Here is a 72,089-nt window from a genome sequence, read left to right on the forward strand (position 1 = left end):
CCCTCCTCTTCCATGACATTATCCAAGATGGTGCCTGAGGGGGGGGGGGAATGGCGGGAAAAGCACGCAGTCTGTGTCTAGTTGCTGGATTAGGAGGACAGACATGATTGTTTACTGTGATCAGTGGATGAGATGTCTGTGATGGAGGAGGAGGAGTTTAACAGGTATGTTAGCTTTAACCATGCATTAGAGGACTGTGTCGATAGCAATGATATTTGGTGAAGACGAATACACTTCAGCAAATAATGAAGATGCAGCAGGATGGGGCTAAGTTACACTTCGCAACTCATGCTGATAAATGTGTGTGCCGTAACTGCAGATCATTTGATAACAGTCATGTCATTCTTCTGAAGTACAAGAGGCAAGATGTCCACTTCAATGCTTGCACTCCCTGCCACACGCCAGCTTACGGCATGACCAAGTGGTAACCGCAGGAGTGGCCACATACTTTGTGTCGCATTGAAAATATCTACAGCCTTCCTCATTCCTATCCCCAACACATAGATACCCATTGTTGTTGAACTGCTAGAGGAGTTATTACATATGGTGATCCCAAGTACTGTCACATACATAGCTTGAAGATGTCACAGGGACTACATGTACCACTGCACAAAGAAAGAGAAATAAAGGTTAGCAGATGACGCAAGAATATTTAAACAATTGCACGTTTTATTCTGAGAAATACCACCACCACAACACTTGAACACAGACACTAAAAAGACCACGGCACACTTGTGAAACCATCCCAGAGACATTTCGCACGCTTTTGTGAGAAATACCCCTGTCTTTGAGCACGAGGTGCTTCAGGAGCTACTAAATCCAGTTGAATATACACTTTCAAAAATTTCGCTACACAGTACTCTGCATCAATTTTGAGATGTATAATACCACCGTCGAACAGGGATTCTTGAGAAGAAAAAAATACGATATCAGCTGCAATATCTGACTTTACACGCCAAAACGACGATATTTAGAAGTCGAAATAAATGTCTCTCTAACTCTAAACATGATGCTCACCACTTTCCAAGTTTTAGTTGCTTGGTTGAAGGCACTGCCAGAGAGAGAAAAATTTATGAGTCCTACAGCTGCTGTGGTGTTCATCACTTTTCTGAAATGGTGAGTGGGCTTAGTTTGCATTTTCTGCTGCTGGAGTCAGGGACGGTATTTTTCTCACTTCTCGAAGCACACACTGGTGTCTAAGCACAGACAGGAAATTCAGACCAATTACACAAACAGAATTCGAAGTACTGTTCTATAGACAAGAAAAAGGCTGGAATTTTCGATGAATTTTCGATGTCCTGTAGCTGGTGGTCTGGAGTTGCTCTAAAACCGGTACGGCGGTTGAAGGACATCATCCTATCTGACTGAACCATAGGAGGACTGTCTGCTAGGAAGTGTCTCTGTCTCTGAAGACTCCAACAAAGAAGACATCACGTAACTCTCAGACGTCACAGAACTTTCCATAGATACCTTATCCCCATCTTGTTCGAATTAGTCTGTAAGGACGCCTATGCTCCGCACAAATTATGTCTTGTGAGTCTCTGATGTCTTGGAACTTTTTGAGAGTGGAATAATCTGATTGGTGCTTACTGAATTTACCTGTCAAACTACTACTGCTGCCGGTATGAAAGCACTGTCCGCGATTTTCTGCAATTACGAGACTTTCAGCAGCAAAACTATTTTGTATAGATCGAAAAAAAACATACGGCAGCAATATTGCACTAACAGTTAAACCTTGCAAATCTGGTCTACAGATCACGAAATACGAAAACTCCCGCCAAAGACACTTCCTCAATTACACTGCTCTGCTATTGGCGAGGAAAGCTCGAATTTTTCAGTGTGAAACCGATCTCCAACTGGGCTACGACACCAAATACCATATCGATGTAGTAAACACAATTCGTATCCTGCATTATACAAAATCGTCACTTCGCCATCCTGCTTATAGCTATCGACCAACAGACTCTCGAGCATATAACGCAACGACATAGGTCCCCAAAAAACATAAGCAAAGCACAGTATATAGTGCTAGCAGCACTAGGTATTTACCTCGAGGTCGGTCGATCATCCACCATGGCCTACAGTCACTCTCCAAAGTGGTGTACAAAGGCTGGGCTGGTTTCCCCAGGCACAAAGGTTATCTTGATAGCTTTCCATCTCGCTTGACTCGAGTGAGCGTAAACAGGTAGTTACCTACTCCATACGTTTTCGTCCGAAGATCAACGTACTGGTCTAAACGGCTGCTGTTGTGTATAACAGTAGCAGTACGCCACACGTCCAACACATAAAATGGACCTAATTATCTCTTTCTGCTTCTAAAACTGATTAGTTACGCTGCCTGTTTCCTGATTGGTTGGGACAGTTTGACGAACCTTCGTGAAACATGTAAAATGTTGCGTGCTTCACAGTATTTTCCCACTCTAATCAACGAATATCTACGTAGCCTGCGCACTTCCAATACTGAGTATAGACTTGGATTTCCAGAATACACTATACTGTCACAATCACGTAATAGTTCAACACAGAATATATACACTACAACACCTGACTGGCTAAATATTACTTGTGATGCCATGCTCTTTCTGTCAAAATCAATTAAGTGCAGAAAGCTTCCAACTCGAGCAAATGAACATATGCAAAAATCTGACAGCTTTCTTTTCTCCTTACACCTGACAGAACAGACTACTGAAACACATTGACACACCCATAGTGGTGCTTAAACCAATGCCTACAATGAAATATATACACACATAAAAAAAGTTTTGCATGACCTTGTTTCCCAGAACTCCTGAAGACAGACGTTGACGGTGGATATTGTATCACTGACACAGTCCCTTTGACTGTTCAGAGATGTCACTAAACCCGCCCAAAGATGTAAACAACCATGCATGAGCAGCGCCTATCAGACGGAGGGAGGTCCGACAGACGATCAGTTCCAGGCATTACACCATGAAGGAGGTGCACGGGTCGTGTTGTCTATAGTTCAACCATGGCTAGACGGTCAATACCGCGGTTCGATCGCATCCGCATTGTTACTTTGTGCCAGGAAGGGCTCTCAACAAGGGAAGCGTCCAGGCGTCTCGGAGTGAACCAAAGCGATGTTGTTCGGACATGGAGGAGATACAGAAAGACAGGAACTATCGATGACGTATCTCGCTCAGGCCGCCCAACGGCTACTACTACAGTGGATGACCGCTACCTACGGATTATAGCTCGAAGGAACCCTGACAGCAACGCCACCATGTTGATTAACGCTTTTCGTGCAGCCACAGGACGTCGTGTTACGACTCAAACAGTGCGCAATAGGCTGCATGATCCGCAACTTCGCTCCCGACGTCCATTTGCGGTCACGACACTATGCAGCGCGGTACAGATGGGCCCAACAACATGCCGAATGGACCGCTCAGGATTGGCATCACGTTCTCTTCACCGATGATTGTCACATATTCCTTCAACCAGACAGTCGTCAGAGACTTTTTTGGAGGCAACTCGGTGAGGCTGACTGAACGCCTTAGACCCACTGTCCATCGAGTGCAGCAAGGTGGAGGTTCCCTGATGTTTTGGGGTGGCATTATGTGGGGCCAACGTACGCCGCTGGTGGTCATAGAAGGCGCCGTAACGGTTGTGCGATACGTAAATGCCATCCTCCGACTGATAGTACAACCATATCGGCAGCATATTAGTGAGGCATTCGTCTTCATGGACGACAATTCGCGCCCCCATCGTGCACATCTTGTGAATGGCTTCCTTCACGATAACGACTTCGTTCGACTAGAGTGGCCAGCATGTTCTCCGGACATGAACCCTATCGAACATGCCTGGGACGGATTGAAAAGGGCTGTTTATGGGCGATGTGACCCACCAACCACTCTGAGGGATCTACGCCGAATGGCTGTTGAGGAGTGGGACAATATGTACCAACAGTGCCACGACGAATACAGGCATGCATCAATGCAAGAGGACGTGCTACTGGGTATTAGAGGTACCGGTGTGTACAGCAGTCTGGACCACCATCTCTGATGGTCTCATCACTGTATGGTGGTACATCGTGCAATGTGTGGTTTTCATGAGCAATAAAAAGGGCGAAAATGATTTTATGTTGATACCTATTCCAATTTGCTGTACGGGTTCCGGAATTCTTGGAACCGAGGTGATGCAGAATTTTTTTTGATGTGTGTACATAGATATAAACACACAACTTTTTTAAGAGGTGCTGCAGTATTGATTATTGATGTGTAACCGTTAGCTACCGAAAGTGCATGTGTGGACAAGTAATGTAAATACGCTTTATGTAAATGTCATTCACAGACTAAGTGAACAGAATGTATATATTTCCTGATGTGCGTTAACAGGTTCGTGTTCTAACAACTCAGATTGATCGTGTTAATAAACATTAACTGCTGCCTGGGCTGGAAGTATATAGCAATATAAACTTTAACAGGAATTCAGTATCTGTAGTACTTTGATACAATGAGCAATAAACTACCTCAATATCTAATTTTAATTCGAAGCGTCTGAGAACTGAGCGCAAAGGCATGTTATTTCACACCAACGATGTTTTAAACTCGTGAATTCCAGCAGATTAACGCTGTTAAATATTATCTTAACGAATCCGAACACTATCATTCTGCATAATGTATATCAAGTAAATAGATTACTTTTTGTATGATCCAGCAACACAAACGGTGGCCGATTGTTCATAGCTAAATTCAGAAATGTCATTTCAGATAGGGGCGATTCCTACAATTCCTACATTACTACAATGTGATAAGATTTGTTTTGTGTAAAAACGATCAAGGTGCTTGAGGATCTGTGTTAAAGTTTTGATTTAATTGAGAAAAACTATTAATGTCCACTCCGTGCTGCGGAAGAACAGTCAAGATCGAATTTCTACTCAGAGCTTTTTTCATCTTCTTTTGTACTTCATTTTAGAATGACGTTTCTCCGAACGACTTAAGTTTGTAGGAGAAAACCAGTGATTAAGAAAACAATCTATAGGGATTACCAGAAGAATTACTGTCTCCCAGTATTTCAACCAAGGAAGCAAATTATCACAAGCAGCTATCATTTTATTCATTCAATATTCGTTTGCTTTCCTCTGGGTGACCTGTATTTTATACAAACGATGAAACAGTTTCCAACAAAGGACCTGATGACGTGTGCTCAATGTGATACTTTTTGTTCGGAAATTTTGCCTGGCTGCGGGTGAACTCAGTTTGTTGTATGATTCCAGTTCTGGACAGAATAAAAAGTTTACTGTGTTCTCATTTTGCCACTTAATGGTGCAGATGAGTGAGATATTGATCACATGTAGGTGACATTTCTAGCAGGAGGTCATTCGTACCTATATTGTAAGAACTATGTGGGCCTGATAAATCAGAAGGCAGTGTGTGTTGGTGTATCACTGGAAACAAGAGATTGCTGATGTTATTAATTGCAAGAAGGAGATATTTCATAGATTGCGAGAATTTCTGAGTAGCTACTGTAGGAAGAGAAGCCTTCTTGTCCAGAGATCCATTGCAATACCGTATACCACATCCCGGAAAATTCTGAACTGGCGTTCCTGAGACAGTCGTACAGCAGATACCACGAAAGCTGCACTGCGAGTTTATTGCGTTATTTGTTAAAATATCTTCTCATGACTGAATGCATCATTTGGATCCTTGAATAGTAATTTCCCCGTCATTTATTTGTTTTATGTTACTTCAAAGAAATCTGAAGACAAACAGTACAACAGAGATTACGCTCAACAGGAGCATGTGAAGCCATTATATACCAAAAGGACAACTCTGAATGATTTATTAGAAGTGAAACACTTCTGCAGTCCTACAGCACAGGAGTACATTGCCTGTTTACCAGTGGAGAAGCCTTAGTGCAAGCGAGTAAATAACAGTGTTGCAAATATGTATCAGGTGATCGAGAAACAGTTTACTTTTTGGGCTGAAGTGGTACTGCATTACAATTAAGGTGTTCAAGACAGTATTCATTTGGACCTTGATTGTTCTTATTTTGGACGAATACACATTGTTTCATTGAATTGCATTTTCCATTGTTGCTGTCTACCAGTTAAAACGAATACTGTCGTTTAATTTCTAAGAAATAATTATTCTTTATATTCCTCTGTGTCAATTTTCATCTATCATACACAGAACTGAGTACTAGTTCTTCTTCTTCTTCTTCTTTCATTTTGGCCATATTAGGACCACGTTAATTTGCTTCAGCTTCGTTTCTTCTGGTCATTCTTCTTTCCCAATATTCTTCGTTCTCATACTTTGAAACCTTCTTCGTTCTTCTGTGCAAGATGATTTTGTTCTGGGTTTTGTTCTGTCCTCTAAAGCCTTGAAGGCCTGAATTTTCTTATTTAAAAATCACCCTGTTGTAGTGGGTGATCAAAAAGTCACTATAAATTTGAAAACTTAATAAACCACGGAATAATGTAGATAGAGAGGTAAAAATTGACACACATGCTTGGAATGGCATGGAATTTATTAGAACCAAAAAAAAGGTATTGCTAGACGCGTGAAAGATCTCTTGCGCGCGTCGTTTGCTGATGATCGTGTGCTCAGCCGCCAGACCTCAGTCCGTGCGATTATTGGCTTTGGGGTTACCTGAAGTCGAAAGTGTATCGTGAGCGACCGACATCTCTAGGGATGCTAAAAGACAACATCCGACGCCAATGCCTCACTATAACTCCGGACGTGCTTTACAGTGCTGTTCACAACATTATTCCTCGATTACAGCTATTGTTGAGGGATGATGGTGGAAATATTGAGTATTTCCTGTAAAGAACGTCATCTTTGCTTTGTATTACTTTGTTATGCTAATTATTGCTATTCTGATCAGATGAAGCGCCACCTGCCGGACATTTTTTGAACGTTTGTATTTTTTTGGTTCTAATAAAACCCCATGTCATTCCAAGCATGTGTGTCAATTTGTATCTCTCTATCTACACTATTCGGTGATTTATTCAGTTTTCAAATTTATACCGACTTTTTGATCACCCGGTATATCTCTGGTTCCTGTATTGTCACTTCTTCATATCTCTTTGTATCTCTTGGTTCCATCGTACTTTCAGAAATTGTGTGAATCGCTGTGTTGGCCTCCCCTGGTCCATTCTGAGGATGTGTCCGAAGAACATGCTCCTTCTTTTCCTGATGACGTCAGAAATTTTTTCTATCTTGGTATACAGTTCCCGGCTGGCTCGGTTTCTAAACTAACCATCGTATGTTCTTCGAGGTCCTAATATTCTCCTGAGAATCTTTCGTTTTATCAGTTCTAGTCTCTTGATCACTCCGGTTCTCGCGCTAAGTTGAGAGTTTCTGCAGCATATTGAGATTCTGGGCGGATTACTGTTTGGTAATGTTTCAATTTTGCGTTTATCGAAGTATTCTTCATATTGTGGGTGTTGATAGTTTATATTCTAAGTTCATTTTGTTTATTCGTGCTCCCATTGCTTCTTTTTCGGTCAGTCCAATGTCTATCCATTCTCCAAGGTATTTGAATCTCGCCACCTTTTGAATTTTCCCTCCTCCTGTTGTCATCCTCCTAGGAGCTGTCGTGATGTTTGTCATATATTGCGTCTTCTCGATAGAGATCTGTAGGCCTGCTTTAGCTTCCAGTCTCTGCAGTTCTGTGGTTTGGTTAACTGCCTCTCCTAGTGATTCTAGTACTGAGTTATTAAACTGTCAAATCAGTTTTTTGTGAAACTTTTTTTATAAAATGGCCCTTGGTCGTTGTTCTTCTGTGCCCTTCCTTCAACTGGCTTCCCTAAGCGAGTTCTATGGTACTGTGGTGAGGGATGTTCAGTTTCGTTGCTTGAAGATACGTAACTGTAAACAAAAATAATTGCCCTACTTTATTTTGTCGACCTGGTAATTAAAACTGCACGACTATCCTTGTAAAGTGGCGCTAATATTATGTTTCAAAATGGTTATGGGCAATAGTGAATTATAATTTCGTTAATAATTGAGACCCACTGTGTAAGACTGGCCTTATACTGCCTACCACAACGGCAGTTCCAGTTGGAGGCACAAAAACAATCGTAAAGATTAAATAAGGACATGGCTACTACAACGTGTTCAACATTAGCTCGCACGTAATGCACACGAGCACGGGTACTGGAATACACGGTAAAGGTCACATGCAGGCGGGCTGTGAGCTTTGACGTCACTGTGAACCCTCCGCCACGCCGCCATGCATTGAAGCTTAAAAGCACAGAGCGCACTCATGCCGATCTCACACACAGGCATGAATGTAACGAGATTTTCCAGGTTGTAGTGTATCATTCTTACTGTTATTATTATTGCGCTTTATATTAGTTTGACTTTTTCTGTAGTTGGGGAAATGTTAGTGTAAAACGTCTGAAAACATCTTTTTAGAATTTTCTTAATATATTTGACTTTTCAAAACTCTAAGGCTTAAATCAATAAAAACTTTTGGAATGCTTAATTGTCTGAGTCTTCTTTTTAATAGTGAATTAACTAGGAAGATCTTCCAGTATGTTCCTGAAAAAATATAACACTTTGTAAGATAAGCAATGTAACGTCGCTGCCTTTGCAGTATCTTCAGACGATCAGTTAGTACACCATCCTTCCATAACTACTTCTTGTTGTCAATTAGAAAAAGAGCCCTGAATCACTTTCTGAAGATGTTTTAATTTCATGTATCTCAGCCCTACATCCTGTAAATCTGTATTGTTTTGCCTAATATCTTAAATTTCTGTTTGCGTATTTTCTAATTGTTGGGGTAAGCACGCATTGTCGCATTTACAGCAGTGTACGTTTCCACGGTTAATGTTTTGTCTAGTAGTAATTTCTTCATTAATCGGTAATATAGATATCTGTAAAATATCTTTTACTTCTTTATGGTAGCTTCGTTTCTGTGCCCAAATATTTCTCACATTATTAGGCTCATTACTGCGACCTAAATCAGCGCTAGGGAATGGTAGATTTAGAGCTGAAACAGCATCAAACTTCATCCTGCGTTTTGAAACAATAGTCAACAGTTCACAAACAAAGGGGTCAAAGATTGGATTAATGGGTGAATAAGACTGAAATGAAAAGACTTTTGTAAGTGATCAGTATAATTTACCGAACAAACTGTTGCATCCTTGAGCCCCTGGCTCCGATGTACACGAACTGGACTCGGCTGACGCTAGCGTACTAAATACTATTATAAACAGTACAAAACTCCGCCAAAGCCGGTCCGAAGCCGGTTGAGAAAGGAGGAGGGGGAGGAGTAACACCTCGTAAAAATACCTTGATCCAGCTGGTCCGGCTGGTAGTACCTTGTAGAGGCCCCTTACCAGGGTACAGGTGAAGAGGATCAACGGCTTTCATGGCGAATGAAGATGAAGATCTCAGCGGCAGAGAAGGCGGAAGAATTCTCTTCTTAAAACCCAAGCGGCGTCTGTTGTGGAAACCACAGGCAACTTGGTCAGCGACTGTTCATCCAGAAACTAACAATCCCTAGTTCTACACAACCAGCCTAGCAGGACAAAATTTAATAACAAGCACTATGGTTCGTGAGAACAACAACAACAACATTACCCCAGGTGGTAATCAATCCACCCGTCGACAGGCGGCAACCGGGCATTCTGGTTCTAGGGGACCCGGGCAACCACGAACTCTGAGAAAGTCGGAGTTCTCTGGCAAACTACCCACTAAAACACCAACATTCATTGGCACACTAAATATCAATACACTAATACAACCTGGAAAGCTACTGAATCTTACTACAGAACTCGACAGACAAAAAATCCTTTTAGTAGCACTTCAGGAATCAGGATATACTGACGATGATACCATAGATTATGGTAACTACCGCATATTCAAGAGCAAAACTGAGACTAATTGGCAAAGGTGCCCCCTTTCTGAGAATGGCGATACTTGCGCACAAGAAGATCATAAACTCCGTCAAGAAAGTCAATCCCGTCAACAATAGACTCGTGACAGCACGTATACAGTGCGCCAACAGAAATTATACACTTGTCAACGCTCACGCCTCAACCAACATAGCCAACAAGAAAAACCCTACCGAAGTGGAGAATTTCTGGAACCAACTGGAGGAGACTATGGCGAAGATCCCCAAGAAGGACACCACCTTACTCCTTGGTGACTTTAATACACAACTGAGCAGAGAAGACTATAGGCAGATATCCTGCGCACAAATTTACCAACAGAAATGGAAGGCGACTAGTTGACCTCTGCCAACAATTCAACCTGAAGATAATGTCGACATCTTTACGAGAGCACCCCAGAAAGCAAAAAACTTGGCACTCTCCTATTCAAGAACTTGGAGAATTCCAGATTGACCATATAGCAATCACCCACACGCAGCAACGAGAAATTCATGATGTACAAGTCCGAAGAGGTACCAATATTGATTCAGACCACTACCTTACACGAGTCAAAGTAAAATTCACTCCACGAAAGTACAATCCAAAGAAATCGTACCTGCAGAGATTCGACATAAACAGTCTCCACAAAACAAACATAAAGGGCGAATGGGAGAAAGAAGAAGCAAACACATGGGAAGAGTTCAAAAACAAGATCATGAGTAAAGCACAGGAACTACCGCTGAGAAAAAAGAAAAAACATGCATGGTGGAACGACAACAGTGACGTCCTTAAAACACGCTAATTGGCCTTCCAGAAATACAGCAGCAAGAAAATGCCAGAACCACAACAAAATTTCTTCAAAGTACAGAAAGAAACAGCTAGAACCATCAGACAAACCAAGAGACGATACATAAACGAACAACTGGAGAGTGACTTTCGGAATTACAATACAAGAGGACATTTACAAATAGGATACAGGGGCACACGAAACAAAATCTCTGCCTTAAAAAACAAAATTGAAAATTAGCAATTACCAATGAAGAAAATTGCAAAGAACTAGCAGTGTACTTCACCAATTGACTAAATTGTCCAGAACCAACAGAAAGATTCCCACTTATTGAACCCGCACACACCAACTAAGACTCAATACCACCCTCAAAAGAAGAAATCCTGAGGCACATCCACCATCTCAAAAACAACAAAGCGGCCAGTGAAGACAACATAGTAGCAGAACTACTGAAAAATGTAGGCCCTAAATCACTTGATGAGCTCACGGAAATTATTAAAGAAACTTGGACAACAGAAGTATTACCAGACGATTGGAAGTGTGCACTTATCCATCCCCTGCAAAAAAAAAGGAGACAGAACGGATGTCAACAATTACCGAGGCATTTCACTTCTACCAGTCACCTTCATGCCTATTGCAGAGAACACAGGAACAAATTGAACACAAGATTGGGGAATATCAAGCGGGTTTCTGGCCCTGAACAAATTTTTAATCTAAAAACAACATTGAAATACAGAGCTATTAGACATAAGCCCCCATATGCACATTCGTCGATTTCAAGAAGGCGTGTGACTCAGTCGACCGTAAATCCCTTGTCAACATACTAATAGAACACGTAAGCTCATTGAGCAGACACTCTCCAATACAACCCCTAAAGTAAAATTCATGGGGGAAATCTCGGAATGTTTTGAGATCAGAACTGGCGTAAGACGGACTATCTCCAATTCTGTTCAATATCGTTTTGGACAAAGTCATAAGGGAATGGGAGAGTGAGCTTAGAAAATGTGGCCTATGGAAACCAATGAAGATTGGAAGGAAAACTGAAGTCACCTGCCTAGACTTTGCCGATGACCTTGCAATTTTGACAGACAGTGTACAAAATACCAATAGAAATACAGTACTCAAGGAATGCGCAGAGAAGGTTGGCTTGTAAATTTCTTTTGAGAAAACGGGATTTATGTGTATACACGTACAGAATCTCACCACATAATATGGACGGATAAACAGAGTTCCACATTTTAAGTACCTCGGGGAAATTTTGGAACCCACTGGACTAGAAAAAAAATCTCAAGAAACTCGGGCACAGAAACTAAAGTGAGCCTACGGTCGAACACACCAACTTTACAACAAAAAGTGCATGTCCATGCATGCAAAAGTCGGGCACTACAGCACTGTCAATAAACCCGAGGTGCTATACGCAACAAAAACCTTATCACCTCATAACAAGATGCTGCTACAAAATCTACAAAAAGAAGAACGAAAGATCATTAGGAAAATCCTTGGACTGAAGCTGGATACAGACTGCAAACCAACAAAACCACAGAGGAAATCTCAAATGTTGCTGCTGACATTAGAAAAAGACGCGTTAAATTCTATGGACGCATAGACAGACTCCCAGAGTATAGACTCACACGCCAGATACTCACAGCCAGTGAAAAATTTAAAGGTATGACATGGGTCGAGCAAGTACGAAGAGACCTTACTGACGCTCAACTCACCATTCACAACACTGAAGACCGTAACATGAACAGATGCAAAATAGACAAGTGGGAAGTCCAATGGACGGATGAAAGAAAGAAAGCCATGAGAGAGTAAATGAAGGTCTCATGGAGAAACCGCAGGAGGAACTGTAGAAGCTTCACGTGATCCACGAAGGGTCTACTACGTGTATAGTAACAATAATAATAATAAACAGTACAATCACCAATAAATTTACGTTTGATTGAAATACCCCTACCCTTCCATTAGAACTACTGGCAGCCTTGGGAGAGCAAGTCCTGACAAAACTCTACCATCTGGTGAGCAAGATGTATGAGACAGGCGAAATACCCTCAGACTTCAAGAAGAATATAATAATTCCAATCCCAAAGAAAGCAGGTGTTGACAGATGTGAAAATTACCGAACTATCAGTTTAATAAGCCACAGCTGCAAAATACTAACGCGAATTCTTTACAGACGAGTGGAAAAACTGATAGAAGCCGACCTCGGGGAGATCAGTTTGGATTCCGTAGAAATGTTGGAACACGTGAGGCAATACTGACCCTACGACTTTTCTTAGAAGAAGGATTAAGGAAAGGTAAACCTACGTTTCTAGCATTTGTAGACTTAGAGAAAACTTTTGACTATGTTGATTGGAATACTCTCTTTCAAATTCTGAAGGTGGCAGGGGTAAAATACAGGGAGCGAAAGGCTATTTACAATTTGTACAGAAAGCAGATGGCAGTTATAAGAGTCGAGGGGTATGAAAGGGAAGCAGTGGTTGGGAAGGGAGTGAGACAGGGTTGTAGCCTATCCCCGATGTTACTCAATCTGTATATTGAGCAAGCAGTAAAGGAAACAAAAGAAAAGTTCGGAGTAGGGATTAAAATCGATGGAGAAAAAATAAAAACTTTGAGGTTCGCCAATGACATTGTAATTCTGTCAGAGACATCAAAGGACTTGGAAGAGCAGCTGAACGGAATGGACAGTGTCTTGAAAGGAGGATATAAGATGAACATCGACAAAACCAAAACGAGGATAATGGAATGTAGTCGAATTAAGTCGGGTGATGCTGAGGGAATTAGATTAGGAAATGAGGCACTTAAAGTAGTAACGGAGATTTGCTATTTGGGGAGCGAAATAACTGATGATGGTCGAAGTAGAGAGGATATAAAATGTAGAATGGCAATGGCAAGGAAAGCGTTTCTGAAGAAGAGAAATTTGTTAACATCGAGTATAGATTTAAGCGTCAGGAAGTCGTTTCTGAAAGTATTTGTATGGAGTGTGGCTATGTATGGAAGTGAAACGTGGACTATAAATAGTTTCGACAAGAAGAGAATAGAAGCTTTCGAAATGTGGTGCTACAGAAGAATGCTGAAGATTAGATGGGTAGATCACATAACTAATGAGGAGGTATTGAACAGAATTGGGGAGAAGAGGAGCTTGTGGCACAACTTGACTAGAAGAAGGGATCGGTTGGTAGGACATGTTCTGAGACATCGAAGGATCACCAATTTAGTGTTGGAGGGCAGCGTGGAGGGTAAAAATCATAGAGGGAGACCAAGAGATGAATACACTAAACAGATTCAGAAAGATGTAGGCTGCAGTAGGTACTGGGAGATGAAGAAGCTTGCACAAGATAGAGTAGCATGGAGAGCTGCATCAAATCAGTCTCAGGACTGAAGACCACAACAACAACAACAACCCCTATCCTGTAAATATTGATACAGAATCATCGTTTGACAATTTACAGATACGTCTAGTACGAACACACATAGGTTTGTCAATAAAGAAATTTGTGGATTGGTCAGTCCTCGTAGCTGCCCAGGACTGGTTGGTCATAAAGGTGCGGTAGGCGATTACGTCATGGGGTGGAAAGTTAAAATCCCTTTCGTAATCCGAATAAGCGAAATGTATTGAGCAGACATGAGCATTTTCAACTCAAAACAAATCTACACGTTCACAACCATTTATTTATTTTCGTTTCGTCTCATTGTTTTTAGGAAATTATGAAACTTAATTCCTAAATTACCTAGTTGTCTACTGTGGCTAGTGCAACTGGCAACCGCGCAGCAAACCATTATTCGTCACTGAAAAACTTACTCTAAAAAATCCCTGAGCACACTGATAGTTTTGGCATAACTCTGAATTCAATTGGCAGTCAGTAACAAACCGTTAACTTCTGAGCGCCGCCGGCTGCATTGCCTTTTCTTATTGGTGTTTGGTTGTGTATTTTAATGGCTTATAGCCGATGGTTTGAATTTGTATGCTTGTAGTTGGGTTTTAAATAATGGGCCTTCAGCCGTTTTAAAATTGAAAATTTCTTACTTGTTAAATCTTGCATTGTTTGGGCCTTCAACCACATTTGAATTTTTTCTGGATAAAGCTTTGGGCCTTCTGCCTTTGAAAATTTATTGCAGTTGTGTTTTCAGTCATGGGCTTAGATTGTTTGGGCCTTCAGCCTCATTTGAAATATTATTTAAGGATAAAACCTTGCACTTTCCGCCTTTTGAAAATTTGTTGTAGTTGTGTTTAAAATCATGGGCCTCCAGCCGCTTTAAAAATTAAAGAGGTTGTGCCCTTAAGTCATAAGATTGTGTGACATATTCAGTCCACAGTTAAGCTCGGAAATTAGCGCTGTAATGTTTGGGCAACTAAATAAAGTTATATGTGTTCGAGTGTAACTGACAGCCGATCATTTTTGGCCGCTTTCCACAATTCCAATTACCTGTTCTGGCCTGCCGATTTAACCAGGCGTTTTAACCAGTTCACTGTCTAAGTAAGATGTTAATAACTGCTTATCTTCTCCACCTAGCAGAAACACTCTCCTAGGCTTCTTGACTGATTTATTAACTTTCGTAATTATAGTTGCTATAATGATATCATGATCACTAATACCCGTTTCTATGCGGACATCGTCGATAAGGTCCAGCCTATTTGTAGCTAAAAGGTCTAAGATATCTCCATTGTGTGTCGGCTGTGAGCTAGCTGCTCAAGACAATTTTCAGGAAATGTGTTCAAAAGTATTTCGCATGACTGTCCGTCTGTACTCCACACAATGAATCCATAGACACTCCAGTCTATACGCTGCAGGTTAAAGTTGCCTCCAACTAGAACTGCATGGTCTGAGTATTTACGAGCTAATGACCGTAGACTTTCTTTGAATGACTCTAGAACTGCCACAGTGGAATCGGGTGGCCGGTAAAAACATCCAGCAATTAACTTAGTTTCACCCACACCTGTTATACGTGACCAGAGGACTTCACTGTCACTCAACTTCGACCCCAATAGAGACTTTTTTTTGTCACCTGCAATGACATCTCTCTCTCCTATGGCCTCTAATCTGTCTATCCGATATACGTTCCACAACTCGCTAAATATCTCATAGCTTTCCACTTCGGGTTTCAGCCGGTTCTCAGTCCGATGAATAATTTGAGCGCGAGAATTTTCCTGGGCGCCAGTAAATTCGGGAACTTTATTACGGATACTTCGACAGTTTACTGATAAAATTGTGGCAGTCTCTGTTCTGAACGCCGTTTGATTTCCCATGCTGTGAAACGACTGGCGAGTGCTCATCAGAGCACTTCAAACTACCGCCTACTCTAAAAAACCTCATGTGTACTCAACAAGTACTCTGCTACCCGAGAAGCTACATCCTTTGTGTAGTGCACCCCTGACCTGTCAAGAGGAGTAATATTTAGTAGACCATTCTGAGAAGCAAAATTTTTCTAATAAACGCTTTTGTTCAATCTACTACTGATGCAGATTCCAGTGAAACCACGCAATACGTCACCATTCCGGTTATTCAAACCAGATACGTATAATCATGACAACCTACAGTCAGAACCCAAAATTAACAGCTACAAGAGGACGATGTCCATTACTACAGAAAATAAAACACAGCAACTTCGTGGAAGTCTCATTAAGAATTCCAGCACAGATGCAGATATTTTGAGCAAACAGAGTTTTATTATCGACGATAAACCAGCCCAGTCTGTTGTCAGAGCCTGTAAGAATGATGGTCACAACATTTCGAATCTATTTCAACAGCCTGCTTCTAATCACAACGAACAGCATATTCACTCTGATTACGTCAGAGAACTACAATTGACAGCAGCTCTCAAAAGAAAAATTATCTTCTGGCGCAGTTGACCTTACACTGTCAAGCAACATTTCTGATATTTCGGATAAAATTTGTGAAACCACTCAGAGTAATACTTTTAGCACAGGTACAGAAATGCCTAAGCCACAGAAAAAAAAAAAATGCTCAATGTGTGTGAAATCTTATGGGACTTAACTGCTAAGGTCATCAGTCCCTAAGCTTACACACTACTTAACCTAAATTATCCTAAGGACAAACACACACACCCATGCCTGAGGGAGGACTCGAACCTCCACCGGGCTCAGCCGCACAGTCCATGACTGCAGCGCCTGAGACCGCTCGGCTAATCCCGCGCGGCTAAGCCACAAAAGCAACGTCGTAGGAAGCTTGTTCAGAAGACCAGTATAAATGCAGATGTCATTTAGTGTGAACAGGATTTTATTGTCTATGATCAATCATTTCTATCTAACGAGGCAGCCCGTTAGCATAATGCCAAAAACAGTTCCAAATTATTTTCGCAACAGACTACCAAGAAGAAGAGAATATTTTATATTCTATTCACCGTTTATTTAATAAACACGAACACACAGATTCCGATACACCGACCCCGCACAGTTATCCTATACAAACTGAAAACAGCTGTGATAAAACTGAGATTCCTGCAATGTCACAAAATTATTCAAGGTCAAGTTCAATCGGTAGTACAGCCTATTTCGAAGTAGAGAGGCCGTGGACAGAGTGTGATATCTGCAACAGTAAATGCCATGCCGTCCTCCAAAACAGCATCGGCGCCGTCAACAATACCATCGGGCCGCACAGCTGTACGCCACACCTTACTTCAAAACAATGTAGCGCTACACCGAAAAAAACAAAACCCTGTTCCGCATATATCAAGTCCACTGACGTCAAAGTTACTTCCTTTTACTCGCAAATCCAAGGTGATTTAACAGCAGTGTACAGATCCTATGAAATTAATTGCAAAGTCATCAACAACGAATCAGTCCACAATAAAATAACCAGAGCTGAATATCACCAGCGCCAAACTGTCAAGCACATTTATTGGAAAACGTCGATTTCCAAAACTAAGAACATTTACATTCATCTCAAAAATATTATGCAAAGCCAAACATAGAACTGGATCACTTACACTGCGCTATGTAAATACAACTTAGCAGATTCTGCCATCACATATATTACTTTTTGTACGATTCTGCTTTCCCGGACTGCAACGTCACACACGATTTTGACACCGATTCACCGAATTTGTCCATTTTTTTACGTCTTTTGTCGCTATGCAACACCTGAATGATATCCACTGAACTTCCATTTCCATCGTATAGCAATGATGAGAAATTACTGAAATACCAATAAGGTAAGTTTTAATGCCAAGAATACGACTGCTATTATGAACGAAATTATACGCACGATTAGTTCAGCAGCAAGAGTTTGAAAAGAAAATTTTATGGCATTTATTCTACGAAATTTCTATGTAACCAGCTACTTTATTTACACTACCGATATGCACCAATCTTTTGTCGACATAAATTATTTCATCATCTCGACGTCTTGCATTCTGAAGACATTACACTACTGTTATTCATTTATTTTTTCGACTTTTAGCTTTGTATAAATTTCTTGCTGTTTTTCAGGAACGATGCTAATTTCCAATTTTTTTACAGATGTATGTATTTATATTGCCAGCTTTTATATATGCTTATTCTGATTTACATACTGTATGAGCGTACATAATAATATGACACAACACAGATCATTTTACCAGATGCATTTCCCATGCTTATGCAAATTCTATTGGTACCTTGTTTTCACGGTCCCTCCATTATGCAGCTGTACATAAAGACAACAACTGAAAGAGACAACATTTATTTTTACACGTGTCCAACGGATCAACTACCTTGGACGTGGTGTTATAGTTGGCGCACGAGCGATGGACACAGCATCTCCTAGGTAGCGGTGAAGCTGAGATTTTCCCATACGACCATTACACGAGTATACCATGAATATCAGGAATCCGACAAAACATCAGTTCTCCGACATCGCTGCGGCAGGAAAAAGATCCTGCTAGTACAGGACCTACGGCGACTTAAGAGAATCGTTCAACGCGACGGAAGTGCAACCCTTCCTCAAATTGCTGCAGATTTCACTGCTTGGCCATCAACATGTGTCAGCGTGCAAACCATTCAGCGAAACACCATCGATATGGCTTTCAGAGCCGAAGGCCCACTCGTGTACCCTTGATGAGGGTGGCATTCTGTAACGTTGTAGACATCATTACACTTCACATGTACCCTTGATCAGGGTACACGAGTGGCAGGAAAATTTCGAGAAATCCTTGAGCTGAGAAATGAGTGAGAAGTGAGAAGGCTTCCTCCTTCCCCTTAACACCTAGTCAACTCGGCTCTGAGATTTGTAATTTTTCTTTGTTTGTGTGTGTGTGTGTGTGTGTGTATGTGTGTGTGTGTGTGTGTGTAAAGTTGCTGAAATAAATACAGTCATTTCATGTTATATTCATCTAAACAAACTCCTCCATTCGTTTATTAAACCACTAATCTCATAATCTTTTGAGTCTGGTTTCATTTAATTACTGATGTCAATTATTGGCTCCTAATGCGGGGCAATCTAATCAGTCCTTTACGTGTCTTTTCATGTCAGAGAGCAGAAAAGAATTTTCAGTTCACTACAATATCAATGGACGCCACAACACTAATAATCATGCTGACATTCTGTGACGTTGTAGACATCATTACACTTCACGTGTGGGTATTTGTCTTGCTGTAGATTCTTGACTCAAGGCTGTACAGTCCAACAAGGCTGAGCGAAAAAGTGTGCATCCTGACCTATATTAGTCACGTGGAATCTTGAGATACTGAAATATGCTGAGCATTTGTACTAAAGACTCCACGAGCGCGTGACAGTCATGTGAGCCCAAACAAAGCAGTCTTGGTAAGTCACGATATTGCAGCTGTCACATTTCAGCATGTGCTGGTACGAGTTTCTCCTCCTTAGACGAGACGTAACACAACTGCCTTGCCAACAACCAAAAATCAAATGCTATTTCTGAATAGAAAACATGCTGTACAGTTTTTTCCGTATTTACAGGGTGTAGATGACATTACTCCTACTTACTTAGTGCAGTTGTACTGAAATGCTAATCATATGCATATGCAAGTATATAGCACACTTAACGGATAGTATGGAAAGAACATATTGAATGAAATTTCCTGGCAGATTAAAACTGTGTGCCCGACAGAGACTCGAACTCGGGACCTTTGCCATTCGCGGACAAGTGCTCTACCAACTGAGCTACCGAAGCACGACTCAGGCCCGGTACTCACAGCTTTACTTCTGCCAGTACCTCGTCTCCTACCTTCCAAACTTTACAGAAGCTCTCCTGCGAACCTTGCAGAACTAGCACTCCTGAAAGAAAGGATATTGCGGAGACATGGCTTAGTCACAGCCTGGGGGATGTTTCCAGAATGAGATTTTCACTCTGCAGCGGAGTGTGTAAAGTTTGGAAGGTAGGAGACAAAGTACTGGCAGAAGTAAAGCTGTGAGTACCGGGCGTGAGTCGTGCTTCGGTAGCACAGTTGGTAGAGCACTTGCCCGCGAAAGGCAAAGGTCCCGAGTTCGAGTCTCGGTCGGGCACACAGTTTTAATCTGCCAGGAAGTTTCATATCAGCGCACACTCCGCTGCAAATGGTCCAAATGGCTCTGAGCACTATGGACCTTAACATCTGAGGTCATCAGTCCCCTAGAACTTAGAACGACTTAAACTTAACTAACCTAAGGACATCACACACATCCATGCCCTAGGCAGCATTCGAACCTGCGACCGTAGTGGTCGCACGGTTCCGGACTGGAGCGCCTAGAACCGCTCAGCCACATTGTAATTCTTGCAAAAAAAATGTTTTTGCTTAAATATATGCATTCGTATATAAACTGTGTGAAAGCATTTTGTGGAACTCGGAAGCAAAATGTAGAAAAAAAATATAATTAGTTCAAACCAGTGTCTATGGAAGCAGAGAAATTGTGCAGAAAGAGTGTGTAAATCACATTGCGAAAGAATTTGGGACAGGATTGAGATATGTAGTGAAGGGAAGTCAGGCACAAAACGTGACTATCAGTGGGAAACCACATTAGAGTTTGAAAGAAGAAGCAATTCTAAAGCTGACTCATTATTAAAGCTGAACCGTTTCTGACTGTGCTCCAGATACTACGGCAATAAAGAGTGCAGTCTACGCAATACCGGACCATTGCATAAGCACTGGTGAGGAATGGCAACACATCAAGTGTCCAAAAGTGAGAATTCTTGAAGTTTCTTTAATCGTACCCTTGCCAAAAGAGAACAAGCAGCATCACATAAAACTGCTATCCATACTACTCTGAGACCATCTGTTGTTGTTAGAAAATGGTGCCTGTTTATCAGAGGCTAGCATCTAATACAATGCTCTCCAAATGCACTACTGGAAAGACTCAAAATGCAAATGAGTGTGTACATAGTACACTCTGATCAAAATGCCCAAAGGATGTATTTGTATTCAAAAGAAAAACAGAACCAGCTGTAACAGAAGCTGCTTCACAGTTCAATCAAGCGTTCTATCTGATAGAAGCAACAGGAACAACAGAGACCACTCCACTGTCAGCAGTAAGGACATTAAGGAACAAATTTGGATATGAGCGAAGAAGGAAGAAAAAGGTCAGACAGTGCCTATAATTTGAAAAACGCAGACGACATGCATCCAGATTGATGGCCATACATGCTCAGCCCAGAAGAAACCAGAAAAAGCAACGTACAGCCCAGGTGTATTTTAGAGCAAAGACCGGAGAGTTATTGTGTTGTGAAACTTTGACTGTGTTTCTCTCTAATTTGGGAAATTTAGTAAATATTCCCTAAATTGGATGAAACTTTTATAGAAAACTCTTCCTATCACTGCTAACAGTCCTGGGTATAATTTTTAAAAAAATTAGAAAAGAAAAAATTGATATGTGAATGCTTTACTTCAATAAAAAATTCAGAACATCGAAAATTAATTTTAAGGTTGCCATCAAGATACACAAAAATGCTTATATTATTAAATACATTCTTCAGTGTTTCAAGAACATTAAAATAAATTTCCTGTAGGAAAGAAAATTTCAAAAAATCCTTCAAAACAAAATAAAATAATTTCTCAAACATTGTGGGATGGATCGACTTGTAACTCTGTAGTTATATGTAGCAATCTGGAGAAATTGTATGTTTAAAATTTGAGACCAACTGATTCATTATGGATAAAGTTCCTTTTTCTACTAGACAATCCCCTTAATGCGAATTTAATGATTTTTGATTGCCGCCTTTATGGTCTCGCAAGGTTAATGGCCACCTGCGAAAGAGAGAGAGAGAGACAGACAGGCAGAGAGACAGAGTGCAAGTGCATGTGTTTTTCTCAGGATCAATTAAATGCGTTTCATGAGAAGGTAACATACACTAACACAAAAAAAGAACGACGCATCAGGAAGGAACTAACTAAAAGGGATGGAAATCGGTAGAGGTGATGTCCATGTACAGACAAAGAAATAATTACATCAACATCTACGTGATTGCTCTGCTGTTCAAAATAAATTGCCTGGCGGATGGTTCAATTAACCACCTTCAAGCTGTCTCTCTACGTCTCCACTCTCCAACGGCGTGCGGGAAAAACGAGCATTTACTACATTTTTCTGAGCGAGCCCTGATTTCTCTTATTTTATCATGATCATTTCTCCCTATGTAGGTGGGTGCCAACAGAATTTTTTCTCAATCGGAGGTGAAAACTGGTGATTGAAATTTCATGAGAAGATCCCGTCGCAACGAAAAACGCCTTTGTTTTCATCATTGCCACTCCACGTCTCATGCCTGTGGCACTATCTCCCCTATCTCGCGATAATACAAAAACGAGCTGCCCTTCTTTGTACTTTTTCAATGTCATCCGTCAGTCGCATCTCATGCGGATCCCACACCGCACAGCAATACTTCAGAACAGGGAGGACAAGCGTGGTGTAAGGAGTCTCTTTAGTAGACCTGTTGCACCTTCTAAGTGTTCTGCCAATGAATCGCAATCTTTGGTTGGCTCTACCCACAACATTATCTATGTGATCGTTCCAATTTAGGGTATTTGTAATTGTAATCCCTAAATATTTAATTGAATTTACAGCCTTCAGATTTGCGTGACTTATTGTGAATAACTTCACTCTTTTCTTTATTCGGGGTCAACTTCCACTTTTCGCACCATACGGATATCTTATCTAAATCTTTTTGCAATCCGTTTTGGTCATCTGATGACTTTACAAGACGGTAAATGACAGCAGCATCTGAAAACAATCTAAGACGGCTACTGAGATTGTCTCCTGTATCATTTATATAGATCTGGAACAATAGAAGGCCTATAACACTTCCTTGGGGAACGCCAGATATTACTTCTGTTTTACTCGATGACTTTCCGTCTATTACTACGAACAGTGACCTTTCTGACAGGAAATCACGAATCCAGTCGCACAACTGAGGCGATATTCCATAGGCACACAGTTTGGTTAGAAGACGCTTGTGAGGAACGGTGTCGAAAGCCTTCTGGAAATCTAAAAATATGGAATCAATTTGATATCTCCTGTCGATAGCACTCATTACTTCATGAGTATAAAGAGCTAGTTGTGTTTTGCAAGAACGATATTGTCTGAATCCGTGCTGACTACGTGTCAATAAATCGTTTTCTTCGAGGTACTTCATAATTTTCGAATACAGTATATGTTCCAAAATCCTACTGCAAATGGACGTTAGTGATTCTTCAGAAAAATTTGAAGATTTATTCAAGAGAGAGAGTTTGTCAAATAGCTAAGTCAGTAACGCGTTGGTCCACCTCTGGCCCTTATACAAGCAGTTATTCGGCTTAGAATTGATTGGCAGAGTTGGTGGACGTCCTCCTTAGGATATCGTGCGGAATTCTGTCAAATCGGCGTATCAGGTCGTTAAAATACCGAGCTGGTTCGAGGGTCCTGCCCATAGTGCTCCAAACGTTCTCAATTGGTAAAGGATATGGCGACCCTGCTGACAAAAGTGAGATTTGGCAAGTATTAACACCAGCAGTAGAAACTCTTGCCGTGTGCAGGTAGGCATTATCTTACTGAAATGTAAGTCCAGCATGGTTTGCTATGAAAGGGAACAAAATGGAGCGTCGAATACCATCGACGTTCCGCTGTGCTGTAAGGGTGACAACCAAAGGAATCTCGCCATGAAATGAAATGGCACCCCAAACCATCACTCCTGTTTGCAGGACATATGACGAACGACAATCAGGTTCATATCCCGCTGCTATCCGGGGTATCACCAGACACGTTTTTGATGGTGATCAGGGCTCAGTTCGAAGCGACACTCATCACTGAAGCCAATTCTACTCTAGTCAAAGAGAAACCACAATGAATGTGCCGACACCACTACAAACGGGCTTGTTGGTGTTCAGAGGTCAATGGTTGTCAGTGCAAGGGCCGCTTTGACCTCAGCGCCTTTCTGTGAGCCGCCTATTGATGGTTCTTGTCCTGAAGCACCAGTTGCACATAGGACTGGCAGTAATGAAAAATCTTGGACCCTGAGTGCCTCTCTGACGATTGTTCGATCCTCGCGCTCTGTAGCCTCTTACATCGACCTCTTCATTCTTGGAGCTGTGTTTGGCCATGGTTCACCCATTCCTGCCAACATCGTCGAGTAATGGTATTGTTCCTATTCAAATTTCGAGTGATTTGTTATTTCTATCTGCTTCTTTGCCAACTAAGTGTTCTCTCTCAAATGCTGACATCTGCATGTATATTCTTCACGTGCCGCTCTGTGCGGCATAGTTTCTCGCCAACTAAGAACACGAAATTAAATTCGCAAAGACTTCATGCCCTGGTATCGGCACGTCCCTTGTTTACTACTTTTGTCAGCCGTATGGTGAAGCTGCGTTGCGGCATCAAATATATATCCATCGGCAGTCAAAGTTTACAGTTTTACATTTTCGTAGATACTCTTATGAATAAAAGTTTGTGGCTAATTTGCATAAGTCCTTCGTGGCACGCCGATTTTTTATCTTAAAATATGTATATCCATGATAAAGGGCAGAAGACAGAGCTGGTATGAATTTCTGTAGATTTTCATGGAAATGGTAACAGAAATGTAAGATTCAAAAGACTTGTTAGCTTGCTGAAGTGAATGATTTACTCATCATGAACATCGTTTTTAAGGGGACCCGTTCGTGAGCGAATTTTCTGCTGTTGACAGTACTAACACTTTCACACTTTTCTAAAATACTATTTGTTTGAATCGAACCAAATCTGAATCATGCATAACCTACCCTATTTTCTTTTACATGTATGATAGCAGCATTCTTATCACAGAAGAAACCCCAAAACAGGTATGTGACTTAAAAAATTGGCATTTAAAAAATATCTTAACATTTGTCAAATTTTGCCATAATTCTAGTACATTTTAATGAAAGTGATGTAATTAACCTCTGTGCCAAGTTTCACTGATTTAGATGTATTTGTTTCAGAAAAAAATTACATGAAGCTAAAAATTACACACTTTCGGGAAAATGCATTTAAAGATTTTAATACAGTGTCTTCAACTTACATTCAAAGCTGAAACTCGTCAGGGCCATAGCTGCCATCGTAACGGGTTTCTGTTTCCTCCAGATTATCTTTAGAGGCCTTCTTTTGAATTTTGGTTCATTTTGCCATTTCTAGGATACTTTTCTCAGCCTCCCGCACTATCAGCTGGTCAATTGACAAAAGCGTATTCTTTACGTTCACTCCAGATTCCAAGCCCATATCACTGAAAAGTTTCTGCTTGTTGTCTGACCCATCACTGAAACACAACACTTCTTCCATGATACCAGTTTTTAGGGGTTTGAGGCCCACAAAGACTGTATTAACAACCGTTGACACTTTCGCTGTGATCTTGAGTTCCTCCATGGTTACATTTAACAATGATTTTGTTAGCTATATCTTTATAGATGAATTTTATAATTTCTGATTTTGGCATAGACTGGGGATGGCTACATCTATATTCATAACCAGTTACATTAGCCCTATAATATTTACACTGTGGCTCGGGGCCCTTTAGACAGAAAGAATGAAATTTCGCCTCCGTTCTTACATCTAAATTTCCTTATTCTGCCTATACTTTCGATCTGCGTGGATAAAATATAGCTAGAAACAGAATAAGATTACTTCCCAAAATGAATCACTATTTCAGATCACTACGATGAGTAAATCGAAAAAAGGACTCTGAAATGATATTCAGCTATTACCTACACTCTCTTAGCACCAGGCTGACCAATTTCAAAAGCAGTGGTCAAAGAATAAGTAGCGTAAAGACAAAAAAAAGTCTATTACAGCTGGGATAAAGACATCTCAATTGACAGCAGGTGGAGGGGGGAGTGTCGTTGTTTAAAAATTTTTCTTCTTTCCTATTAATATGTACTAAATACGCAAAAGCTGTACAAATTCTGATACAGCAAGTATTGGGGTATAACTTACCAGAATTTTAAAAAAAGTCGTATTTCAACGGTTCCTCTCTTCCTGGTTTGCTGAAAAAAAACTGTAACAGAAGTGGACTAGGAGAAGCTCAAATCCCAAGACTCTGAATGGAACAGATTTTATTTTTACAAATTAAAACAAATCAATCAAGGATGTTTCGGTTTCAAACTAATTTAATATTGGTAGCGACCACAGACTGATACGAGCGAAATTAGACATGAAGATTCAAAAAGTAGGACAATAATATCCCTGAAAAAGAAACTGTTAACATAGATTAATATATTCACTTTATATAATGATGTTTTCTATTTTTCTGCTTGTGATGTATGTACAGATTGTGTTTGGCCCAGTTTTGGAGTACTTCTTCTTCCAATGTTGCGAACAATTGCTGTTCTATTAGCTAACTCTCGCATAGAACATGTATCTTTGTGCTATAGAGGTATGCTATCCCTAATTTTAATCACGCTTCACCGTCACCATTATCAAGTGTGATGCCTAGGTGAATTAAACCTGCAGTGGGCGAACAGTTTGATGCTTTCGGTAACAGCCAGGAAAGTGAGCTGGTGTAGTCGGTTACTCAGTTTTATATCATGTCAGCCGTCAACGCAGGACCCATTTACACTGTTACTCAACGAGCTTGGCATGAGGCATATTGTTACATACATGTAGGACAGAGGTCTGTAGGGCACACCTAGTTGTATACCATCCTCAGCAATATTAATCACTTATAGGTGGTTTATTCTTCCTATACCTACTCCGACATTTATTTTATTTGGACAGTTCTTTCAGTACGTTGGCAGTTACACAGATGTTAGTGCGTATTTCTTTAATTTTATCGTTGAACACCGCCCTTGCTATGCTCTTGGTTATCTGCAGCACAACCTCTGCATCATCGCGTACTGCTGCATCCCAACCAGCTGTGTCCATCACCTGGAAGATGTGTGTCCTGATGAAATCAACACAGGTCCTCTTCAATGAGGAGCAGGAGTGCTTGATGGCGACCACGGCCAAGAGCATTGCACTGTCAATAGTAATTTTGTGTTCCAACTGCTCTTCGCAGTACTCCTTCAGACCACAAAGTGCATAGCTGTCGGCCAGCACCAGGAGCTTATCTGTGATGCTAGCTGGCGGCGGCAGCTGGTCGCTGTACATGTAGAGCAGGATTTGACGCAGTTCCTCCTCTCGCACCCCATCCACCCGCAGGGTGCCACCTGGAGTGCCCTTGAGCTGCTCGGCTAAGACGGGGCTACGCGCTGCCAGCACTGCCCTATGAGCTGCCAGTGAGGCCCCATCCACCATGAGCGTCACGTCGCTGCCCTCGCCAGACTCCAACAGCACCAGCAGGTCGCTGACCAGTCTGCCCTCGACATCTTCCACCGCTGCTGATCTTTCACTCTCATTCTCGCTGTGGAAATAAATTACAGTACTTAAATACAACACTACTGAGAACATAATAGACAAAGTAGTTATAACCTACACCTGCACTAATATGCAAATGCTAAACATTGTCATGTATTATAGCAAATTCCATGAACAGGATTTTATATCGGTTACACAGCACAGTAAAGCTGTCATGACATGATATTTGGTATACAAAAGTGTCCAAAATCCACAATTAGAAATGTTCTAAAATACACTTACGCTCATAAATTAAGGATAATGCTGATACATGGTGAAACAATGCTCTGGTGGGCGTTTGTGGGCTTAAGTCATCTCGGGGTATGACCATGCGGTGCATTTGTCCTGCGGTCGTCGCAAGGTGGCGCTGGCAGCAGCCCACATACAGAGGTGTGTTGATGCATGTCAGAGTACAGTGCAACGAGTAAGTGTGCAGACGTTTTCAGACCTGCTAATGGTGACTGTGTGTTGAAAATGGCTCAAAGAACACATATTTATGACGTCATAAGGGGTGGAATACTAGAGCGACTGGAGGCTGGTCAAACATAGCAGGTCGTAGCGCGAGTCCTCCGTGAGCCACAAAGTGCGATCTCAAGATTATGGCAACGATTCCAGCAGACAGGAAACGTGTCCAGGCGCTACAGTACGGGACGTCCATAGTGTACAACAGCACAAGAAGACCGATATCTCACCATCAGTGTCCGCAGATGGCCACGGAATACTGCAGATGGCCTTGCTCGGGACCTTACCACAGCCATTGGAACAGTTGTCTCGAGACACACAGTCTACAGATGACTGAATAGACTTGGTTTAGCCGTCCGGAGACCTGCAAGGTACATTCCACTGATCCCTGGTCACAGGAGAGCCCGTAAAGCGTGGTGTCAAGAACACAGTACATGGTCATTGGAACAGTGGTCCCAGGTTATGTTCACGGACGAGTCCAGGTATAGTCTGAACAGTGATTCTCGCCGGGTTTTCATCTGGCGTGAACCAGGAACTAGATACCAACGCCTTAATGTCCTTGAAAGGGACCTGTATGGAGGTCGTGGTTTGATGGTGTGGGGTGAGATTATGATTGATGCACGTACACCCCTGCATGTCTTTGACAGGGGAACTGTAACAGGTAAGATGTATCGCACGTCATTTTGCACCAGTATGTCTGCCTTTTCAGGGGTGCAGTGGGTCCCACCTTGCTCCTGGTGGATGATAACACACAGCCCCACTGAGCTGCCATCGTGTAGAAGGTATCAGGCGAATGGAGTGGCCTGCCTGTTCTCCAGACCTAAACGCCATCGAGCACGTCTGGGATGCTCTCAGTCGACGTATCGCTGCACATCTTCAAACCCCTATGACACTTCAGTAGCTCCGACAGGCACTGGTGCAAGAATAGGGGGTTAGACCCCAGCAGCTGCTCGAAAACCTGATCCAGAGTATGCCAACCCGTTGTGCGGCCTGTGTATGTGTGCAAGGTGGTCAAATCCCATATTGATGTCGGGGTACATGAGCAGGAACCAGTGGCGTTTTGTAGCACATGTGTTTCGGGACGGTTTTCTCAGCTTATCACCAATACCGTGGACTTACAATCTGTGTCGTGTGTGTTCCCTATATGCCTATGCTATTAGCACCAGTTTTGTGTAGTGCCACATTGTGTGGCAGCGCATTCTGCAATTATCCTTAATTTATGAGCATGAGTGTAGTTATAACCTGCGCCTGCACTAATATGCAAATCCTAAACATTGTCATGTACTGACAGCAAATTCCATGAACAGGATTTTATATCGGTTACACAGCACAGTAAAGCTATTATGACATGATATTTGGTATACAACAGTGTTCAGACAGTGTCCAAACCCATCATTAATTCTGAAATAGAAGAAATATATCCCAGACTAAAAATTGCAAAACAGTAAAATCTCTTCTAGAACACTAACATCTTATTACAGCCACCTGAATCACAGGCCACTTAGCCACTTACAACGTGGTTCAAGTGATGCATTGGCAGCAGCTCTTTTCCTGCAAAGGAACTGTGTGGCGCTATGGAAGAGTCTTTGCTAGTTATGATAGACAATAAATCATCTTCCCATTGCATCCCAGACTTAGTACTCTGGTTGATGTTATTACCTCCCAGGTCTTGCGGTGTATATCTTGCCTTCTTGTAATTCATTTAGAAAATCGATGTAGACAAATCATAAAAGTTATTTCTCTGACACAGGCTGGCCCCATGCCCCCCTCTCACACCTGCACACATAGCTCTAACTAACAAACTGGTCTCTCCACATGATGTTCCTCCGACTGCTTCACTACCCTTCAGATGAATATGCAACAAGGACCATCCCATAAACTGAAGTGGAAGTCATATGTTTGAAGTACATTATCCATTTGTTCATCTCCCAACTCTGGACACTGGACGCATTCCCGAGGACGACGGTTAAAACCCATGTCGGGCCGTCCTGATTTAGGTTTTCCAAGATTTCCCAAAATCGCTTCAGGCAAATGCCGGGATGGTTCCTTTGAAAGGACACAACCGACTTCCTTCCCCCTCCTTCCCAAATCGAATGGGGCCAGTGAAATCGCTGTTTGGTCCCTTCTCCCAAATCAACCAACCATTCAATTGAACTCTGGCATTGTGGATTCCAATTAAACTGACACGTTTTGGTAACACTGTAAACAGGATGTCACTGCCTGATAATAGCTCACGGACCATCTATCCTCGGGCTTCTGATACAGAAGCTTCTGGAGAGTTGTAATCTTGTCATGTGCTTAAGCGCAGACACTTGTTCTGTTGTGGACTAGATACTCCAGACCACATACATTGCCCGACAAAAAAAGTGAAGCACCCAGAAGACATGGTCAGCTGGCAGTGAACCATTATACAAACACAGACCATCGGTGGGTACGTAAATGAGAAGAGTTACAATTCTGTGACAAAATGGCCACAATAGTACATTAGTGTTGCTTCTATTTAGTGTTGTTATCAGGCCTGGCAAGGGATATAAGGGGCTTGAACAGGTTCAGATGCTCAGTGATCACTCAAGGACATGGAGATGCTGCATGTTCGTAAGTGTACAGCGGATCCCAAGGACGCACACAGGAGCTCTCGTTTTCAAACCTTTCCAGCCATTAGAAGTGGTGATGTTAGTTCAGACAAAGTGGAAAAGCTTAAACAAGGCTTCTTGCTGCCAGGTAAACGGCAAGGTTTGCCTGCCACCAACATACACATCGCATCTGCAGGCATAGAATGGAAAGGGTGTCACGGCGAGGATGTACCCTGAAATAAAATATTTCTGCCTAAAATTCTTTCATATTTAGTGCAACACAATCTAGTACCGCTTCATTAACTTCACAGCTACCAAACAGAGAGCGTCGATGATTGAATCCATAGAGACTTAGAATGTTTTTCTACGACGCCATCTTTCAAGGTGTGCTAATTTTCTTTCTGGCATTCTATATATACAGTCTATTATAGCGTCGAGCGCCATGATCTGGCATATTAAATAGTTTTAATGTGACAAGCAACAAACAATTTTGCACTTAAATTAAGCCAGGATACGTAATTTGCTGCGGTTGTACGAGTTATGAAGTCAGAGCACCGTATCCACATCCATTACCTGTTTTCTCTCTTACGTGAGTGATTCCACGATATTCAGCGTTTTAATAGTAATATTATACTTATTTGAATCAGTCGTTAATAAAAGATTTTGACATGTGAGTAAGCTGCATGTGTTATAAAGTTTCGGTACACGATATAAAACGTCCTCAAAACAGGTTTCGGAATAACTGGCTACTTATGTTCTTAGGTTAACATATTTTCTTTGTGTAAACCAATTTTGCAAATAGGTTTCAATATCTATTTTGTCAATAACAAGCGAACGAATAAACATATAATGTAGTTTGTAGGTGGTAAATAACCGCAAGAAGGAGTATATAAGTGTATTGTTAATGTTTTATTTGCAAAATTTGAACAGTGGTCATAAGAAATATTTTCGTTGTAACGAACCAGGCAGCGTGACGTCAGCTACACAAATGAGAGGTGCCAATGTGTGAGGTCTTCACTGCCTCAGTCGTAGTCGCTTTGTCTGTCTCGGCGGCAAGATTTTGTGCGGCATATCGGCCGCGTCGAGCGCCAAACACTTTAAACTTTCCGCTATGTGTTGAACTCCATCTTAATTCAACATTCGCGGGTGATGCTGCGAGAACTAACTTTCTAAGGGTGTTAGGTAGTGGAGCGATCTGAAATATTCGTTTTACAGTGTGTTACAATGTGCCGCAATGAACTAAAACCTGTTTACATTAATTGCTCACTAACTAGTGGCGCCAATGACAAACTAAACATATGTTACTGGACAGATTTATTACCGCATTTAGTGACTACAGAATCATTCAATGACCTTTAATTTCCGATTTTCATGTAGTCAGAGCACCTTCGGAATGTTGAGTCCCCAACTGTGACAGATGCTTGGTATGAGACTTCACTATGTTCAGATCTTATGTCCTGTTAGCTTTACCGATCGACATAAACCCTGTTGACGAATTGGTTTCATGTATGTGTCCACCATTCGCACGTGAATTCACTTTTATTTAATAAAAACTTTGTTCAGTTTCAATCAAAAATACTTGTCAGTTACTTAATTATCCTATTTTATTAATTTTATTGGCAAAACTTTCCATATTTTGCAATTTTCGTCAAGCGCTAGCCAACTCACAAAGAAATCCAACAATTCTACAGCCAAGCTGGACGAAGGGTAATAAATGGAGCGATATGCAACCATCGGCACTGGCAGGTATACGAGCCACAATCTCTACTAGGTTGCAGATTTAGCTGACTCTCCACTGATCAGACCACACATTTTAACACTAATTTCATTAGGCCAAAGAGAATGGGGAGCTCACATGTGAGACACCGTTATCATCACCTAATGCGCCTGTGAATTTCCATTTGGCCAGCTGGTCGAACGGTGCAGTATTCAGATTTTTGTAGCATTTTTATGTGACAGTGGTTCAATGTTGGACTCCATATGAATGTGAAGGCAGACATACTCGTCGTCAAGGTTCCTGACGGTCATATCTGATCACCACCAAGAAGGATCGCTGTCTTGTGCACCGAGCACATTATAACCCCTTTACATCTGCATCTCCCATCTAAGAACAAGTAATGGACTCCCTACAACGTTCTGTGTCACCACACCGTTGGCCAGAGACTAGCAGCCGAGCTACCTCGTGTGTAGGCTGTCATTAGGACTACAATACAAACGACTTGCGTTTGGGATGTTGCCGTGACACGGAATCGCTGACTGCTGATGAACGGCGTCACATTATGATTGGTTGGTTGATTTGGGGAGGGACCAAACAACGAGGTCATCGGCCCTGACAGACTGGGGAAGGATAGGGAAAGAATCGGCCATGCCCTTTCAAAGAAACCATCCCGGCGCTTACCCGGAAAACCTAAATCAGGATGGCCAACGCGGGTTTGAACCGTCGTCCTCCTGAAAGCGAATCCAGTGTGCTAATCACTGCGCTCTCGGTCTCGCATTATGTTCAGCAATGAATCGCAATTCTGCACAAGCCTGGATGACCATCGTCGTCGAGTACAGCGACGACCTGGGGAGAGGTTTCATTCTTCCAATTTTTTGGAGAGGGACAGCGGTGTCACTGCTGGTGTCGTGGTGTGGTAAAAGAACTGGTACGACCTATGGTCACGCCTGGTAGTGATTGAAGGAACTATGATGGCATAACGGTACGTCACGGACATCCTACGTCTCGCGTGACCATATCGTGATGCCACTTTTCAACAGGACAATGCTCGTTCACACACGCCACGTGTCTCTACGCACGGTCTGCGAGGTGCTCCGGTGGCCAGGAAGACCTCCAGGTCCGTCTCTCATGGAATATGAAAGACCAGATTGGACGTTCAATTCCGAACCAGGGCCAGTATCTATGATATCGAGGACCAGTTACAACAATTGTGGGCCAGCTTGCCTCAGGAGAGGATACAATGGCTTTATGACATCATTCCCAATCGAATCGGTGTATTCATCCAGACCAGAGAAATTGAAGCGCCGCACTGGTAAGTGGGTTCATAGTGCCAAGTTCTTTATTAAACTGATTACATTTCAATAACTGAAATACACTATGTGATCAAATGTATCCGGACATCCCCAAAAACATAGGTTTTTCATATTAGGTGCATTGTGCTGTCACCTACTGCCAGAAACTCCATACCAGCTCATGGACTTCGAACGTGTTCAGGTGATTGGGCGTCATTTGTGTCATACGTCTGTACGTGAGATTTCCACGCTCCTAAACATCCCTAGGTCCAATGTTGCGGATACGTTGGTCACATTGTGTAATACCACATACCCTCTCAATCTAAGAAATTTTGTTTCCATTCCCTCCTCCCTGTCTGGTTGCTTCACTTTTTTCTTCCCTTCATTTCCTGAATTTCTGAACCATCACCAAGAACTTCAAAATTAAGTTTGTTTCTGATGACATCTTTGTGTCAGCTGTTATAAGTAGCATTATACTACCTTTCACGTCCTAAGCATTTTGAAAACTATAGGAGTCATTGACCATACGCGTTTTGCTTTATTAGTAAAGTACCATCAGTGGTATATTCCATGATAAAGCACTATCAGTTATGATTAGGGGACAGCAGGGTAATAGCTTGCACCGCTTAGTGTTGCCACAAAGCGAAAGGAATATCAGTTACACCCAGAGTTGTAGTCAGCTCCTAACAGCACGAGATTATTCATACTATCTCATTATTTAATTTCAGCTGATTTTGTTATAAAAACAGTGGATATGAAGTGTAGAGGTCAGTGGAACCTGTAATTGTAACTATATAAAGTAATTAATTACAATTTTATGAAACTTGTTCTGTACACCAAACATTAGTAGTAGTAGGTAGTCGTGTGACTAAGGCCTCCCGTCGGGTAGACTGTTCGCCGGGTGCAAGTCTTTCGATTTGACGTCACTTCGGCGACTTGCGCGTCGATGGGGATGAAATGATTATGATAACACAACACTCAGTCCCTAAGTGGAGAAAATCTCCAACCCAGCCGCGAATCGAAACCGGGCCTTTAGGAGTGACATTCTGTCGCGCTGACCACTCAGCTACCGGGGGCGGACGCCTTTACGTAATGAGTGGAAATGTAGATTCATGTTTCATGAGACAATGCCGTGTAAGATGCACATTATTGCCTGGGGGTGAACTTTATTGCCCTATACGGTAATTTCATTTTAGTATTCGCGATGAATTACTTTTTGAAAATGTATGAAAACTTATAAGATTGTTTCTTCACAGATTGTGAGGAAAAGAATCAGAGTGACAGACAGGGGAAAATGGTGGACAGAACATGATATGAATCGTGCACTCCATGATGTTTTTGAAAGTGGAAAGCCACAAATGTCAGCTGCAAGGAAGAACGAGAATTTTTTTTCTGCCTTAAGAGATAGGTTGGAAGGTGGAGGCTGTTCTAAAGTGAAACTTAGGCAGAAAGATTACATTATCTAAAGAACAGGACGAAGACATATCTAAGCATTGTGTTATTCCTAGCAAAGACTTTTATGGACTACCTTCTGCGGATTTGAGATATTTAGTTGAATGCATATGCTGTGGCAAAAAATATTCAGCATAATTTTAACAAATCATTCAAGATGGTCGGGCAGGACTGGCTCTCTGGGTTTGGTTATTAGAAAGCTATATGTCAACAATCGGAAACCTGAGACTGAGTCATGAGTGGATCTCAGCTTTTAATGCAAGTAACGCAACCATTTTTCTCTAACCTCTCCTCTGTGACTGAAATCCATAATCTGAATGCCTCTAGGGTTTATTATTTTGATGAGATCCTGGTATCAATAATTCAAAAGCCACGTAAACAAGTAGGCTCAGCAACAACCTGGGAGCGTGGTAAAAACGTTTACAGTGTTCCGTGTAGCGAGTGCCAGAAATAAAATGTAATTTATCATCGAACCAAATCACCTACGACACACTGGGAGCGTGGTAAGAATGTTCACAGTGTTTCGTGAGCGAGTGTCAGTACGGCGTATATGCCTTCCATGTTTATTTTTTCGCTGTGTGGGATAACCGACCCTTGCTTTACAGAGAAGGGGGCCATCAAATTCAATATACGACTGTAGCAAAATGGCTAAATGAGTGAGGATCTTTTTCCAAGATGGCTAAACTCAGCATTCAAGGACCATAACATTCTTTTGATTTTATAAATTCACAGTAGTCATGTCTCCCTACAAGCCTATACCATTCGCAGGGACAATGGACTAGCATACCACATTACTGCTCCCACAGGTTAAAACGTTTACAAGTGGCTTTATCAGCAATTTAAAGGCTCCATTTAATCAAGAATGTAACAATTTTACGAATAGGAAATAGCCCCGTATGACATTTGCCCTATTTTTAACGAAGCCTTCAAGGAGGTTGCAAATATAGAAAGGGATGTTTCTGGCTACAGTAAAACAGGAATCTTCCCTCTGCACCCTGCCAAATGTAGTAACGACGACTTCGTGCTTTTGCATAACACAAGAAGAGTCAACTTTATGCTTACCAGCTGTTGACAATGACGGCACTAATGAGAATGTGCACGACACACTCGCTCATCTGAATGAACCAATTGCCATCCCTGCATCCCCGTTATGGATTATCTGTAACACAACTGTATATCTAACATCGTAGTGGTTCCACACTGACTAAGACTTTTGAAGAATAACCCTAATAACAATGTCGTAGGTGAAATGCTTCCATGATAAATTACAATTCAGTTCTGTTTATCACTGCATCGTGTGTAGATCCTCAGGTAACTAGTAATGTCAAGTACTAGGTCATTTGTACATATAATCGTTGTATATTTCTTAGTTTGGTATAATAATTTACGAAGTATATAATAGTGATTTAGTTCAAATAAATCAAGAAATAAGATTGTGACTCGTCACGAGCAGCTTCATTATGGGTTACAACTTAATGCACTGGCTAGTAAGACACTTAACTGTAGTACATTAACAAACTGACATACCTGACGTTAGAATTTAAGCACACGTCATTTCAAGCTGTACAAGTGTTAGAATTTCGTAACATAATGAGGAACAATAGGAAGTTCGATATCAAAATTCAGTGCTCCCCAGTTGGATTCCGAAAGAAAGGAAATCCTGAGATAGCTAACAAAAAACATGGAAATGAAGTCCCATGCTTCTTTACAGAGGGTAGGGGAACGATGTGGGAGACCCGCACCGCCTTACTAGGCAAGGTCCTAGTGGAGGTCGTTTGCCATTGCCTTCCTCCAATCGTAATGGGGATGAATGATGATGATGAAGACGACACAACAACACCCAGTCATCTCGAGGCAGGGAAAATCCCTGGCCCCGCCGGGAATCGAACCCGGGACCCCGTGCTCTGGAAGCGAGAATGCTACCGCGAGACCACGAGCAGCGGACAAAAACGAATAAATGTAAGAAGGGTAAAGCTGTTGCACATCTACAATGCACGCGATCTTGTACACGCTTTTCACATGTATTACATCATAGACACAGTATAGTGAAGTCGGACCAAAAGTATGTAAGCTCCTTTCCCAAAATTTTCAGTATACAGCAGACGGACATGGATATTGGATGATGGTTAAAAGAGAGAGAGAACACTTCGTCGCTAAATAAATAGAACCCTTTTACGAAATAAGAAACCGTGTCTCTTTACATCGTGAATATTAAAGTTTCGGAAATTTAAGTGGAAAACCAGGCTTCTTAAGGATAACTGTACTTCATTTGCTGATTTTTGCAAGTAATAAACTTCCTAACAATGCGTAAACACATTCATGCTCGTATTAATTGTTAAATTTAGCACTCTTCCACACTGAACTTTGGCATCGCTGTATTGCTCCTACAAAATGATTTTTCACACTGTATCTGCCCACAGTATCCTTTTTGTGACTGTTCACACGATATGTTCCGGCAATGGATGCTGCTGACTATGAATGACTATATCGTTTTTTCCCCTAGGCTGATGTGTAATTAGGCGCACCTGAGGGAAGGGGCTTCGAAAGTTCCAAAGAACCAGACATGAATGACAGCTGAGATTTACTACTTCAAATCACTGTCTATAGTACAACTTAGTAGTAGGGCAGAGAGAGGATGGCCCCACATTGCATTGTTGCCAAATTTATTCAATATGGCTGATCCAAGATGGCGGGGATAGACGTGGCAATGTCTGAGTGACGTCATGGCAGGAAGTTCAAGTTTTGGCGGGAAAATAGGTCAATTGGGTTACCTCCACTAACCTAAGAAAATGGCAGGGAAATTTTGGCGGGAAAAGCGCTCAGTCTGAGCTGGGCAGATGGAGAGGATGGGCATAAGTCTTTATTTTGCCTGCAGTGTTTAAAGAATTTCAGTTGTCATTAGGCAGTAGCTCCAACCAGTGTGTTCACCATGATGTCTGGAGTCCAGCTGATCAAGTACACGGTACCATTACCAGAGGGCGCTGTTCTCCCTCCCATGATATAATCCAAGATGGCGCTCTGGGGGGAAAAAATGGGAAAAGGACTCAATCTGTGTGCAGCTGCGTGAGAGGAAGCAATGTACTTTATTTATTTTCAGTGGGAAGTTGGAACAATTTATTTAGCGATGGATTTCACATTGTTTATTTATTACACTGATACAGAACCCTTACCCTGACATGCTACAGTACAGTACACTGATGTACAAACATGCAAACAACTCATAAATTGGCAAAATAATGCATGTAAAGCGCTCTGCAAACATGCCCACTAATTGTAAACGTCGTAATAACGCATTGCATTGCCTACAGACATGTTCACAAAATAACGCAGTACACTGATGCACAGACATGTTCACTACTCGTAAAATTGTAAAAAATAATGCATGTATAACACTCTGCAAACACACTCACAATGCTTCAGCAATCGAAATAATGCAGTGCACAATCACTCATTGCATTTAAAACGCTTTCGAACAATCATTAAGAAATTCGACCCCCACATATCAGTAAATTGTTCCATACAGATGCCCCCAGGTGTGCACGCCAGGGCCGCATGTGCGCGCTGGTCCAGGCTGCCCCTCTTGGGAGACTCATCTGGCTGTGGACATGTTTACCTGCCCAGTATGGCTGATGCACAGCTGCGAGATGTTTACCTCGTGACTCACGCTTGTAGGCACAGCTAAAAGGTTATCATTGTTATACTGACATCTAATGTCTATGTAAATAACATACAAGTCTCCTTCTGGATGTGCTATAGAAATCTTTTGGAATGCTTCCCAGAATATCGCAGGATGCATTCTTCATAGTGATCCTAATAAGTGCCACAGAAATAGTTAATGGTTGCTTTTGTTGTTGTAGGAGCTTTCATTACGTCTCAGCTTGTCTGCATGGATATTCTTGTCCTAACAGAACTTGTTTACGAAAATATCCCAGAATAACGCCGAATGCATTCCTCCTGATGGTCCTAAAGAAGCACCCTGTCCATCACATGTTACCATTCCCGGAAATTATAACATCCTGCTTTCCCCATATGTTTCAGAAATGGTAAACGTTTCGTGCATGTTCTCACCGCTAAAAGCCTTTGTCTGTGTATGCTTGTGAAAACACCGTTAATCAAAAAACCTTTCTTGTTGTTTGGAAAGAGAGCACAGTCTAACCACAGATAGGAAAATCAGAACATTTACGCAGTCATACAAAAGAGAAAACTGTAAGTTTCGGTTCCTACAGCTACTCTTCTGGGGATGTCCTAATGCCACAATGGTGGATGAGGGACAGCATCCCGCCAGAGATGGATGGTCCACTTCAACTTTTCTTGAACACTAGAACAACTAAGACATCACATTACCCTCAAAACTTTCCATAGATACCGTGCCCCCATCGTGTTCGAACCAGTCTGTAGAAGCTGCTATGTCCCAGCACAAACGATGTCTTGTAAATGAATGGAGCATTCTGATTGGCTCTTACTGAATTTACCCACGAAATTACTGATCCTGCCAGTGCAGGAGTACAGTCGCCTTTTTTTTCTGCAGATGAGACTTTCAGCGGCAATCCTACTTTCTACAGATCGCCATATTGCACTGACAGTTAAACCCTGCAGAAGTGGTCTACAGATCGTCAAATACAGAAGGACACGTCCTCAATTACATTGGTTGGCCACTAAAGATGGATGCTTGAATATTTCAGCGTGAAAATTGGCTATATATAACCAAATACTCAATCGACATAGTGAACACAAAATTTGTATCCTGCGACATAGAAAATCACCACTTCTGCATCCTACATATACACTCCTGGAAATTGAAATAAGAACACCGTGAATTCATTGTCCCAGGAAGGGGAAACTTTATTGACACATTCCTGGGATCAGATACATCACATTATCACACTGACAGAACCACAGGCACATAGACACAGGCAACAGAGCATGCACAATGTCGGCACTAGTACAGTGTATATCCACCTTTCGCAGGAATGCAGGCTGCTATTCTCCCATGGAGACGATCGTAGAAATGCTGGATGTAGTCCTGTGGAACGGCTTGCCATGCCATTTCCACCTGGCGCCTCAGTTGGACCAGCGTTCGTGCTGGACGTGCAGACCGCGTGAGACGACACTTCATCCAGTCCCAAACATGCTCAATGGGGGACAGATCCGGAGATCTTGCTTGCCAGGGTAGTTGACTTACACCTTATAGAGCACGTTGGGTGGCACAGGATACATGCGGACGTGCATTGTCCTGTTGAAACAGCAAGTTCCCTTGCCAGTCTAGGAATGGTAGAACGATGGGTTCGATGACGGTTTGGATGTACCGTGCACTATTCAGTGTCCCCTCGACGATCACCAGTGGTGTACGGCCAGTGTAGGAGATCGCTCCCCACACCATGATGCCGAGTGTTGGCCCTGTGTGCCTCGGTCGTATGCAGTCCTGATTGTGGCGCTCACCTGCACGGCGCCAAACACGCATACGACCATCATTGGCACCAAGGCAGAAGCGACTCTCATCGCTGAACACGACACGTCTCCATTCGTCCCTCCATTCACGCCTGTCGCGACACCACTGGAGGCGGGCTGCACGATGTTGGGGCGTGAGCGGAAGACGGCCTAACGGTGTGCGGGACCGTAGCCCAGCTTCATGGAGACGGTTGCGAATGGTCCTCGCCGATACCCCAGGAGCAACAGTGTCCCTAATTTGCTGGGAAGTGGCGGTGCGGTCCCCTACGGCACTGCGTAGGATCCTACGGTCTTGGCGTGCAAGCCGGCCGAAGTGGCCGTGCGGTTACAGGCGCTGCAGTCTGGTACGGCAAGACCGCTACCGTCGCAGGTTCGAATCCTGCCTCGGGCATGGCTGTTTGTGATGTCCTTAGGTTAGTTAGGTTTAACTAGTTCTAAGTTCTAGGAGACTAATGACCTCAGCAGTTAAGTCCCATAGTGCTCAGAGCCATTTGAACCATTTTTTTTTCTTGGCGTGCATCCGTGCGTCGCTGCGGTCCGGTCCCAGGTCGACGGGTGCGTGCACCTTCCGCCGACCACTGGCGACAACATCGATGTACTGTGGAGACCTCACGCCCCACGTGTTGAGCAATTCGGCGGTACGTCCACCCGGCCTCCCGCATGCCCACTATACGCCCTCGCTCAAAGTCCGTCAACTGCACATACGGTTCACGTCCACGCTGTCGCGGCATGCTACCAGTGTTAAAGACTGCGATGGAGCTCCGTATGCCACGGCAAACTGGCTGACACTGACGGCGGCGGTGCACAAATGCTGCGCAGCTAGCGCCATTCGACGGCCAACACCGCGGTTCCTGGTGTGTCCGCTGTGCCGTGCGTGTGATCATTGCTTGTACAGCCCTCTCGCAGTGTCCGGAGCAAGTATGGTGGGTCTGACACACCGGTGTCAATGTGTTCTTTTTTCCATTTCCAGGAGTGTAGCTACTGACCATCAGACCCTCGTACGTATACCACGAAGATAGACGGTATAGGCACACGGACCTTATATATAGCCCTCGCAGCACCAAATATTTCCCATGAGCTCGGTAGCTCATACACTGCAGCCGACGGTCACAAGTAATCTGCCCCCGCACACACATTGGCCTGACGCATGACCAAATCACCCTCAACGCACCGAGGTCACTCTCTAAACTGTTGTACAAAGGCTGGGTCAGAATTGTCGGCACAGAGGCGACCTGCTTGGTTGCTTTCTACAACCATCTCTAGACTTCTGTATTACAAGAACATATGTATTTTCACATGGTTTGCCTGAATATCATACCATTTTCGCGATATTTCTCGATATCAAGTATGTAGCAAAATCGCTTGGATAGCATGATCGCTTCCGCAAATATAGAGTGGAAATTACTTCTCTAGAAACCCAAAACCGTAGCGAGGTGGAGCGTGCTGTAAACCACTGAGTAACTGGAAACTTATCTCGTCAGCGAAGACCTTTACATGAAAACTCGAAAAAAATAGAGGAAACTGATATTTCCACTTACGAATACCGATGTTGGTGATGTAGCAGATTTCAAATCATCTTTATAATTTACAAAGTCAGCTAACGTGTTTCTCATGCTTAGAGAACCATCAAATGTGTCTTCCACCCATCTTTCCCCTGCTAGATGCACACAACACACTGTCAACTTTTTGGCTGTGCTTACAAGGGTGAGTCGCGAGGTACACATCTCGCAGCTGTGCATCAGCCATTCTGGGCAGGTAAACGTGTGTGCGGCCATATGCATCTCGCATGTGGAGCAGCCTGGACAGGCGTGCACGCGCCGCCCCAGCGAGCGCGACTATTGGCCTCTGTATGGAACAGTTCGCTGATATGTGGGGGCATCGAACTTCTTAATCATGGTTCGAAAGCGTTTTTTCGTGCAATGAGTGTTTGTGCATTGCATTATTTTGACTATTAAGGCATTGTGAGTGTGTTTGCAGAGTGTTATGCACGTATTATTTTTTACAATTTCACGCGTAGTGAATGTGTCTTTGCATCAGTGTACTGCGTTATTTTATGAGCATGTGTGTAGGATGTGCAATGCAATATTTCGACATTTACAATTAGTGAGAGTGTTTGCTTAGCGTTTTACATGTATTATTGTGATAATTTACAAGTTGTTTGCATGTTTGTACATCAATGTGCTGCATTATTTCGGTAACAGAAAAACAACTGGAATCACTCAACAGAGGAAAGTCCACTGGACCTGACGGGATACCAATTCGATTCTACACTAAGTACGCGAAAGAACTTGCCCCCCTTCTAACAGCCATGTACCGCAAGTCTCTAGAGGAACGGAAGGTTCCAAATGATTGGAAAAGAGCACAGGTAGTCCCAGTCTTCAAGAAGGGTCGTCGAGCAGATGCGCAAAACTATAGACCTATATCTCTGACGTCGATCTGTTGTAGAATTTTAGAACATGTTTTTTGCTCGCGTATCATGTCTTTTTGGAAACCCAGAATCTACTCTGTAGGAATCATCATGGATTCCGGAAACAGTGATCGTGTGAGACCCAACTCGCTTTATTTGTTCATGAGACCCACAAAATGTTAGATACAGGCTCCCAGGTAGATGCCATTTTCCTTGACTTCCGGAAGGCGTTCGATACAGTTCCGCACTGTCGCCTGATAAACAAAGTAAGAGCCTACGGAATATCAGACCAGCTGTGTGGCTGGATTGAAGAATTTTTAGCAAACAGAACACAGCATGTTGTTATCAATGGAGAGACGTCTACGGACGTTAAAGTAACCTCTGGCGTGCCACAGGGGAGTGTTACGGGACCACTGCTTTTCACAATATATATAAATGACCTAGTAGATAGTGTCGGAAGTTCCATGCGGTTTTTCGCGGATGATGCTGTAGTATACAGAGAAGTTGCAGCATTAGAACATTGTGGCGAAATGCAGGAAGATCTGCAACGGATAGGCACTTGGTGCAGGGAGTGGCAACTGACCCTTAACATAGACAAATGTAGACCTATACTTGAGTATTGCTCATCAGTGTGCGATCCGTACCAGATCGGGTTGACAGAGGAGATAGAGAAGATCCAAAGAAGAGCGGCGCGTTCCGTCACAGGGTTATTTGGTAACCGTGATAGCGTTACGGAAATGTTTAACAAACTCAAGTGGCAGACTCTGCAAGAGAGGCGCTCTGCATCGCGGTGTAGCTTGCTCGCCAGGTTTCGAGAGGGTGCGTTTCTGGATGAGGTATCGAATATATTGCTTCCCCCTACTTATACCTCCCGAGGAGATCACGAATGTAAAATTAGAGAGATTCGAGCGCGCACTGAGGCTTTCAGACAGTCGTTCTTCCCGCGAACCATACGCGACTGGAACAGAAAAGGGAGGTAATGACAGTGGCACGTAAAGTGCCCTCCGCCACACACCGTTGGGTGGCTTGCGGAGTATAAATGTAGATGAAGATGTAATTTACGAGCAGTTTTCAGGTCTGTAGGATATTTATTGTGATCCTATTCACGTTAGGGCGAGTGTTTTGTATTAGTGTAATAAATCTCTAAATAAACTGTTCCAACTTTGCACTGAAAATAAAGTACACTGAACCTCTCCAGCAGCTGCACACAGACTGAGTCCTTTTCCCGCCATTTTTCCCCGGACCACCATCTTCGATTACATCATGGAAGGGGCGACAGCACTATCTGGTGGCGGTACTGTGTACTAGGTCAGCTGGACTTCGGATCTCACAGTGAACACACTGGTTGCAGCTACTGCCTATGACAACTGAAACTGCATAAATAAACACTGCATGCAAAATAAAGACATATGTCCATCCTATCCAGCATCCCAGCACAAACTAAGTCCTTTTCCCACCAAAATTACTTGCCATTTTCTTAGGTTAGTGGAGGTAGCCCAATTGACCTTTTTTCCCTTCTAGATATAGCGCTATCATTCGAGAAAATACCACATTTTTCCAGTAGTAGGGGACTGGGACAATTTAGGCAGCGCCATGCAGAAGGATAGGAGAGTTCCCACTTGAATAGCGATCTGATAAGAGGATTCTTCCTAAACATAATATGAACATCGAGTGTAAGTCAGTAATGTTTGAGATGTTTACTGCGGTTATACAGGGCGTGAAGTGTATAGCGACGTGTACTTCGATGACTAAAATGTTACTGTCGACTGTTTACCTTCTAATAAACTTACCATAGCTTATGAAAATGCATAAGGATTTAAAGAGAAAATATGGCTTTTCGGATGATTATACAAAGGAGCGGTCTCTTGTCAAGAAAAGATGTACGCATCAGGAAGTGTTGTGTGAAATTTGTAGCTGTTTCATCTCAATAACTCACGGAGGAAGGTAGATGTGAGACAATACAATTACTACGATGAATCATACAAATAGCTTCGCGATAGCATCGACATCAAAGCCTATTTCTTCTTTTATGATTAAAGAAGATATCCAGGAAGAAATGCTCGTTTCTGCTGCAGAACTAACAACAGCTTTGTGAAGTTGTCAAGCATCATCAGTCCCTCAATTCTCTTAACTGTACCATAAAACTGAATGCTGAAATGTATCCTGACTCCAAAGTCGTCGCAAAGTAGTCTACAGCCAGCATCAAAGTTACAGTGATTGTTAAAAATATTCTCGCACCATACTCGGTGTCCGAATGCGTAAAAGAATTGCAAGAAGTTTCATTTCGTGGCATAGACATCGACGCATCGACCCACAAGACTGAAAAGATGTTTCCTTTAGTTGTTCAATACTTTACTGAAACTGATGGAATCCAACAGAAGCTGTCGTAGTATGATTCGCTGAATAACGAAACATCTGAGACAATTGCAGATTCTGTCTAGACACTTCAAGAGTAACTGCAAATTCCATTAGATAAAGTGATCGCATTTTCCGGAGACAATATCAATACCAACTTCGGAGGGCTTCATCGACGCGGCCAGCGGAATCCGTTTCACAAAATTAAAGAAGAACCAGGAAAAAATGTAGAAGGAATTGGACGCCCTGTGCATATTCTCCACAATGCTATATTCAGCGCTGCTGGAGTCTTAACTATCGACACTTAAATAATCGTCATGAAAACATTTAATTATTTGTAAATTTACACGGTAAAGACAGAAGCAAATAATTCTTTTTATACCTTGATGTCAATCATCAGGCTCTTCTATTTCGCTCAAAAACAAGATGACTGTCTCTAATGCCGGCAGTTGAGAGAATTCGTAAGCTCTGGACTCCTTGAAAACAATTTTTTGACACTGAAGACAGGCTACCTCAAATAATTTCATATTTTTTCCATAGTCCGATCAGTGAAATTTACTTCATGTTTCTGCAGTCAAACTTGGCTCTGTTTGAAAAAAATATATAAAAAACAAGGAGAAGAATAAAGTTTCGATAATTGAAATAAGAAACATATTAATCGACACTAAAAGATGTCTCAATGAAAGGATAATTGTCAGTTTTATTGGCATGAAAACTAAGATGAATTTGAACAAATTAAAGAATGAGAACCCTAACCAAGAAATAATTATAATTTGTTTTCGAAATCGGAGCTAGAGCGATTGTCTTTCTATACCATATTATAATTTGATTTCGAAATCGGAGGAAGAGAGACTGTCTTTCTACACCATATCATTTGATTTCCTTGAGAAATGGGCTATTTCTTTTAATAAATATCACGTATTTGATTGGATGACGCTATCTGAAACCCGGGAATGAGTGATGATTGAAAAACTATTATGCACCAGAGTAAAAATGGCGTGAAGATTTCATGTGAATATTGTTTTCTGGAATATATGTATCTGCAGAGCTTTTTACAAACGAAGCGTGACTCGGAAGAATGGAAGAAAGGTGGATTTACTTTCTTAAGGAAACCGAAAATCCTAAATGCAAAAGCCAACTGCTAAAATTATGCGAATATTTGGTTACTACAGACGCACACAACGCCACAGTGGAAAGAGTATTTTTTCTGAAGTCGGCTCAGTGGGGTGATCAAAGAAATAGACTACTTCCAGGGACTGTGGAAACCATCTCACAGTGCCAGTTTAACTATGAGCTGACTTGCAGGGAGTTTTATAAATACGCAAAAGGGAAAAATGGCTTCCTGACAAAGGTGAAATATTACGAAAAATATGGTGTACCAACTAGTTCCGCCGCAACAAGTTTCACGTAATTGTGTTCTAAATAAAAAGTAATTACATTAAATTACTTCATTTCTACACCTCCATCTCACCATGTCCCGTCAGCTCAGTACTTCTATTTACAGGGAAGAAAAAATTTACTGTCTATTGTACATCTAACGGCACACAAATAAAAATGAAGATACGTACCATATATTTTATGTGACCAGTGTTGAAGTCTGCTAACTTGAGTGACGTTAAGGGATAGATTTAAGTTTATTTTCGTGTAAATATTGTAAAACAGGAAGCAAAAACATGTTGTTTGCAGCTGATAAACATTTGAAGGTAAGGTAATAGAGGTTGCGATTATTGTGCCCACATTTATATAAGAAATCACGCTTCAGTTTAAAGCAAGACAGCACCATCACCTGTGGGGGTGCTCATAAAGTAACGCTTAGCATGTAGAACGTCAAAGTGCTTACTCAAGAGGTTAACTGAAAATCGGGGTAACCACACGATGCCTCCCTCAGTAACTTGGTTTTTCGCGATGTATCCATGCGGCATCTACATCTACATCTACATCCATACTCCGCAAGCCACCTGACGGTGTGCGGCGGAGGGTACTTTTGAGTACCTCTATCGGTTCTCCCTTCTATTCCAGTCTCGTACTGTTCGTGGAAAGAAAGATTGTCGGTATGCCTCTGTGTGGGCTCTAATCTCTCTGATTTCATCCTCATGGTCTCTTCGCGAGATATACGTAAGAGGGACCAATATACTGCTTGACTCCTCGGTGAAGGCATGTTCACGAAACTTCAACAAAATCCCATACCGAGCTACTGAGCGTCTCTGCTGCGGAGTCTTCCACTGCAGTTTATCTATCATCTCCGTAACGCTTTCGCGATTACTAAATGATCCTGCGCTGCTCTGTTGGATCTGCTCTATCTCTTCTATCAACCCCATTTGGTAAGGATCCCACACTGCTGAGCAGTATTCAAGCAGTGGGCGAACAAGTGTACTATAACCTACTTCCTTTGTTTTCGGATTGTATTTCCTTAGGATTCTTCCAATGAATCTCAGTCTGGCATCTGCTTTACCGACGATTAATTTTATATGGTCATTCAAATGGCTCTGAGCACTATGGGACTTAACTTCTAAGGTCATCAGTCCCCTAGAACTTAGAACTACTTAAACCTAACTAACCTAAGGACATCACACACGTCCATGCCCGAGGCAGGATTCGAACCTGCGACTGTAGCGGTGGCAAGGTTCCAGACTGTAGCGCCTAGAACCGCTCGACCACCCCGGCCTGCTATGGTCATTCCATTTTAAATCACTCCTAATGCCTACTCCCAGATAATTTATGGAATTAACTGCTTCCAGTTGCTGACCTGCCATATTGTAGCTAAATGATAAACGATGTTTCTTTCTATGTATTCGCAGCACATTACACTTGTCTACACTGAGATTCAGTTGCCATTCCCTGCACCATGCGTCAATTCGTTGCAGATCCTCCTGCATTTCAGTACAATTTTCCATTGTTACAACCTCTCGATATACTACAGCATCATTCGCAAAAGGCCTCAGTGAACTTCCGATGTTATCCACAAGGTCATTTATGTATACTGTGAATAGTAACGGTCCTATGACACTCCCCTGCGGCACACCTGAAATCACTCTTACTTCGGAAGACTTCTCTCCATTGAGAGGAACTCTTCAATCCAATCACACAATTGGTCTGATAGTCCATATGCTCTTACTTTGTTCATTAAACGACTGTGGGGAACTGTATCAAACCCCTTGCGGAAGTCAAGAAACACGGCATCTACCTGGGAAGCAGTGTCTATGGCCCTCTGAGTCTCGTGGACGAATAGCGCGAGCTGGGTTTCACACGATCGTCTTTTTGGAAACCCATGCTGATTCCTACGGAGTAGATTTCTAGTCTCCAGAAAAGTCATTATACTCGAACATAATAAGTGTTCCAAAATTCAACAACTGATTGACGTTAGAGATATAGGTATATAGTTCTGAACATCTGTTCGACGTCCCTTCTTGAAAACGGGGATGACCTGTGTGTGCCCTTTTCCAATCCTTTGGAACGCTACGCTCTTCTAGAGACCTACGGTACACCCGCTGCATGAAGGGGGCAAGTTCCTTCGCGTACTCTGTGTAAAATAGAACTGGTATCCCAACAGGTCCAGCAGCCGTTCCTCTTTTGAGCGATTTCAATTGTTTTTCTATCCCTCTGTCATCTATTTCGATATCTACCATTTTGTCATCTGTGCGACAATCTAGAGAAGAAACTATAGTGCAGTCTTCCTCTGTGAAACAGCTTTGGAAAAAGACATTTAGTATTTCGGCCTTTAGTCTGTCATCCTTTGTTTTAGTACCATTTTGGTCACTGAGTGTCTGGACATTTTGTTTTGATCCACCTACCGCTTTGACATTACACCAAAATTTCTTACGATTTTCTGCCAAATCAGTACATATAACTTTACTTTCGAATTCATTGAACGCCTCTCGCATAGGCCTCCTCACACTACATTTCGCTTTGTGTAATTTTTGTTTGTCTGCAAGGCTTTGGCTATGTTTATGTTTTCTGTGAAGTTCCCTTTGCTTCCGCAGCAGTTTTGTAACTCGGTTGTTGTACCACGGTGGCTCTTTTCCTTCTCTTACTATCTTGATTGGAACATACTCATCTAATGCATATTGTACAATGGTTTTGAACTTTGTCCACTGATCCTCAACACTGTCTGTACTTGAGACAAAACTTTTGTGTTGAGCTGTCAAGTTCTCTGACATCTGCTTTTTGTCACTTTTTCTAAACAGAAAAATCTTCCTACCTTTTTTAATATTTCTATTTACAGCTGAATGCAGTAACCGCTTTATGATCGCTGATTCCCTGTTCTGCGTTAACTGTTTCAAATAGTTCGGGTCTGTTTGTCAGCAGAAGATCTAACATGTTGTCGGCACGAGTCGGTTCTCTGTTTAACTGCTCAAGGTAGTTTTCAGATAATGCACTTAAAAAAAAGTTTACTGCCTATTGTACGTCTAAGGGCACACAAAGAAAAATATCAGTATCACTGCTCATGGGCGAGGAGTCTGCTTCTAATCTTACGGGAAACGTGTGAGAGAGATGATAAGGATTTTTATCAGACTCTATAACAATTTTTTTTCACTCTAGAATTTTAAATGTGTACTGTACACGTAAATTTATGCTTTGGAACTTATGGAAGGTGGCCTGTAATGTGATAAATTAATAATAAATAGAAACCATATGGACCTTCCCATTGTGGGGTGACTTGCGTGTCTCAGTGATGTAGATAGCGGCACCGTAGGTCCAACCACAGTGTAGGGGTATCTGTTGAGAGGCCAGACAAACGTGTGGTTCCTAAAGAGGAATAGCAGCCTTTTTAGTAGTTTTGGGGGAACAGTCTAGATGATCGACTGGCGTGGCCTTGTAACACCAAACAAAATGGCCTTGCTGTACTTTTACTGTGAACGGCTGAAAGCAAGGGGAAACTACAGCCGTAATTTTTCCCCAGGGTATGCAGCTCTACTGTATTGTTAAATGATGATGGCACTGTCTTGGGTAGTATATTTCAGAGGTAAAATAATCCCCCATTCGGGTCTCCAGGTGGGGACTACTCACGCGGGTGTCGTCATCTGGAGAAACAAAGCTGACGTTCTACACATAGGACTGTGGAATGTTAGATCCCTGAAGCGGGCAGGTACGTTACAAAGATGGATAGGTTGCAGTCATATATAGTGGGAGTTAGTAAAGTTCGGTGGCAGGGGAAACAGAGGACTTCTGGTCAGGTGAACACAGGCTTATAAATACAGAATCAAATAGGGGTAATACAGGAGTATGTTTAATGATCAGTAATAAAATAGTAATGTAAGTAAGATACTCTGAACAGCCTAGCGAACTCATTGCCGCAGCCAAGATAGGCACTGAGCCCATACCAGCCACAGTAGTACAAGTTTATATGCCAACTAGCTCCACCGATTATGAAAAGATTGAAGAAACGTATGGTGATATGAAAGAAATAGTTCAGATCGTTAAGGGAGACGAAAATTTAATTCTGATGGGGGACTGCAATTCGACGGTAGGAAAAGGAAGAGAAGGAAAAATAGTATGTGAATGTGGAGTGAGTGAGAGAAATAGAAGAGGAAGCAGCCTGACAGAATTTTGCACAGAGCATAATTTAATCATCGCTAACATTTGGTTTAAGACGCATGAAAGGACGTTGTATATATGAAGAGACCTGGAGACACTGGAAGATTTCAGATTGATTGTATGATGGTAAAACAGGTTTCGGAACCCGATTTTAAATTGTAAGACATTTCCATGGGTAGATGTGGACACTGACCCTAATTAATGGTTATGAACTGTAGATTAAAACTGAAGATATTACAAAACGATAGATTAGGGAAATGGGAGCTGGATAAATCGAAAGAACCACAGGTTGTTGAGAGTTTCAAAAGGAGCTTTAGGCAAAGATGAATGGGTAACTCTGAGACATGAAAATGCGACGGTACTAGAGGATCCAGTAGGTAAAAAGACGAGTCCGACATGAGATCCTTGGATATCACAAGAGATACTGAATGTAAATGATGAAAGGAGAAAATATAAAAAAAGCGAGCCGAATTCTCCGACTGTTATTACCGTGACAAGGCACAAGGCAAAATGGCTCTAAGCACTATGGGGCTTAACATCTGACGTCATCAGACCCCTACATTTAGAAACTACTTAAACCTAACTAACCTAAGGACATCAGACACAACAATGCCCGAGGCAGGATTCGAATCTGCGACTGTAGTAGCAGCGCGGTTCCGGACTGACGTGGTTCAAATGGTTCAAATGGCTTTGAGCACTATGGGACTTAACATCTGTGGTCATCAGTCCCCTAGAACTTAGAACTACTTAAACCTAACTAAGGACATCACACACATCCATGCCCGAGGCAGGATTCGAACCTGCGACCGTAGCAGTCGCGCGGTTCCGGACTGAGCGCCTAGAACCGCGAGACCACCGCGGCCGGCGGACTGACGTGTCTAGAACCCCACGGCCATGGCGGCCAGACGCACAAATAGAAGTGATTTGTTTTAAATTACTAAATTTTAACAGCGAAAAGAAACCCACTGCAATGAAAATCGAATAGTTCCTCACGACAGTCCAAAATTGAAACGAGTTCATTGATAGGTCGTGTGTGTGTGTGTGTGTGTGAGAGAGAGAGAGAGAGACAGACAGAGAGCTAAATCACACAGGAAACCATACCATTCTAACTCGAGACGTTCTGCCTCCCCCAGTAAGCGGCAGATCTTCACAGTGTCTTCAGTGTGTTGCCTCATGGCGTTAGCCCACCTGTCTGTAGCCATAACTTCTTTGCAGTGGGAACTAATGAAGCTGATAGCTGCCGCCTTCAGCTTCTCACATGAGTACACCATTGCAAGGACAGCGCAGTCTGCTGCGTTCTCCATGCATAAGTCTTGAATCAGTTGCTGCTCGCACTGCTGCTTCAGCCTCGGGACATTGTACTTGTCCGCCGCAGCGAGCAGTTCTGCTCCAAAACATTCCAACAGAGGCGCTTCGTCTGTGTACATGAAATGCAGCATCTGACGCAGCACCTCCTGGTTGATATCTGTGATGCTGACGCTGTTGTTAGAAGCTTCCAGCAGGTCGTGCCGGAACATAGCAGCGAAAACTGGGCTGCGGGCCGCCATTATAACCCTGTGAGCCGGCAGCCAGACACTGTCTGCCATGATGGTGACATCAGCCGCTACCCCGGATGACAGCAGAGCTCCAAGATCGTCCCTCAGGGTCCCTCTGCTCTTCCCTCCCTCTTCCATTGCTGCTGCTCCTGGAAGATATGGATACAGCAGCCTTAGTGGCTTAGTGGGCGGACAGGATTCAAAAAATTTTCAGCTGCAATCTTGACAGGTATATACATAGAGTAAACTAATTCAAATTATATAGGAAAATTTTGTATTGAACCAGAGATGGTCAAATGTAGTATCGATTGTGCAGTAACATCGCTGCTCAACAGCCATCGCTGATTCAAGATGTTATGGGTAATGTGTTACGAGTAACTTTAGATAGAGAGATGTATGGAGGACTCTCAAGAGTAAAGACGTGTTTTAACTGATGTGTGCTGGATACGTACTTACTCTCTACAGGCAGTACTGATCTATTAATTGCAGGATACCATACGGGATATAATAAGGTAAAGAAAGTTGTTTTATTATTAATCTACGGCGCATATTCATAAGTGACAATTGAGACAAGGTATAGCACTCACATCCAATAAATTTGTAAAACTAATTGTTAATGTATAACCAGTTTAATGTGTGTAGTAATTGTGAGCATTATTAATTTTCAAATAGTCAAAATGCAAGTTTTTAAGTTAGTGCCATATTGCTGCTTACACCAAGTCAATACCAGCTCCCAGATCCACGTCGTTTTTGTTAAACCATTTTTCTCAAGAAGTTATTGTCTCAGGCATAATCGATTTAATTAAAATGTATGCTAAGCAACAACTGTGCACGATAGCTGTTTGCTAACTATGCAGTTTAAAGTACTAACAGAGAGCAGTGCGAAGGGCGTCATCATTGCGCAGATAAAGGCAAGAAATTTTATTATTTCAGAGATAGTATTCATTAAGCACAGGGACCATTATTTTCAAATTGACCACGTTTTGTTTTATTATCAGGGCCAATTTCAAACCAATAGTGTTGCATCAGATTCAGTATCTTGCTTTACGTAAATTCATATCGTTTTGGTCTGGTTTAAAGTTCTTGAGAGTTTACATTCTCGTAGTCAGAAAAGTTCAATACACGGGAAAGCGCATACGCGACGAGATAAAATACACGTTCACATGGCACTCCCATTCTAGTAGTTGTGTTTCAGACTATTGTCAGTTACTTAATTTCAATAATATTTCACACGTATAAATTTCAGTCATATTTCAAACGTACATGTTTCAGTCTACAACTCCTTTCTCCTCAATAAAGTTGGTTGGTGTGAAAAATAAAAAGTTGAATTTTGGTCCTAGGATCATCTGTTACTGATTAAATAAGCCAGTTCAAAGGTTGGCGGGAGGCTAGGCCCAAAAGGACAATGGCTTCTCCGTATTTTTTAACTTATTTACATAAACAATAATGAAAATCATCACCGAAAGGATCAAAATTATTGGCAAAGAAATACATTATGTTCTAATGGTGGTGATACAGTAGTCAGAAAATTCTGCGAAGGACATGAAGTGTATCTTAAAGAAGTATTTTAATCATGGAGCAACGAAAAATTTCGTCTTATTCAACCGAATGTCTTATAGAATCCTTGCATGACAGTTCACGGTACCAATATGTTCCAAAAAGCCGCTCGCGGAAATACGATTTTTCAGGGGATGATATCTTAGGCTTTGTTGATCACACAGGTAAGGGAGTAAAATATTTTGGATAGCCCTTGGCCTAGCGACTATTTTTAAGACTATCGGAAGAACGGGTATAATGTAGTTATCCTACACTTCTTCCAGCTCAGGCAAATTGAGAAATCGGTTGATTCTTTTGCATTAGCTGTGGTCTAGGGTGAACCTTAGACGGTTTAAACGCAGTCTAGTCAGATTAATGTGACCACCGCCTGCGTTCGACGTCAACGTGCAATAATACTCTCAGCTGGCAGGTTGCAGCACTAGAAATGAAATGAAATGAAATGTCGTGTGACGAGGGCCTCCCGTTGGGTAGACCGTTCGCCTGGTGCAAGTCTTTCGATTTGACGCCACTTCGGCGACTTGCGCGTCGATGGGGATGAATTGATGATGATTAGGACAACACAATACCCAGTCCCTGAGCAGAGAAAATCTCCGACCCAGCCGGGAATCGAATCCGGGCCTTTTGGATTGACAGTCTGTCGCACTGACCACTCAGCTACCGGGGGCGGACCTGCAGCACTAGAAGGGTAAATAAAGCGTGTCGGTGGGACGCGGAACACCATGCAGTCGTTGTCGTAACGCGGAAACAGAATGTTGTGTACACAGTTCCGCGTAGTCAGCGCGTACACAATTTTCCCACTAGAGCGCGCCCCGCTAAGCACAACAGCGCAGGCGCAGCGCTCGTCCGTCTCCGCACTACGAGATGGCGCTGCCTTATAGACGGACCAAATTCTGCTTCCGCCGATCTGCGTATTAATACGTAACGCAGCCAATGAGATTGCTGCTAACGTAGAACTTTTTCTCCTCGCGTATCACATTCGCGCAGTGATACCTGAACGCTCGAGATATTATAACGAGTGTACAGTCAGTCTGCATTAGTCTATAGTCAAGTTTCAGTCTGCCCCTAATAAGATTATCATATTCAAAAATGGTTCAAATGGCTCTGAGCACTATGGGACTCAACTGCTGTGGTCATAAGTCCCCTAGAACTTAGAACTACTTAAACCTAACTAACCTAAGGACATCACACAACACCCAGCCATCACGAGGCAGAGAAAATCCCTGACCCCGCCGGGAATCGAACCCGGGAACCCGGGCGTGGGAAGCGAGAACGCTACCGCACGACCACGAGATGCGGGCGATTATCATATTCTTGTACATAGCCATGAAGAGAAATGTATAGACTCTTTGTCAATTATCAGAGATATATGAGAATAAGATTAACGTACCAAGACCAAAGGAACTTCAGATTGTCAATTGTAAACAGCATCCAGAATCAAGTTAAGTAATTTCTATGCTTTTTATTATTTTAATAAATGTGTGTGAAAATTAATCAAGTTCTGTTTAAAGTTGGTCACCGTCAATCTGCTACTCGAAGCGTGCAAGTGGCATTTCTATCGTCTGACCTAACGGCAGAAGATAGACACGCCACGATAAGACCACGAGACATATTGCTGACACTCGCCTACTTCGTTAGAGCGACAAGTCAAATAATCTGATGGTGTGTGTACCGAAAGTCTTACAGTATGCACACCACACAGACAAAAGGGCATGATCACTGGCTGTCAGGGCCAAGAATGGAAGCATTTCCGAGACAGCTAAGTTTGTAAACTGTACGCGTGACGTCATGGTTAAAGTATATCGTGGATGGCAAAATCGTGCTATACAGCCGGCCAGTGTGGCCGAGCGGTTCTAGGCGCTTCAGTCTGGAGCCGCGCCACCGCTACGGTCGCAGGTTCGAATCCTGCCTCGGGCATGGATGTGTGTGATGTCCGTAGGTTAGTTGGGTTTAAGTAGTTCTAAGTTCTAGGGGACTGATGACCTCAGATGTTAAGTCCCATAGTGCTCAGAGCCATTTGAACCATTTGGTGCTATACAAAACTAGCGTCATAGATGGCAGGGCTGAACGACGCCTACGGGGAAACGAAGGCTGGGATTTGCATGACAGTAACGCAACTGGATGTACAATGAGTGTCCATCGGACAGATGGCCGTTGGCGTGTACTATGTGGAATCAACAATCTGCTGCAACAATCGTCGGAATGGTTCAAGCCGGGCGGCATTCCCTGGGTTACCTCATCATTCTGGAAGGCACAGTGGATCAATATAAGAATGCATTCATCCTTGGGGACCATTTCAGCCCCTACATACTGTTTGCTTTTCCTCGGCACAATGGCATCTACCAGCAGGACAATGCAACACGTTACACAACTCGCAGTATATGTGCGTGGTTTGAAGAACACCAGGATGAGTTTACAGTTTTACCCTGGCCTCCAAACACACCGGATTTTAGCCCAATAGAGACTCTGCGGGACCTCTTCGCTCAGGCTGTTCACGCCATGGATCCTCAATCGGGAAACCTAGCGCAGCTGGCCACGCCGCTGGAATCTGCATGGCTCCACATCTTCGTCGATAACTTCCAGAACATCATTGACTCTTCCCGCACGTCTTGCAGCGTTCTGTGTTGCAAAAAGGTGGTTATTCAGCTATTGGCAGGTGGTAACATTGATGTTGAATATGGATTGGGGGTAAGAAATGAAAGAGGAAGCCGTCTGGTAGAATTTTGCACAGAGCATAACTTAATCAAAGCTAACACTTGGTTCAAGAATCATAAGAAGGTTGTATACATGGAAGGATCCTGGAGACACTAGAAGGCATCAGATAGATTATATAATGGTACGACAGAGATTTAGGAACCAGGTTTTAAATTGTAAGACATTTCCAGGGGCAGATGTGGACTCTGACCACAATCTATTGGTTATGGACTGGGTTAAAACTGAAGAAACTGCAAAAAGGTGGGAATTTAAGGAGATGGGACCTGGATAAACTGACTAAACCAGAGGTTGTACAGAGTTTCAGGGAGAGCATAAGAGAACAATTGACAGGAATGGGAGAAGGAAATACAGTTGAAGAATGGGTAGCTGTGAGGGATGAACTAGTGAAGGCAGCAGAGGATCAAGTAGGTAAAAAGACGAGGGTCAGTAGAATTCCTTGGGTAACATACGAAATATTGAATTTAATTGATGAAAACAGAAAATATAAAAATGCAGTAAATGAAGCAGGAAAAAAGAATACAAACGTTTCAAAAATGAGATCGACAGGAAGTGCAAAATGGCTAAGCAGGGATGGCTAGAGGACAAAAGTAAGGATGTAGAAAAAAATGGTTCAAATGGCTCTGAGCACTATGCGACTCAACTGCTGAGGTCATCAGTCGCCTAGAACTTAGAACTAATTAAACCTAACTAACCTAAGAACATCACACACATCCATGCCCGAGGCAGGATTCGAACCTGCGACCGTAGTCACGCGGTTCCAGACTGAAGCGCCTTTAACCGCACGGCCACACCGGCCGGCAAGGATGTAGAGGCTTATCTCACTAGGAGTAAGATAGATATTGGCTACAGGAAAATTAAGGACACCTTTGGAGAAAAGAGAGCCACTTGTATGAATATCAAGAGCTCAGATGTAAACCCAGTTCTAAGTAAAGAAGGGAAAGCAGAAAGGTGGAAGGAGTATATAGAGGGTCTATACAAGGGCGATGTACTTGAGGACAATATTATGGAAATGGAAGAGGATGTAGATGAAGATGAAATGGGAGATACGATACTACGTGAAGAGTTTGACAAAGCACTGAAAGACCTGAGTCGAAACAAGGCCCCGGGAGTACACAACATTCCATTAGAACTATTGACGGCCTTGGGAGAGCCAGTCCCGACAAAACTCTACCATCTCGTGAGCAAGATGTATGAGACAGGCGAAATACCCTCAGACTTCAAGAAGAATATAATTCCAATCCCAAAGAAAGCAGGTGCTGACAGATGTGAAAATTACCAAACTAGCAGTTTAGTAAGCCACAGATGCAAAATACTAACGCGAATTCTTTACAGACGAATGGAAAAACTGGTTGAATCCAACCTCGGGGAAGATCAGTTTGGATTCCGTAGAAATGTTGGAACACGTGAGGCAATACTGACCTTATGACTTATCTTAGAAGAAAGATTAAAAAAAGGCAAAGTTACGTTTCTAGCATTTGTAGACTTAGAAAAAGCTTTTGACAATGTTGACTGGAATACTCTCTTTCAAATTCTAAAGATGGCAGGGATAAAATACAAGGAGCGAAAGGCTATTTATAATTTGCACAGAAACCAGAAGGCAGTTATAAGAGTCGAGGGGCATGAAAGGGAAGCAGTGGTTGGGAAGGGAGTTAGACAGGGTTGTAGCCTCTCCCTGATGTTATTCAGTCTGTATATTGAGCAAGCAGTAAAGGAAACAAAAGGAAAATTCGGAGTAGGTATTAAAATCCATGAAGAAGAAATAAAAACTTTGAGGTTCGCCGATGACATTGTAATTCTGTCAGAGGCAGCAAAGGACTTGGAAGAGCAGTTGAACGGGATGGACAGTGTCTTGAAAGGAGGATATAAGATGAACATCAACAAAACCAAAACGAGGATAATGGAATGTAGTCGGATTAAGTCGCGTGATAGTGCGGGAGTTGGATTGGGAAATGAGACACTTAAAGTAGTAAAGGAGTTTTGCTATTTGGGGAGCAAAATAACTGATCATGGTCGAAGTAGAGAAGATATAAAATGTAGACTGGCAATGGCAAGGAAAGCGTTTCTGAAGAAGAGAAATTTGTTAACATCGAGTATAGGTTTAAGTATGAGGAAGTCGTTTCTAAAAGTATTTGTATGGAGTGTAGCCATGTACGGAAGTGAAACATGGACGATAAATAGTTGGACAAGAAGAGAACATAAGCTTTCGAAATGTGGAGCTACAGAAGAATCCTGAAGATTATATGGATAGATCATATAACTAAGGATGAGGTATTGAATAGAATTGGGGAGGAGTTCGTGGCACAACTTGACAAGAAGAAGGGACCGGTTGGTAGTACATGTTCTGAGGTATCAAGGGATTACAAATTTAGCATTGGATAGCAGCGTGGAGGGTAAAAATCGTAGAGGAAGAGATGAATACACTAAGCAGATTCAAAAGCATGTAGGTTGCGGTAAGTACTGGGAGATGATGAAGCCTGCACAGGATAGAGTAGCATGGAGAGCTGCATCAAACCAATCACAGGACTGAAGACCACAACAACAACAACAACAACAACATTGATGTGACTGGACAGTGGGTGGTTCCTGAGAAAATCCAGAAAAACCGTGATTTATGGGTTTCAAAAGTACCATTTGTGGGTATCCTGTCTGACAAGTCGTAAATGCAGTTTCAACTACTGAAGTTCTAGCGTGACTCTTTCGTATATGACATATGTATTTAATAATATAAATATCATACCGCAGTAATCAACGTAATTAACCCAGAGAGATAATAGAAAGGCATAGTAGGTACATGTAACTAAACCATGACAAATGATCTCCGTTTTTCTCTATAAAACCGATAACATTATCAATATTGAGCTCATTCACTCAGTGTAACTACTTAGACTCTTGTATTGTCTTGGTTGTCATCTTTTGTGTGATTAGTATTATTCGAACAACAAATGATTTTTGGAAAATGTGTGTCTTGTTACTGATTTAAAGTTATCCTCCCCGTCAGTACAATGATTTCTTGAATAAATGTAAATTTAGCCGTCTTCCGTAAAAGGTATTAATTTGTAATTTTAATGAAAAGTCATTGTTGACCATCATTTTGCTCAATTTTAATTTTCTTAGTATTTCCGAAACAGAACCTTCCATATTTTGTAAAATAAGTCCGATCGTCTTTCAGATTACATTCATTTCCACAGCTTATCATGCAGTAATAGCTTGTGTACGCAATTCCAGAATGAATCGATACCAAACAGATGATGATAGTCGCTATGAATTTGAATATTCACTAAACCGAATATCAAGTAAATAAAGACTTTATTAAAGTAATTAAAAGCTTGTACAAGCCATTGCACATCGGGTTGCAGCAAAAGCGGATGGGAAAATTATGTTATGTATCTATTGCTGACTGCATTAATGAGAAATCAATTAGAAAAGGGCGAGAACTACAGATCTTGTGACATACAAGCCTAACGACAGAATGGCTACGAAATGACGGGACGTACTAAGCTTTAGGTGAAAGGTAATTTTACGTCATTTTACTAAAAGAAATCCGATAAATTTCGGGTATACTATACATCATACAAATCTAAGGGCTGTCAATGCCACTAAATACCTAGAAATTACAATTGCGAGCAACTTAAATTGGAAAGACCACATAGTTATATTGTGGGGCTGGCGAAAGACTGCGCTTTGTTCGCAGAACACTTAGAAGATGCGACATACCCACTAAAGAGACAGCCTACATTACACTTGTACACCCTCTGCTGAAATATTGCTGCGCGGTGTGGGATCCTTACGACGCCAAAGTATTTTTCTAGTACGTTTATTCTTTGGAACAACAGAGGTACAGAAATGTATGCTCCATGGTTATTATAGTGGGAGAGAGGAACAGCTTCGGAAGTGTCGGTTGGAAGATTTTCGGATTGCTAAAAGAGATTTATTTACTCTTCTTCGCGCTAAAGCGAGCTAGGAAAGTTTGTGCCGCTAGCGTGAGAGATAAAGAGAAAGAAAAACCTGTAAAAGAAAATTACATGAGACTTGGAACCAACAGAAAACGGAACATGTACGAAAATGGATTCAATATACAATTTTCCTCAGAAATAAGGTTTGTGACCATTTTATTCTAGAGTGAATGATGAATGAGTTCTCTGTCTGAATCACTGATGATTGTCTGGGCCCTGTAATTAATTGGGAAGTTTCAGCTGTGACGAAGAGAGCCTGCAATCTCTGAGTTTTTTGAAATCGTCCAAAAAGGCTTCGTCCACATCTGAAATTTTAGATCTGTCGTAAACTGAACGAATTGTTCAAACGATCGATTTTCCCAACTGAATGCAGCGCTTAATAATAATAACAAATGTAAAGATCTTTTCTAGCAAGCCAGCCGCTGAACATTAAGACGAAGGGCTCCACCAGAGATTCTACTAGGCTGATTTCACGTAAATAATATAGTTAAACTGTACACAGATAAAGGACAGAGAGAGAGAGAGAGAGCGAATGAAATTCGAGAAATTACTCAGAATCCTCCATTAGCATAATTGTTTGTCTGTCTTTTCACGGATCAGCCTAATAAGAAAACACGAAGCCCTGACTTTATTGTACCGATTTATGTGTGAGGGTGAAAGAGCGATAAAGGCGACATATACACTTCTGTACAGACAAAACATTACACCAAGTTAGCGGCAAGCTGCATTCATATAGACTTTCATCATTTACAGAGTAGAATTCATTATACACGTTTCGTGTTATCGCGCAATAGGGGTGAGTGTGTCACTGACATGAAACGCGAGTTGGGGTGGCAGTCAGTGAAACAAAGGCGGTTTTCTTTGCGGCGAGATTTATTCACGAAATTTCAATCACCAACTTTCTCTTCCGAATTCGGAAATATTTTGTTGACACCAACCTACGTAGGGAGAATTGATCATCGTAATAAAATAAGAGAAATCAGGGCTCGAACGGAAAGATTTAGGTGTTCCTTTTTCCCACGCACCATTCGAGAGTGGAATGGTAGAGAAGTAGTATGAAAATGGTTCGATGAACCCTCTGCCAGGGACTTAGTGTGAATTGCAGAGTAACCATGTAGATGTAGATGTTATATTGCTGTGTACTTAAAAGTGGTGTTTTCTTTTCTATGCACAACAATCCAATGAGAGAGTGTGTAACAACAGATAAAGAACGAAAAGGCAGATAAAATGCAGAAACCAACTAAAAAAAGAACAACATTTTCGAAAATTTTGTAAAGTATAAATCACACGCTGCTGGACTGCCGTAATGAAAGGTAAGGAAGTCACCGTTTTCACTTATCTTTGCAAAGATAAGTGAGTGTAAAGTGAAGAATCGCAACCCACATTTGCGACGATCAGTTTTTCAAAAAAATTTGAACCAATAACAGATAGGAATTATCTGCCAGAATCAAAGTCGACAATATGGTCCAATATTATCACAAATAACGCGGCGCTGCTTGATTGTTTTATAATACATTGTGCGCTAATAAATATTAAATCAAGACAGATCATAAATCTTACATTAGCAGGACAGTTAGAGCATAAATATTCAATATCATTAAGGTCTATCTGTTTAACCATAAATGGGAAAAATAGGAAAACTAAAAGAAACAGCTACGCCGGACAAGACCGATGTTGAATCGGAGATTGATGAGCAAGAAATAATTGGCACAGCAGTGGAAAATCTGGATTCTGTCGTTTAAGTGGAAAAGAGATGTCGGCAGAATCTCAGCAAACCGCTCAAATGGTACCCAGACCGTTTACTGATTTTCATAAATTTTTTAAAGAGATCGCTCTAAACCAAATCGAAGCAACTGAACACAAATTTTGAACGTGAGGCATCTGAATTATATACTAAAGTAACTGTACAGCTAAATTCAGATATGAATAGGAACTTTGAATGTATAGCATCTGAATTAGAAACAAGAATTATTTCTCAGTAAAAACAAAACTTTCAGTGTATCAGGACGGAACTTACCGAACTGAAGAAAGCATACAAAGATTTGTCGGCGATTGTGTTCATGGTGTGGGTTCCTGTAGTCATGTCCTAGTTCATGAACCACGGGCAACGTATGAGTGGCCAAGTAAGTGGTCCCGACAGTCGGGATACCAGCTACTTTGGAATAAGGCTGGGCATCTCGGACATATTCTGAGTCGTGGTCACCTTTGTGCTCATACGGCAAAGACTACCAAATCCACCGGTTAGTCCCTCAACCGTTAGGTGTAAAACTCAATGGGACTCGGGACAAGCAAGGCTAGCAACCTGCTTCCCTGGTACTTTAAATATGATGCTGGCAACAATCAGAGCAAAATGCCTCGGACCTTTGGAGGTGACGGGAGTCCCGCCTATAACTGACAAACCAGGGACTCCTAAGATACGACTTCGCAAACAAATGGTAATGAGATGGGGAGCCATTAATATCAATGGGGGCCACTCTGGGAAGAAGGTAGAGCTGGCAGAGGCTGCAAGTAAGATGGGGCTGACCGTTTTAGCTGTTAGTGACATTCGGGTAAGGGGTGAGAAAGAAGAGGAAGTGGGAGAATACAAGGTCTACCTGTCAGGAGTCAAAGCAGGAATAGCACAATGGGGTGTAGGGCATTACATCAGGAAAGAAATGGAACCCAGCGTAGATGCAGTAAGGTATGTAAACGAACGACTGATGTGGATAGATTTGACAGTGTTTAGCAAGAAAATTGGGATTGTGTCAGTATATTCGCATTGTGAAGGGACAGATCAAGATAAGAACAGTGTTCTGCTCATGGGTGATTTTAATGCCAGGATTGGAAATCGAACAGAAGGGTTTGAAAAGGTTATGGGTAAATTTGGAGAGGATATGGAGGCCAACAGGAACGGGAAACAACTCTTGGATTTCTGTGCCAGTATGGGCTTAGTAATCACAAACTCCTTTTTTAAACATAAGAACATTCACCGGTATACTTGGGAAGGTAGGGGAACCAGATCTGTCATTGACTATATAATAACACATCAGGAATTCAGGAAGGCTGTGAGGGATACACGTGTATTCAGGGGATTCTTTGATGACACTGATCATTATTTAATCTGGAGTGAAATTGGGATTGTGAGGCCGAAAGTGCAGGAGGTCAGGTCCATATGTAGGAGGATAAGAGTGGAGAAACTTCAGGATAAGGAAATCAGGCACAAGTACATAACAGCGATCTCAGAAAGGTACCAGTTAGTTGAATGTAGTCAATTACAGTCACTGGAAAAGGAATGGACAAGGTACAGGGACACAGTACTAGAAGTGGCTAAAGAATGTCTTGGAACGGTAGTGTGTAAAAGTAGGATGAAGCAAACAGCTTGGTGGAATGACACAGTCAAGGCAGCCTGTAAAAGGAAAAAGAAGGCGTATGAAAAATGGCTACATACTAGAACTCAGGTAGACAGAGAAAATTATGTTGAAGAAAGAAAGAAAGCCAAACAGATAATTGCAGCATCCAAGAAGAAATCTTGGGAAGACTTTGGAAACAGGTTGGAGACAATGGGTCAAGCTGCTGGAAAACCATTCTGGAGTGTAATTAGCAGTCTTCGAAAGGAAGGTAAGAAGGAAATGACAAGTATTTTGGACAGGTCAGGAAAACTGCTGGTGAATCCTATGGATTCCTTGGGCAGATGGAGGGAATATTTTGAAGAGTTGCTCAATCTAGGTGAAAATACGATCAGAAATGTTTCAGATTTCGATGTACAATGGGATAGGAATGATGATGGAAATAGGATCACATTTGAGGAAGTGGAGAAAATGATCAATAGATTGCAGTGCAATAAAGCAGCTGAGGTGGATGAAATTAAGTCGGAACTCATCAAATACAGTGGAATGTCAGGTCTTAAATGGCTACACAGGATAATTGAATTGGCCTGGGAGTCGGGACAGGCTCCATCAGACTGGATAAAAGCAGTAATCACACCAATCTTTAAACATGGAAACAAAAGATTGTAATAACTACAGAGGTATCTCTTTAATCAGCGTTGTGGGTAAAATCTTCTCAGGTATTGTTGAAAGGAAAGTGCGAGTATTAGTTGAGGACCAATTGGATGAAAATCAGTGTGGGTTTAGGCCTCTTAGAGGTTGTCAGGACCAGATCTTTAGCTTACGGCAAATAATGATGAAGTGTTATGAGTGGAACAGGGAATTGTATCTATGCTTTATAGATCTAGAAAAGGCATATGACCGGGTTCCTAGGCGGAAGTTATTGTCTGTTCTACGAGATTATGGAATAGGAGGCAAACTTTTGCAAGCAATTAAAGGTCTTTACATGGATAGTCAGGCAGCAGTTAGAGTTGACGGTAAATTGAGTTCATGGTTCAGAGTAGTTTCAGGGGTAAGACAAGGCTGCAACCTGTCTCCACTGTTGTTCACATTATTTGTGGATCATATGTTGAAAACAATAGACTGGCTGGGTGAGATCAAGATATGTGAACACAAAATAAGCAGTCTTGCATATGCGGATGACTTAGTTGTGATGACAGATTCGATTGAAAGTTTGCAAAGTAATATTTCAGAGCTAGATCAGAAATGTAAGGACTATGGTATGAAGATTAGCATCTCCAAAACGAAAGTAATGTCAGTGGGAAAGAAATATAAACAGATTGATTGCCAAATAGGAGGAACAAAGTTAGAACAGGTGGACGGTTTCAAGTACTTAGGATGCATATTCTCACAGGATGGCAACATAGTGAAAGAACTGGAAGCGAGGTGTAGCAAAGCTAATGCAGTGAGCGCTCAGCTACGATCTACTCTCTTCTGCAAGGAGGAAGTCAGTACCAAGACTAAGTTATCTGTGCACCGTTCAATCTTCCGACCAACTTTGTTGTATGGGAGCGAAAGCTGGGTGGATTCAGGTTACCTTATCAACAAGGTTGAGGTTACGGATATGAAAGTAGCTAGGATGATTGCAGGTACTAGTAGATGGGAACAATGGCAGGAGGGTGTCCACAATGAGGAAATCAAAGAAAAACTGGGAATGAACTCTATAGATGTAGCAGTCAGGGCGAACAGGCTTAATATGGTGGGGTCATGTTACACGCATGGGAGAAGCAAGGTTACCCAAGAGACTCATGGGTTCAGCAGTAGAGGGTAGGAGGAGTCGGGGCAGACCAAGGAGAAGGTACCTGGATTCGGTTAAGAATGATTTTGAAGTAATAGGTTTAACATCAGATGAGGCACCAATGTTAGCACTGAATAGGGGATCATGGAGGAATTTTATAAGGGGGCTATGCTCCAGACTGAACGCTGAAAGGTATAATCAGTCTTAAATGATGTTGATGATGATGATGTGCATAATATGTCTCGGTAGGTCGAAAAAATCAAAACTGCGCAGGGAACAATAGAAGACAATGATCAGCAGCTTGCTCGCCACCTATTAAACCTTGCCGTAGAGCAAGACAAACATACACAAGAGAAATTTAAAAACAAAAGTAAGACGATTACCTTTGACTTTGTCCACTGGTTGAAACAGAAGGACGATCAGCTGAAGGAGCTAACTTGCTACAAGCTAAGCTTTGTTAGCAGGTAGTGGAACTAGCAAGGCTGATAGTAAACATCGCAGTGGCATGATCAGGTAATTGAAGAAGTGGAGAAAATCATAAAGGAAAGTTCGTCAACCAGTCACTTAGCTTGTGACGTGGGGCAGCAAACAATCTTTCCTCTATACTTGGCGAGGAGAGCCTTCTAAAATTAGACAATTTCCAACATTCACTCTGGACAAAAAAAGGCCCACACACAGTGAATTTTATAAAAAGTTTTCGGAGTGAGATTCCTAAAGCGTGGACCGACATGCAAAAAATTCATTCGTGTCCACACATATCTTAGGGGATGGTGCATTGTGGACAAATGACCCGGCAGATTACCGTCAAACATATGCGCAACTCGAAAGAGCATTTCTGCGTAAATATTGATCACATACATTTCAAGAACGTGTGCAACCATGAACCATACAATAGCAAATAGGAAGCCCTCCGAAAATACTTTGAAAAATATGTTAACAAAACCTGGTATGAGTGCATGTCGCAAGGAGAAGTAATCTGCCCCTTAAAATCCAAATTACGAATACATTTTAAAGAGAAATGTGTGCAGGTACCTGACTCTGACGTAAAGCTTTTTATGTCAACTCTTGACGCAACTGATCTACTTCATGAAGAAACGAATAGCCTAATGAAAACAGCAGTGGTGGGCATGTTACGAACAGTAACAACCAATATAATAATTACAGTGGTAAAGGTAATGGAAAGAACAATAACGCGTCACCACAGCATCATAATGGAGTAAATAACAGAGTACGAGATGGCGGAAGTTTGTCATTGTTACTAAACGCAGGCGACAAGAAACTAGATACAATTCTGGCTATTTCCACTACGGAAATAATCATCAAAACCATTGGCAAATTGTAAGCGAAAGAACTGGCATCAATGCGTTGGGAATACACTCACGTCAGCTGGTAATGCGAATGGGCATAAAAACGCTCCTGCATCCACCAATACAGGGGAGCATAATTGGCGATGACACTCCACCTGTCAGACTGATCCACAACCGATGCGACAAAGTAAGTGCGACCACAGCGTGCAACCTACAGCGACAGAATGGATACCAGAGAAGAATTTTGTAACGAATCTAAACAATGCAAAAGACCGAATACTGAAGTGATACAAGAACTCCGCCATAGCCGGTCCCAAGCCCGGTTGAAAAAGGAGGAGGGGGAAGAGTAACACCTCATAAAAAAACCTTGGTTCACCTGGCCCGGGTGATAGCACCTCGTGAGGGCCCCTTGCCAGAGACACGGTGAAGACCTCAACGGCAGTGAAGGCGGAGATGAAGATCATCGGTACGGCGGAACTGGCGGAAGAGGCAACCTTGCTTTTTGATATACTATAAAAGCTATCGTCCAAGGTTATTTGGACAAAGGGCACGACGGTTCCACAGGTTAGTGGCGCTAACCCTACAGCGTCTGTACCACATGTTAGTGGTGGCTGATCTATAAAACTCAGAAGTGGAACTCTGAGCTTATCCAGACTGAAATCTCAATTTCAGTCACAAACCCAGTCCAATTAAATCAACATGGATACAGCACCTTCAAAGACAAATTACCCCAGTGGGTCAAATCCCACGGTTGAAAAACCGCAAGTGGTCTATTCGGATTCTGGGGAGACCACAGAATTGTGCATGGAGGTAAATCGGAGTACCTCAAAACCCCGTAATAACAAAATCAAACCAAAATATAGAATTTGGCTAATGACATTTAATGTAAATTCTCTTAAAAATGGGAAAACTAAAAAACATCCTGGACAAATCCAGAGAACGTAAAATCAAAATTATTGCGTTTCAGGAATCACGATACACAGATGAAAATCCTTTTGATTCGGAAGGATACAGGATATAAAAAAGGAAAACCTGGAAAACGAGCCATGGCAAATTGTCCACAATTTGGAACAGGATTTATAGTAGATACATCAATACTTGATTCAGTCGCAATTTTCAAATCTTAACTCGGGTCGGCTCTCCACGATGACAATAAAATCAGCTAATAAGATATACACCCCAATCAACGGACACGCACCAAGTAACATCACTAACAAAAACAAAATAGAAGAAGTAGAAGAATTCTGGAACCAATTAGATAATATTCTCCAAAAAATCCCAAATAACCATGTCAAAATCCTTATGGGCGATTTCAAGGCACAAATCGGTAAAGAAAAGAAATATCGATATTGGGTAGGTAAATGGTCAGGGCATACACAGACCAACCGGAATGGCATGCGACTCATTGAAATCTGCAAAAACCATGACCTATTTTTCAAATCAACATTTTTCAAGAAAAGAGCCTCGAAAACGAAAACTTGGATCTCACCTAATCCATTACTAGGTGAATATCAGTTGGATCATGTAATGATCTCCCGCGTAAATACAGTAGAAATCATGAAACTTAAAGTCCTTAATGGACTAGACCTAGATTCCGACCATTACCCAACAAAATTCTCCCTAGATGTCATTCCAGAAAAAAGAAAATTCACTAAGAAATCTCCACACCGTAAATATGATGTACAAAAGATAAATGGCAATGAACAATTTACAAAAGAAACGCAAAATTTAAAACCACAAAATTGGCAACAACTGCAAGCAGGACTTTTAAATGCAGCTGAAACTGTAGCACCGCGAACAAGAACACGTAAACACCCATGGTGGACAGATGAGTGTGACCAACTGATAAATCTCAGACAACAGGCTTGGCAAAATTGGTTGTGCAACAAAAATCAAAAAACCCTAGAAGATCTCAAAGATACCAGGAAAACGGTCACAAAAGCAATACGAACAGTCCGTAAACAACACGATGACAAAAAATTGCAAGACACAGAAAATGATTTCAAGAAAAACAATTCCCGAAATTTCTACAGAGTATTCAGACAAAAATTAACAAAGTACTCTCCTCCATCACTCCAGTTCAAAAATGACCGTGGGGAAATTGCTCATACCAACACCGAAAACGGTGAAATTCTTGCACAATGCTTTTCTAAATTACTGAATTGTGAAAAGCCTGCAGAAAAATTTGAGTTCCATCGTACACAACGAAACCCAGACTCAAAGCCACCAAGTTTACAAGAGATGAAAGAGATAATTCAGTCACTGAAAAATAACAAAGCATCAGGAGAAGACCAAATCATCGCAGAATTATGGAAAAATGCAGGAGAAAATCTTATCGCAAAACGCAAAGAAATTATACATGAAATCGGGAAAACTGAAAAAATCCCCACAGATTGGAAGACTGCCATCATACATCCCCTGTACAAAAAAGGAAGTAAAACAGACCCCAACAACTATCGTGGAATCTCTTTACTGTCAATAACATACAAAATTCTGTCTAAAGCCCTATTAAACCGCGCAGAATCTCAGCTGGATTCAAAACTAGGCGAATACCAAGATGGGTTCAGAAAAGGTCGATCATGCGTGGAACAAATCCTTAACTTGAAAAACTCAATGAAATATTTACATAGTACTTCAAACAAAAGTTATGTCATCACGTTTGTCGACTTAAAAAAGCATATGACAGTATAGACCGAGAATCCCTTTTTGAAGTATTAGCAGAATTTGGACTAGATCAAAAGACAACAAACATCATAAAAGAAACACTCACGGAGACCAAATCCAAAGTAAAATTTATGGGAGAATTGAGCACAGAATTTGAAACAGACACAGGAGTACGACAAGGGGATGTACTGTCCCCAGTGCTCTTCAATTGTGCTCTTGAAAAAGTTGTTAGAGAATGGAAAAATGCAGGTGCACCAACACACAGACTGGGACCAAGACATAAGGGAATTAAACTGTTTAGCATTTGCTGATGACATGGCACTGATCGCACAAGACATTACCGATGCACAGAAACAGCTAGAATTATTACAAGAACAGGCAGCTAAAATAGGATTACAAATATCATTTGAAAAAACAAAATTTATGACTGACATCAAAGATGCACCTTCTGATCTCAAAATTGGTAATAACTACATCTCTCGAGTAAAAGAATTTAAATATTTAGGTGAATGGATTGCAGAAAATTGTAATGAAAAGAAATCTGTCAGATCAAGAGTCCAGAAAATGGAGACGGCGTTTCAGTTAACAAAAAACATTTACAACAAAAACAGTCTCTCGTGGAACTGCAAAATACGACACTATACAACAGTAATTACACCCGAAGCTCTCTCCGCATCTGAGACACTAAACCTTCAACACAGAACACTAAAAGAGGAATTAGAAGTGAAAGAACGTAAGATAAAGAGGAAAATCTTAGGACCAAGAACTAAAGATGGGGTACATTATCCAAAACCCAATGCAGAAATATATAAAAATATCTCCAGAGTAACAGACACAATGCGCATGAGAAGAACCCAATTCATGGGGCACTTAGAAAGTTTGGACTCAGACAGGTTAACGTACAAAATCCATACATTTTTAAAGAACAAAACTACAAGACCGAACTGGTACAAACAGACGGAAAAAGACCTGAGAGAATTAGGGTCTCCAAATCTACATGATAGAAATGAAATCAGAAAAATCACAAACACACGGGGTTTTGAGGAAGAAGAGAGAAAAACTAACCGACATACATGGTCTACGCAACGAAAGCTAGCCCATTCGTTGTTTATAAAGGAATACTGGGCGAAAAGGAAGGTCAACAAATGTTGATTACGCGTGGTCCTAAGTGATCAATCCGCGAAGAAGAAGAAGTGATACAAGCTGCATTTTATGCTACAGTGGAAGGCATACCAACTAGTGTCATTACAGAACCCGAAGCCGCCACGAATGTCATGTCCTTGGAACCAGATAAAATGATTTATGAAACATCCGCACCATATACCCTTTCTGTCCAAAACCCTAAAATAGTTGGTACCTTGGGTAATACGTCTAAAAATGTTCTTGTGCAGACTCAAGTTTAAGTCGATGCAGATAATGGAGCGATAACAAGTACGTTTCTCGTCAATGAGACTTTATTAGTGAGGTGCATATGGGGGAGGGATTTTTTGCAGGAGAGGTATGTATTGGTCGCTCTCCCTTGTGACAAGTGTTGCTTTATGTAGATGGGAAAGATATAACCTTACCACTTATGAAGAGTAAGACGGGATGCAGTAGGTTATGTCAGGGTGTCAGGATTGGATTCGTAGGTACTGAGGTAATGTCTAAAGACAACAAGTTTCCTTGCACTTCAAGTACATGAGTTAGGATAAGAAAAATGTGATGTGCAGATTCGGAAGAATCAGATTAAAGAAAAAGCTGCAGAGTCCAAATATTTGAGCAACAAAATGAATTAAAAGATCTGCTCTATAGCTATATTAAAGTATTCAACGAAAAAGCTGGTAACATAAATGGCTATATACGCAAAATGAAATACGACGCAAGTTACAAGGTTGGTGGAAACACCCTACTTCAAATGGTTCAAATGGCTCTGAACACTATGGGACTCAACTTCTGCGGTAATCAGTCCCCTAGAACGTAGAACTACTTAAACCTAGAACATCACAAACATCCATGCCCGAGGCAGGATTCGAACCTGCGACCATAGCGGTCGCGCAGTTCCAGATTGTAGCGCCTAGAACCGCTTTTTTGTTCTTTTTCGTTCGCTGTATCTGCTCGGGGCGAACGTCGCAAGACATCCGTTTCAGTTCTTTGTTGATCGATTAGCTCAGTTTTTTTTTATTACAGAGGGAAGCTAACCCTCTGACCGAACACGCTGAGCTACCGTGCCGGCAAACCGCTCGGCCACCCCGGCCGGCGCATCCTACTTCGAACGCTCCCTAAACCTACCTTGCTGAAGAAGACAAATCGTAAATGGCCAATGCTATTTACAGGATCCAACAAGATTATAATACTCCCTTATGAAGTTAGTTATCTAGTTGTACAGCCTGAGTCGCACTGTATTAAAGAATTATATCCTCATCGGTATATAAAGAAATATATTCTTGACAAAATATGCTTCTTATTCTCAAATACATTTTTATTTTTGTGTTTAGTAATTGTGTAGTTTCACGTCTATATCTGTGCTGTTACTAAGGTGATATCAAAGGAAGTGCTTTGTGAGAAACTGTGATAGATCATTTACCCAAAGACTGATGTTGAAAGGAATTAATTTCCATTGTAAGTAGTAAAACATTAGTAGTCTACCAAGTCAATATTGCAAAGAATTTTTTCT

The 72,089-nt window shown here is 41.9% G+C and overlaps 1 protein-coding gene across 1 annotated transcript; it reads right to left on the reverse strand.

Moving 5' to 3' along the window:
* Nucleotides 1-26,734: 26,734 nt before the first annotated feature.
* Nucleotides 26,735-52,278, reverse strand: LOC124616564 (leucine-zipper-like transcriptional regulator 1). Its single transcript, XM_047144884.1, has 2 exons — nucleotides 51,707-52,278; nucleotides 26,735-27,371 (listed from the first exon to the last, which is right to left on the reverse strand). Exons 1-2 carry the CDS (start codon nucleotides 52,276-52,278, stop codon nucleotides 26,735-26,737), a joined length of 1,209 nt encoding a protein of 402 aa, XP_047000840.1.
* Between the last annotated feature and the right edge of the window lie 19,811 nt (nucleotides 52,279-72,089).

The sequence above is a fragment of the Schistocerca americana genome, chromosome 5 (assembly GCF_021461395.2).
Source record: "Schistocerca americana isolate TAMUIC-IGC-003095 chromosome 5, iqSchAmer2.1, whole genome shotgun sequence".
In the NCBI taxonomy this organism is placed as follows: domain Eukaryota; kingdom Metazoa; phylum Arthropoda; class Insecta; order Orthoptera; family Acrididae; genus Schistocerca; species Schistocerca americana.

Bases quoted from the DNA above. Each gene is read 5' to 3' on its own strand.
- LOC124616564 (XM_047144884.1), bottom strand. From the start codon at position 52,278: ATGGAAGAGGGAGGGAAGAGCAGAGGGACCCTGAGGGACGATCTTGGA. The intron at 27,372-51,706 runs GTATGGTTTCCT...TTATTTCCACAG, and splicing joins GAACGTCTCGAGTTAGAATG to CGAGAATGAGAGTGAAAGAT.